This window comes from Protobothrops mucrosquamatus, unplaced genomic scaffold (genome assembly GCF_001527695.2).
Source record: "Protobothrops mucrosquamatus isolate PMUCROS unplaced genomic scaffold, P.Mucros_1.0 scaffold419, whole genome shotgun sequence".
Taxonomy (NCBI): Eukaryota; Metazoa; Chordata; class Lepidosauria; order Squamata; family Viperidae; genus Protobothrops; species Protobothrops mucrosquamatus.
Genome location: NW_015386748.1, coordinates 564492 through 632773, shown reverse-complemented (window position 1 = coordinate 632773; position 68282 = coordinate 564492). Strand labels below are relative to the sequence as shown.

At 39.7% G+C, this 68282-nt stretch overlaps 2 protein-coding genes across 2 annotated transcripts; one reads left to right on the top strand and one right to left on the bottom strand.

Annotated features, from left to right (window-relative positions):
* The first annotated feature begins 24246 nt into the window (after window positions 1–24246).
* On the top strand, window positions 24247–44428 carry CNNM1 (cyclin and CBS domain divalent metal cation transport mediator 1). The gene is made up of 12 exons (XM_029284200.1): window positions 24247–25768; window positions 28917–29060; window positions 31348–31488; window positions 33571–33740; window positions 34551–34650; window positions 35306–35353; window positions 38832–38894; window positions 40900–41066; window positions 42904–43084; window positions 43674–43787; window positions 43893–44009; window positions 44316–44428. Exons 1-12 carry the CDS (start codon window positions 24247–24249, stop codon window positions 44390–44392), a joined length of 2844 nt encoding a protein of 947 aa, XP_029140033.1. The 3' UTR covers window positions 44393–44428.
* A 3797-nt stretch (window positions 44429–48225) lies between these two features.
* Window positions 48226–55942, bottom strand: GOT1 (glutamic-oxaloacetic transaminase 1). Its single transcript, XM_015816269.1, has 9 exons — window positions 55735–55942; window positions 53404–53585; window positions 52942–53065; window positions 52638–52750; window positions 51100–51204; window positions 50753–50903; window positions 50288–50453; window positions 50032–50174; window positions 48226–49293 (listed from the first exon to the last, which is right to left on the bottom strand). The coding sequence occupies exons 1-9, from the start codon at window positions 55856–55858 to the stop codon at window positions 49157–49159; spliced, it is 1245 nt and encodes a 414-aa protein (XP_015671755.1). The 5' UTR covers window positions 55859–55942; the 3' UTR covers window positions 48226–49156.
* Window positions 55943–68282: the final 12340 nt, after the last annotated feature.

The window sequence follows — 68282 nt, the reverse complement described above, 5'->3', positions numbered from 1 at the left end:
TTGACATTTTCAACTGCCATACTGCAGTTTACTCTTTTAACAATATCTTTTGCCTTGCCGCCCCCAACTAGGGGCATAGAGCTCTATGCCCCTAGTTGGGGGCGGCAAGGCAAAAGATATTGTTAAAAGAGTAAACTGCAGTATGGCAGTTGAAAATGTCAAGGTGTTCACAATCAGACCAATCTGTCTGAACTCCCTAATAAACTACAACAAAAGCAAAACAATGTCACTGCAGACCCTATAAACGTAGTGTTGGAGATACCTTTTCAAAAAGGAATCTGAGAATTGTAGAAACTGTCAGATGTTTGGTGGAAAGAATGTAAGAAACGAAGAAATCCTTATCACATTCTGCTGTCTGACTTTTAAGTTTGTATTTTATGCACTCTTTTAGATGTAGGTCTCATCCCAAGAAATCCATGTTCTAACAGAACTATTTTACATAGTAGTCAAAATAAAGCAGTCTATATTTCTGTTCTGCTCTGTTAATTTCCTCTGACAGTGTTTCCAATAACTGTGCTGAGGATTGCATTTAGACCTGTCCACCAAAGTTATAAGCCTTAAAAGTCCTTAATTGTGGCTAAATCATGCCTGGAGTGTTTATATGATATCTCCCTGAAATGGAAAATTTGACTAATAATTTCTCCTTTCCAGAGATTATACACACATCTACATCTTGAGTTAGAAGTTAGCTCTGAAACAACAGAGTTAGGTGCTCAGCCATACATAGCTGGCTCAGTCTGGGAAGCAAAGTGTTGCTTTGCAGAAAAAAGAGATTTAGCAAAAGCAGATGATGTAAGGGAATCCTGCACATTATAAAGTAACCATAGGCTTCTGCCCCAGTGGAGACTGCTGCACAGCCTTTGATGAAGTGACATTCCCTTGCAGCCCAGTTCTGCTTCAGATAATGTTTCAAATAGGCCGATGAAGATCTTTTTGCCTCTTTTAAGATAAATAAGACAATGCTGAAAAAAGTGTCTTTCCTTATTTCTTTCCTCTGCTCTATGAAAGCCAGGCCGGGTGAAGGGGAGGAGGGCAAGGCCAGAGAGGGATGTGGAGTCAAATCATGCAGGATTAAACAGAATCCAGCTTTGAGTTAGCCTCTGCAGTAAAAGCAAGTTAAATTAACTGCAGCAAAATATGTGCTGGAGAAAACCTTTGCAGAGAACCTGGTTCCCAAGGCCCCAATGGAATGAGAAGAGCCCCTGTGCCAGCAAGCCTCCCAATGAAATTTTGGCATTTCTTTGCTTAGTACAGCCTTGCTAAAATTGCCACAAATCAGAACATGACATGGCACAATTCCAGATTTTTGAGTGAGTCATTCATGTAGGCAGGGAAAGGGCACTGCTTTATCAACACCCTCAGCTCTGGCACTTCTTGACTATAGCTGCACGACAAAGAAAAATCTGTTCTAATAAACAGTAAGGTCTCCACATAGTAACTGTTAATTGTAGCACAAATAGGAGGTTCAGTACAATATATGGCTCAGTACACTTAAAAACATTATCCTTTTCAGAGAAAGCCAAGGCTTGAGCAAGAAAAATAATTACTTTATGGATAAAAAGCTGGAAGGTTGTAAAGATTATATTTAGAGGAAGCAGCCCTCCCTCCCTTCCACCAATTCTCCCACAGCAAGAAATGCAGAAATTTACTATGGGCAAGGAGAAATAAATCTGTTGTTTGAAGCAGATTCCAGCTGCGTTGGCGAGGTACAGTGTAAAAGGGACATTTTCACCTTCCAGGCAGAAAAAAGTCCATGCCAGCATTTAAAGTCAAAATGTGCGTGACCCATGACTAATTAATTTCTTCCTGAATTGTGTTTGTTTATAGCTTTTACTATGGAAGCAATATATCTACACTGATTTGGTATATACCTCCTCCTCCTATCCTCCAGGAAAATATTTTATTGGATGACTGCCCTACAGTCTTAGAGAAGCTATTTCTTCTATAGACTTTGTATCAGTTAAAAGAGTTGATGATGGAATAGGGATGGTAGGTTAGCATATTCTGTGGCAACAAGTAAGAAGAAAGAACCAAAAATAAGAATATAATTTCAATAGCCTTTTTTTCACTCGGGAGTATTTCTAAAGGTTTGAGTCCTCAAAATAAGTTTAGAGATTCAAATATATCATGTTATAACCTGTACTCAGAGCTTCCAAATTGAAGTCTGTCCCAAGATATTCTAAAGTTTACTATCAAGGAAAGCTAATTTCTGTGTCTTGATTAATTTAGGTGAATTTGACTTTATGTGTTTTTGTTTTTTACATAATGTTTTTATTCTTGTAAACTCAAACTGCCCATGGGGTTTTCATGGCAAAGATACTGGAGTGGGTTGCCATTTCCTTCTCCAGTGGATCACATTTTGTCAGAACTCTCTGTTATGACCTGTCTGTCTTGGGTGGCCCTGCACGGCATAGCTCAGAGCTTCATTGAGTTACGCAAGCCCCTTTGCCACGACAAGGCAGTAATCCCAGAAGATGGTAGAGGACAGGAAGGCCTGGAGGAACGTTGTCCACGGGGTCGCAATGGGTCGGACACGACTTCGCAACTAACAACAACAACAACAACACAACAAAAACTCAAACTCATGAGGACAGGCAAGGCATTTTGGCAAACCCAATTAAGTACATCTGTCCATTGATTCAACTTTACTCCCCACCATATTTGTCCCCATCTGTAGAGGCATCTGCCTGTGTAATGGTTGACTGGGGTTTTCTTTCTTATCAGATCTTAAGATGGGTTCCTTATATATACAGGCTTAACATGTTTGGAACCAAAGAGGTTAAGTGCTATTTGGAGTGCTAAAGCTATATATCTTTAAAAAAAATTGTACTCCCTTAAGGGCACTAGTCGTGCTGCACACAAGGTTGATTTAAAATAAACCATGACAGATTCTGCCAGCTAGTTGTATATTGCTGATTCTGACTTTAAGATGGGTGGACTAACAGTGGTTAAGGTATTATCTAGCACTTGGTGAAATCCAGCTTCAAGTCTATCCTTTACCTGTCCAAACTTAACTGGATAATTTGGAGATGGTCACTGACTCTCATTCCTAACTGTTTCACAGGCTTTGGGGCATATAAGGAGCTGAAAACTGCATTTTTGCCTTGACCTTCTGGAGAAAAGGCAAGATTGATGATGATGATGATGATGATGATACAACATGCTGCCTGTAGGCAATTTGATTATCCAGTCATTTATTTGTTTGTTTATTGCAAATAGTCTTTGGCTTATGACCAGCAAATTTCAGTTGTTAAGCAAGACAGTTGTTAAGTGAGTTTTCACCCATTTTACAACCTTTCTTGCTGCAGTTGTTAAGTGAATCATTGCAGCCATTAAGTTAGTAACATGGTTGTTAAGTAAATCTGGCTTCCCCATTGACTTTGCCTGTCAGAAGGTTGCAAAAGGTGATCACGTGATCCTGGGGCACTGCAACCGTCATAAATACGAGTCAGTTGCTAAGCATCTGAATTTGAATGATGCGAGCATGGGGATGCTGCCGTGGTCGTAATGTGAAAAACGGTCACAAATCACTTTTTTCAGTGTCATTGTAACTTTGAATGGTCACTAAACAAACTGTTGTAAGTTGAGGACTACCTGTATATAGAGTTATATGGCCACCCAGTCAACCTGTACGATCAACTTGTAACTCTGGGTAGTTAATCAACAACCTTTATCTAGATAAATTGACTTGTTGTTGCCATTATAGATATGTGTAATTTGTTCAAAAGCCTGCTGTACTTTTTTAATTTTTCTTTTGTTTTCTGGCTTTTATTACTGTCCTTTATCTGTTTAACTTTTATGTTTTTGCCCTTTTATTTTTTTACTGCTGTTAATGATGAAAACTTGAACACAATAATTGGCTACAAATTTAATGAAAAAAGAAATGTATTCTAGTAAACCTGCTTAAAAATTTTCAGATTGCTGTTATTTTAAAGCAATAGTTTTAAGTTGGGATTCCAGAACAGAATACATCTGCTCAGAAAGTTTAGGGATAGCCCTACTCTCATATGGATTGGGGATGGGGAAGGAGGTCAAAAGGAGAATATCTTTTGGCACACAGATACAGGGCAAATAAAATAAACATTTAGAAAAGGCCCAGACCCAACCAAAAACTTCACTATTTGCACCAGTTGAGGATCTGGCACCCAGTTGGTGTGAATGGGTTGTTTCTTTCAGATATTATCTTAATTACTTCTGAAAGCCGGGTTCCTTTTAAACTCTCCCTGTAAACATTTAGTCCACAATTTTGTTAGGCTTGTAAATAAGCCCCCACACTCCTCCTTCCTCCTCTAAGCTTGCTGTTTTTAATCATAAAAGGAACCTTTGAGAAAAGGGGAATATGAGAATGAGATGTAGGGGGTTGTGTGCAATGGAACTTTGTCCAGGGCAGAAGCCGCTTTGGTCCTCCGCAAATTTACGAAGGAGCAAAACTAATCAGTTTTTTCGTGTGTTTGACAAGGTTTGTATTAGCATCCACTCGCTTGGGGCTTGTGCAGCCAGGGCGCTATACAAACAGTTCCCAACACTGAATGTGGCATTTCCCAAGATGTCCTTTACTTGGTAGGAGGCAACCAAGGAATGTATTTCCCCCCCCCCCAGAGGTTCCACTGAGTATTTTGGGTTTGGTAAAGTGTGGATATAGAATCACACTGTACACTGCAACCTTCCAGTTGCATCAATGATTCGAAAGCTTCCTCTCTCCTCACGGGCATCTTTCGTGGTTCTTAGCAACTACCTTCCACAAGTAACCCTTGATTTACAACTACAATTGAGACCAGAATTTCCATTATTAAGCCAAGGGAATGTTAAATGAATCACAGTCAATTTTACGACCTTTTTTGCTACAGTTCTTAAGTGAGTCACTGCAGTTGTTAAATAAATCGTGTAGTCTTTAAGCTTTCCCTATTGAATTGGCTTGCCACAAGCCAGCTGGGAAGGTCATAAATGGGGATCTCAGGATGCTGCAAACATTGTAAATATATACCAAACAACCAAACTTTGATCACATGACTGTGGGGATGCTGTGTCAGTTTTAAGCGCAATGACTGATGGTAAGTTACATTGCTCAGTGCTGTGGTAAATTTGAACAATCACTACATGAATGACTGTAAGTTGAGGACTACCTGTATATGCATTTTGGGGAGAAAATAATATTTAATGCACAGAATACTCTAGGTCTAGGGCAAGGGTATCAAACTGCTGGCCCACGGGCCGGACGCATCATCCAGAAGCCGCGCCCACCCCATTGCCAGCAATGGCAAAACCATCCCGATACGTTGCGCAACGTCACGTGATGTCGCGAGTTTGACATGTCTGCTCTAGGGTAAAGTATGCTCACCTAACTCACAGCCTTTATTTCAACATACTGAGTTCTTGATATCTTTGGCAAGCCTGCAGCGTAAATCTGTTCATGTTTACTCAGGTTTAGGGTGTTTTCCTCAGAGTAAGTCCATAAATAATTTTGTGCAACTTAATGTTGGTGAATCTTTGGGTAAGTTCAGAGAAACAGATGACCCATTTACCTCAAAAGATAAGCATGCATTTATTAATGCTAATGTTTTTTAATAAACAAGTTGGAAAGGATATAGTACACGATACAGTTGAAATATTACTTCATTAAATAACTCTCCAGGAGAATTTTTTAATAAGCGGGGTATTACAAATATTCAGAGACAAGAGATGAAAAAAAATTAAAACTCAGACCTTTTCTAAGAATTTGTTTAATACGTCTATTAGAAAAACTCTGGAAATGGCCCCCTTCCAAAGTAAAGCAGGCTGCCAACTAGCTGAAAAGAAAGGTTGTAAGTATCTTGCCTGTGTTTTAGCTAAGTTTGGAATGCAGAAATCAGCACCAAAAGCTTTGAGTGGAGATAAGCATTATCACCTGCTACAGTCTATGCATCAATCTGCTGCAGAGTGAAATGGCCAATATGGACTAGCAACCCTTCACTGAGATACAATACTTTATTTCAGCTTTCTCTCCAATCGGTGCCCTCCCGGTGGACTGGATTGCAACTTCCATCTTTCTTTTAGGCGATGCTTTCCCCCCACTTACATAGGAAATAATGCCCACGCCATCTCTAATGTCCCTGGTATGTTGCCTTCATTTTGTTCCCAGCTCAGTGTTCAAACAGACTAATGCATGTGTTGTGTGCAATATTAGATCCAAGCCGCAGGAAATCTTAATCCATGGTTGTCTTTTCACACCTTCAAGGTATGTAAACTCTAAATGTTTTACTACCCATTATCAAATTACCTGTTATGGGTGTGACCAGATAAGTTTTAGGAGATGCTGGCACACCGTATTTTTTTTGGCCATTCCCAAAACTTTGCCACCATCATTTCCTAAGTTCCTTTCATACCATTACACCCTCCCATACTTCCTAATGTTGAAATTAAAACTCTTAAGAGCTTCCAACCAGGCAAAATGGAAAAGAGTCAAGTCCTACCATATTATATCCAGGGAAGAAGTGGGGTCATAGTTATGCAACTGCATGTTTACACACGTCCGGTCATTTTCCTCCTTGTAGCAATATGAAAACAGAACTGTAAATCAAACTAGACTTTTGCTGATTATTTGCCAGCTCACATATTCTTGGCAATTCCAGTTAGTCCCATCCTCCAACCTATGGCTGCTCAGCAGTTAGTCAGTTTCAGTTATCTGCTCCTTTACAGCAGGCTGCATAGTGGTGACAGCTTCTGTCTCCCTCCTCTCCTGATTTTTGAACTCATGTGTCTCCCTGCATGCACAGTTTTTAGCTATAACTCTTTGTCCTGGAACTTATTTTCCAGTTAATTTTCCTGTATATATATATACATATGTGATCAAAACCATCTTCTCCTAGCTCATGAAAGGCCCAAATGGGACATGAGAGGAAGGCAGACACTTATGGAGTGGCACAATGACATCTGACCCATCTGTCCCTGCTGCAGTGTCTGGATTAGTGGATGTTTCCCAACTGGTTGGTAAGATGCTGAACAGGAGGATGGCAAAGGCGAATGAGAAAATCAGTCTGCGTCCCTGCCCTGACTGGCATATATACAGATCTGGACAAAACTGATTTGGCAAGGAGTTGAAATAGGAACAACAGAGGCAGAATAGGGACAGGTGATGCAGTAGCCAACATGCTGCTCCAACCCAAGGAACAGTGAATAGTGTTCCTCTGTGGGCCAATGTTTAGGAATGATTGTTTGTCCTCTCAATCTGCTAACCTGAGAAAGCTGCCAGTGGCTGAACAGACAGAGAAAGATGTCCTTTGTGTATTTTTTGTGCCCAAGATGAATGAAAGGATGGGTGACAAGTAAGCAAGAGCAATTGTGTCCCCATCCCAAATAAATAGAATTGGTACTTGGGCAATGGCATCCCCTTCCTTTTTCCTCCAGGCTGCTTTTCCTTTCCTTTCCTTTCCTTTCCTTTCCTTTCCTCTCCTCTCCTCTCCTCTCCTCTCCTCTCCTCTCCTCTTCTTTCATTTCCCTTCCCTTCTCCCTGTCCCCTCCTGTCCCTGTCCCTCCCTCTCTCTCTCTTCTTCTCCCTCTCCCACTCCTTCTTCTCTCTCCTAGTCTCACTCACAGACATTCAGAAAGAGGAAGTATGTGAGCCAAGTGCATTTCTGAGAGCAAGTGAGCATATTGCAACCCCCTCCTTCCATCTCATCTGCCCAGAGGAGTATCCAGATGTTCTCTCCCCTAAACCTCTCTGCTGCTAATGCTTTACTGACTGCAATCATACATGCATTTAAAACTGAGATCAATGCACACTGCTGAGGCTTGAGCTCCTTTGGGGTATTAATCTGTGTCACACCCAGGCTGGGAAGTCAGCTTTACCTGGTGCCGTGGCACTCACCCCAAAGTCAGCTGGTAGAGGGCTGTATTTGAATTGGGCATAAGTCCAATTGGACACAGCTGTATTTGCTTCCCAGCTGAAATGCACAGCTGTGTGAGTGTTATTTTTGCCAGTGCACATTCCATAAGTGCACTGGAGCTGTATTATAGTTTTTATTTGTGGACTGATGTTTTGTTTAGTTTGAGGATGTTAACATTCTTCAAAGCTTCTTCATGGGGTGTTGCTATCTCACTTTGCCCACAACTTGAAAAGCCAAACAAGTCAGAAATCCAGGTATTATTACCTAAGTATTGGCATGATCTTACATAAAACATCTTGTATTGCAATATTAAAAACAGAACTCGATCAGTCCAATAAAATCAGCAGAATTTTTTGCTGAGCAGGAAGCTGGATTTTGGCCCAAACCAACCATGCTGTCAGTGCACGGATATCACTTCTCTTGGCAGCCCAGGCTGGTGATGTTTCCAGTAAAAAGAATTAGGCGGAAAGCAAAATGCCCTCGCCGTCTTGACTACTTCAGAGACTGGAACACTGAAGTTATCTAAACTATTTCTACAACCCGATAGCTGTATTAGCCAGGTGCTGAAATCACTGCTGTAGATCACATCCAGATGGCTTATGCTACAGAGGGAGTGTAGGCATTTTTTTTACCAAATCTGTGCCTGTAATTTCTTTGTTAAGAAAAACATATTCAGATCATTTGGGAGATGCCTGGCAAGCAAGGTCACAGTTACCATACCCTCTTTCTCCGAAAGAAAGTATGTTTTAAAGGAAGGGGAATAACAATATTTAGCTTGACTGCACGGATTCATTCTGAGACTAAATAGTTTGGGGCACAACTATGACAAAATAGTTGTTAATTTCTGTAAGAGGGTGCTATTATTCTCACTTTCAGAGTTGTGAGAATGTGAGCAGTTGTGTATGCACCACCGCAATATCGCTACTTTGTGAGCTGTTCAAAGTGCTAGTTGTGACCTATAAAGCATCTGGCTATCTAAGAGACCACTTTTCTTCCATTGTTTCTGCAACCTAATAAGAACTAATGGAGTGAGCATACTTCAGATTCCTCCTTTTAAACAGTGTCATTTTATGGGCAATATACCTTCACTATCAGGGTGACTGCCCCTGAAATACTATTCTGGAGTTTTTGAATTGTCCTGACAATTAGAACTGTCCTTTAAAAATCTGCCAGTCATGGAATTGCAGCAAGAACAAGATCAGTCTATCTACAGGACTTATCAAATACGTCTAGGAACTTTGCTCCTTTTCCTAGACCTCGTTCTATGAAAATAGACTGCCATCAGACATTCTAAGAAGTTGAATAAAGCAAAATAGCAGTAATCGCAAATAGAGTTCAATTGCTGCCTATGCCCATCTCTCCTTTTAATTTTCTATGTAGTCATCACTTGCTGACCCACAGATTCATCTGTGTCTTATTCTGAGGCAAATAGGTAAGATGGAGTTGGATTTACCTTGTGTTTCTGTTATGCTGTTTCACTATTATCTTTTTTCAGGCTGAAACAATATTATATATCAAGCAAATTTTGCACCACTGTGTCGAGTCCTTTAAGGAGTGAATAGCAGGCTAAGTTGGCTGTACTGTGTTTCCCCGAAAATAAGACCTATTCCAAAAATAAGCCCTAGCTTGATTTTTACCTCTGCGCCTGATATAAGCCCTACCCCCAAAATAAGCTCTAGTTTTGAGGCGAGGTGCATGCGTAAAAATCAAGCTAAGGTGGAGGGTGGAGCTTACGACTGCTGCAGCCAGTCCTCTCACGCCCCAACACCTGTCGCGCCACTGCCTGAGTTCTCCTGCCATGAGCAGCAGTGCTGGCGCAAAGTGCGTACGGCCACAAGTGGCCGCAAAAAAACTCAGGCAGTGGCACGACAGGTGTCGGGGCATGAGAGGCCTGGCTGCGGCAGTCCTAAGGTAAATGGGGTAAGACATCCCCTGAAAATAAGACCTGGTGCTTTTTTTGGAGGCAAAAAAATATAAGACCGGGTCTTATTTTCAGGGAAACACGGTAGTAGATGTTGACCAAAATTCAGAGGGGAGAAGAGGAGTTTGCATCAGCTTGAAATATCCATGAGATAACTCTCTGATCCCATTTTCATCACTGATTTGCATCTCATGTCAGAGGTAGTAAGAATAAAGATATGAGACTACTGTATGATTATTAATATCATTAATAAAAACTGAAATAAAACAAATTGAGGACAATTTAGATAAAGAAAAAGAAGAAAAAGGAAGATTTCACTCCATAAATCTTACACGTTACATAATATACAGCTTTGTTCAGCAAAAGACATAATGAAGTTTATACTTCTTCACCTATCTTTGCTGCACATGTTGAAGTGCATTGCGTATGGCAGAATGTTCTGTTATATATAATCTTTCTGATCAATAATGCCCCATTTTGGGGGGCAAAGTATGAATGTGGGTACTTGTGTATGTATGTGTGTGTGTGTGTGTGTGTGTGTGTGTGTGTGTGTGTGCATACAGACGTACATATATACTAATTGATTTAGGATATTCCTGATAAACAACAAAAAGTCTTTTAGTTGAAAAAATAAAGAACATCAGTTGTGAAAATTAAACAGCCCTTTTTTCTTGGGCCAGCAAATACCATACTGGAATGAAATTTGCTGATGCCTATCATGCTCCTATTGTCTCAATTCTGACTCACTAACATATAACAAACAAAGCAACAATTTATTCTTGTGGCTTTTGCTATCTTCCCTTTCTTTATATCATTTGCCAATAGGAAAAATGCCAAAAGTGGCACTGAGGGGGTCTAGCTTTAAAGTTTTATACATCATCTTTAGAATTCTCCTTGTCTCTCTTCTCCTAGACCTCATTTTAGCATAACACAAATTGAACTGAATTTCACCTGCAAGTCAACGGTACAATAGTTTCTTCCCATTTGTGTTTTTCAGCAACATGCACAGCATATTGCCTCTGCTTACTTATGGCAAGAAAATTAAAGTCATTCTTTGTTTAAAGTATTCATTCATTTTTTTCAGCTTAATTTTACTAATGCACAAGATTTTTGAAGCAAGAAATGGCAAGAACAGCTATTGCTATTTACATGGAAGATAGTCCTCAACTTATGACTGCTCACTTAGCTACCATTTGAAGTTACTACAGACTCCGCAAAGGTACTTACAATCCAGTTTTGAGGTTACAATGACCACACACACACACACACACACACACACTGAAGTTATATGACTGCATTTTGGGCACTTGGCAATCACATTTATGGCCATTTGCATTGTTCTACAGTTTCAATGATTTTGCCAGTTTCTGGCTTTTACTTCAAGTTTCCAGCAAAAAAAATGATGCCCACTGGGTACAATGAATTTGCTTAACAACCACCACAAAAAATCTCATAAAGTCAGCTCCTGTTAAGGGCTGACCTGCTTAATAGCACAACATTTTACAATTGTAATTCCAGGCTCCATTATGGTTGTAAATAGAGGGTCATCTGTGCATATGGAAGACTCACTATTGGATTTTGTTCTGGAGAGACGGATTTCCCCAGGATGCCACAACAAATATCATAGATGGGAAAGCTAAAATCATGCACTCTCAGCATAACATAAGCTGAAGTGTATGCTTCATCGCCAATGGGCTTTTCCTCATGGCCACATCTCTGTTCCAGCCTATTAAGTTGAAGTCCACACATCCTAAAATCATCAAAGTTGAGAAATTCGGCTCCAAGATTGGTACCATAGTGACTGACTGTGTGGCAGCACCTAGAAGTAGCCCATCAGTGAATAAAATGGTATACATCGATGTTTTTCAAACCTGGCAACTTTAAGATATATAGGTTTCAACTCCCAGAATTCAGCAGCAGCCTAAAGTAGTCAATAGGAATTGGACAGATCCCTATCCTTTGCCATATCATCAAACCCACTGGCAATGAGGTGTGCTAGATCACACCAATGGTAAAAACAAATGGGTTCAATAAAAAGAGAGCATGCTACTTTAAAACTAGAACAGCTAAAGATGACCATGGAATAGGAAGGAGACAAAGGCTGGAGCTGAGCTGAGCTGAGGGCAATGTCACACAGACAAACCATGCAAAAATGGTGAGTGCAGCATATTCATTTTAAGATTAGAAGGATGTGTGGATGAGTCCTCTTTGTCTGCATCCCTCCTCTGGAGATGGATGTTTCACAACCACAGTTCCTCCCAGCACAAAAAAATGCAGATGTTAATATAATGAGTTATACATGCTGCTCTCTAGATGATCTTCCTTAGCTGTTGATTTTGTGCGACAAGAACAACCTGCTTGGAAAGATTTATATTCTATGCTTTAAGCAGAGAAAAAAAGTGATCTGATTTGTTGTTTAGCTTTTGTCCTTTCTGGAATGTGCAAAATGTTAAATTATACCATAGCTCTCTGCAGTTTGTATTACCATCTGTCACTGATTACATATTTATATGTAGCACTAGATCAGTGTGTAGGCAACTTATTCTGATCTGAGGACTGTGTTCCTTCAACTAGTTCGTTAGGTCCTTGCGAGAAGGGAGACTGCCCTTGGCTGTTGTCCCAGATTTGCCCAACTACTACAAACACTGCCTAAAGGCCTTCCAGAGAAAATGTATTGCAATCCTTACATCCCCCAACAACCCCCTCCCCCCAAAAAAGGCATTTGGAATGCAGATAGAACAAGCAGCTTTTTCCTGAGAAACTCTTGTTTTGATCAGTTTGCAAATATCTCCCTAGCAGGGCAGGCAAACAATAGAGCAAAATCTATCGATAAATTTCTGGGGTCATTTGCAGTTCAGGTATTACTAATTTCAAATTTATTCTCTCTTTAGGATGTGTGTGTGTGTGTGTGTGTGTGTGCATAGATTTCAGTGGCTGTCTCAAATAAGCTTGAGAATTTTTAAAAATTGGGGAGAAGAAAAACATGAATGTATTTTGTAACAAATGCAAAGGCTTGCACATTCACTTGTGGTACTGAAAATAAATTTCACAGTTTAGTTAGTACTCAGGGGGAACTTGCTGCTTAATTTGAAGCCTCCTCTAAACCAGTTTCCAACAGTGTTTTGAGCCTGCCTTGGAACTTGTGCAGGGAAAAGATGATCCATCCAGTGACTTTCAACTACTGTGTCTCACGTTAGTCTGTGGGTATTTCAGATATACGGCATGTATAGGTTGCTTACAGATTTGTTTTCTAAAAAGAGTACATAACTAGAAAAGGGCATATTTTTGTACCTTTCAGAAGAGAGGTCTAATCTAATTTTCTTCAAAAGGACCCAAACACCAACTCTATTATAATTTATAAGGCAAGTTTCCCACACTACAATACAGCAAGAAGGAATGTTTATTATATGGCATCTTCAGCAAAGAAAAAAAAAAGGAACAGATAACATAATGCTTTGCCTCAGCAGAAGATACTGCACATGTGACTTGTCAAAACCAGAAGGCCATTTTCCTAGGACTTAAACAAGGCAGAAGTTTCTTATTTCCTATTAGGAGCACTGCTTTTGTTGCTGGCGTTGCGTATCTGTGTTTGTGCCTGAAGGAGAATCCATGATGCCTGGGCATTCTATCTATGAAAAAGGCTTAGAGTTTGGTTCCTGGGTTGTATTCCCACAACTGGGCAAATTTTACAGATATTTTTCCTATGTCCACCACAACAGTGTTAAAACAATAAAGCAGATTAAAATAAAGTAGTTATGTTTAGTAGGTTTACAACTTAGCCATGCTAGAAAACAGAATTAACAGAATATAGATGTGCAAAGTGAGAATAAAATGGGGAAAAGGGAATTGTTTTCTGGAAAAGTTACAAAGGGAATCACATTCAACCATCAATTAAACCCGAGCTTGTTCCAGAAGTCTTGCATTTGATATGTATATATCTTCAAAGTATATGCATATGTACTTATATATGCACAGGGCAGGAGAATATAGAACTTTAGCCAGGTAATAGACATTTTGGGGCAATATTGGCAAGGTATATTTTGCCCTCTCTTCTTTCAGTGTCATTATAGTGACAAACTTAAGTAAGCAGTTGGCAGTTGAGGATATGCTAGTATATCATCTTCTAATTTGCAGTAACCAATAAGTTTGTATAATTGTATAATTATTTAATTGTAACAAGTAAAGGACGTCTTCACCAACATCCAAGCATTTCCCCACAAGTACAGGGTCTGTTTTTTGGATCAATGAATGCCATTTCTGGAGCTGAGCTGAATATGGACCACCGACATCAGTTTTGGGCAACAAGCCAGTCAGTAAATTTTTGTCACAGCTAATGGATCAACAAGTAAGGAGCTTAATATACACACCACCCTTTAAAAAAAGCTTTTAGGAAAACCTAGATGGACTGAAGGGTTAATTTAGGATTAAAAATAAGTTCCTGATAGTTATGTGCTATGGGGTTATTTTTCTTTTCCAAGACTGCAAACTAAAATATGTTTAAACATTTAGCAAAAACAGCCATGGGGGCTGCTTTTGGGCTCTGATAGACAGAACATGAAGGTCTAAAAAAAGGAGAAGAAAAGGTTTTATAAATACAAATTTCATCTGCTTGCCCCCAGCATGGAATCTTTTAGATGCTAGCAATATTACCTATCTCACTGCCTAAGATATGTGAGATCTTATTGTAAGTATTGTAATTATGTGAACAAACACTACAACAGTGCCCATGCAGCTTCAATGTCTAATAAAGATCAACACTGAAATCAAGAGAAGTGCTACATGGTTTGTTTATCTGCTTTCCATGATAAACAATTTTTCCACTTCTACACTAATTACTTTCAGATTATCATACAATAGAAGATCAGACAAAGGATTAATCGCAACTTTGGTATTCTGAAGCCTTTCATTTTCATATATACTACTTTAAAATTTTCAGATCAACCAATGGAAAATTATCCCCTTCAACATGCAAGCATCATAACAGCTGTAAGTCAAGCTCTTTCTAAAGAGTTTCACAGTCCATCTACATGCTTTGAAAATTACCAGATCTGCAGCCTCACTGTTTTCAGAAAGATGGAGAAAGGGAGCCACCATATGGCTCTTAAAGTTATTTTCAAATATAGTGAGTGTAAAGGAAAGGGTTAGGGAAAGCCCAAGAAAGGAACTCTGCCTCAACCAAATCTTTTTCTTCTAAATAGAATATTGTGTTAATATGTTGCAGGTACCTTTAAATGCTGCTTCAGCATTAAGCAAGGGCAAACCCTGCATTGTTCACTTCTAAACAGAATGCAGACTAGAATCTTTTGATTTGTTCTTTCAAGTATTTTTTGGATGTTGGATGGGATGAGATGAGCATGCTGACTAGGGAATTCTGGGAGCTGAAGTCCACACATTTTAAACTCGTTGAGGCTGAGAGTATACTGGGGATGCAAATTTCTTTCACTAGTTTTACTTCTTAGAGATGTCGTAATAGGATACAGTGCAAGTAGACTGAACAGACTACCTTAATGTAACATACTTTCCTTTAACATATTGTACTTCACAGTATTTCAGGGTATGTCTTCTATGAACTGTCATTTATTTTGCATTAAAAAAACCATGCTAATTCTGAAATGCACGTCACTTTAAAGTTCTCTAGCTTCAACAAGTAACTTATCCATGTCAAATGACAAATTTAACCTTTGTCATTTCTTGTCTCAAATATATCTATCTGTCCAATAGAGCAAGAAAAGTAATCTTTCCTCAAAGATTTATACTTCCTGAAATGATTTTTAACCATTTGTAACAATGCACTAAGTGTTGTGATGGATCTGGAGTAAAATATTCTGATGGGTCTCTCAAAGAACATCTAAAAAGTGATTCTGGCTTTGGCTTGGTCCAGTGCTGTTGGACTAATTAGTCTTTCAAAGAACAAGGTAGAGGAAGTTTGCAGAGCATGGGTTCTGGATTTTTTTTCACCCATTAATAGTTTCCCTCTAGGTTATGTTACCAGAAGGAAGGAGGTAGAAGGACTTAAAATGGAGCAGTTGTCAACATCTGACAAAAAACTCAAGAACCTTTCTCTGTTCAATTTTCAGAAAGATGTAGGACTGATAATTAAAAGAGTTCTGAACCTCTTTTATATAATTTCTATTGTTTTTTTGTACCCCTGCAATAAGGGAAGTATTGCTTCTGGATATTTTTCCAAGCTCTTAATAATACTTCCACTTTGGCTCATGTGAATAGGAGAAACGGGGGCTTAAGGCCAGGCCAGGCAACTGCATTCCAAGTCATTGGCCATCTGTTGTTCCCATAAGAACACATTAGGCACATTTTTCAGGATTTTTTTTTTCTGTAGCACCTAGCCAGACCTGGCATTTTTTCTTTTATGGACCTCTTCCACCATACTGCATATGATCCTGTTGGATTCAGTTTTCAGAGAGTTATTCCGTGATGGATAAACAGATAGACAGACTTCCCAGTCCATTCACTAATTTCTATCCAACATTCCATTTAGTTGGCAAGAATAAAAGAGTTCAAATAGAAGTTGTTATACTTACAAAATTGCTTCTGATTAATTCCACTCTATCTTATTCATCTTAGAAAAATATTTTCTTTACGAATAGAATTGTAGAGTTAATGTGGAATTTCATTTAAACTAGAAATTGCTCCATGCCAGCACTTTCACGTATGTAGTATTTGTCTGCACTTGAATCAAGTTCAACTCCTGATAGTTTCATAGATAGGCTTATTTGTTAGATTTATATCCTGCCTTTCCTTCAGGAGCTCAATATGGTGTTCCAATTCTTCCCCACAGCAACAATTCTGTGAAGTAATTTGGACTGAAAGTGATTGTCTCAAAGTCAGTCCATGAGCTTCTATGGCTTAGGGGTCATCCAGCACCTTGGCAGTAACATATCAACATACACTTGGCAGCAATGTGGAAATAGTATACGTTCTATTTTCTTCTTAAAATACCAGTCTGGTTCACAATCCTAGGATTTCCTAGGACCTCCTGTCAAAGTACTAATCATGTCTAAGCTTAAATAGCTTTTTTAGATCAACCAAAATTGACTTGATGCTGCTACATACTAAACACTTAGAAGCAGAGTTATAGATTGGATAGAAAGGAACCTGTAAATACATTTTCTCTTTTTCAAATTATTAAAACTAGGTGTTGAGCTTCATTCTCCTGTGAGATCCAGGGTTAGGGTTAATCATAAAACAGCTCCAAACTGGTTCTATATTACAGGACAAGTAGACTAGCTTTGCAGCAGGATTACTGGTTTGAAATCATAGAATTACTGAATGTTGGAATGTGTAGTTTATCCTCCTACCAGTCTAGGAGCCCATATTACAATATCTTCAATATAACGTCTCTCAGCTTCTATTGCAAAAAGTCATTTGTTCATTCTTGAACAGTCTTTATTGTTAGGAAATTCTTCCAACTGTCCAATTAAAATCAACTTCCTTGTAATTTAAATCCATGGTTTGTTGTCTTACTTTTTGGAATCACAATAAAAAAGTCTGCCCCATCTTCTACATGAAAGATCTTCTGATACTTGAAGACAATTCTCAAGTCTCCTTTTCCTTTGTACTCTTTTCTTACCCAAACTAAGCATACTCAATATCTCCAGGCATTTCTCATAATCTTTTTTCTTCCAGACTTCACATTGATTATTCTCTTCTGGACACTTTGATCTTCTCCTCTGTATGTTACAACCCCACCACAATCTTTGCTTCATCCACCAATTTGATAAACACATTGTCTAATTCATCATCCAAGTTATACATAAAATAATTTCCATTTTTCCATTATTAACAGTTCCAGTAAAAGGACTCCTCCCATCTTGATACAGAGCCACTAACATATATTTATTATTTCCACCATTTCTCTATCACTCTGGTATCAGCATAGTTTAGTTCACATTTTGCTACCTTCTCTGCTAGAAACACATGAAGACTTTGTCATGTTTTGCTAAATTTAAGATATATTATCTTCATCTCATTCCATTTTGGTTATAAAAGTGGCCAGAACATGGTTTCCAAAGTGGTTTGCCATGAATTGTTCTAGATTAACCTTTACTAACCTCTTGCAAACAATACATTCTAATCTAAATACCCACACACTCACTGCCTGATGATCTACTCTAGAATTTTGCTGTTATTAGCATTAATCTAGCCAATCTATAATTATCAGGTTCCTTTTCCACTCCTCTTATTTTTCAATATAGGATAAAATTCTCCCTTCTCCAATCTTCTAGCACTATATCCATCATGATTTCTCAAAGATCATAGAATGAAGCTCTGAGATGACATACATTTAAAAGTCTCACATGTACAGTAAGTGATTGATCCTGGAGACTGAAAGTAGCCAGTTGTTCCTAATTATCTTTCGTTATCTTGGACCACCATTCTCTCCTTGTATCAGATGTTCTGCTTAGCTTCATGTAAATGCAGTTCCCCTTTGGGAAGAAGACCAAAGGAGTAGACAATCTCTGCCCCACTCTATCATTTGTTATCATTCTAAAATCATCTCAGACCTATCCCCTCCTCTCCCCCCAGCTAACATATCCCACAAAGCTTTCTTTTTTGCATTTAGCTTCCCTTGCAAGCCTATCTTCCTTCTGTATTTTAACCTTTTTGATATTATGCAGGTATTAGTTACTACTTGCTGGTATGCATCCTTGGTAATTATATCCATCTTCCATTTCCTGTTAATGTCCTTTTGAACTCTTAGCTCAGTTGAATACTCACTGAATACTCACATTGCTTTTCTACACCTATTTTTCCCTCTTTTTAGAATTGTGTGTGATTGTACTTTCATAAGAGTCAGGGGTGACAGATTTACTTGATCTCCTTCACCTTTTCTTCCAGGAGTTACAACATGTTCTTCCTCCACTTGCAACATGTGTAATTCTTGTCATCTTCAAGAACAAAAAATAAAGGCAACAACATGTCCTTGATAGTTCATGAGAGCATTTTTCCATGACCTCTGATGAACAGAAGAGGAACACCCTCCATTCAATTTTGTGAAATCTTTCATTTTTCTAAAACCCATGGAAAAAAACTATTGGTGTCCCACATTGCTGGTTTCCCACAGAAAATGACACATGGGGACTTTTTTTGTAGCTGCCTCCCTTTGACCTTTCTTGCCAAATTCCCCCACAAAACTCCTATTTGTTCTTCTTTTTTGGTGCTCAAATTATAGTTTTGCACTGAAATGACAACTATGTTACAGTTTAGCTACTCAAATATTTTGAAAATGTTTCTTATGACGAAAGTGTGTTTAATTATAGATTCATTATTGCACGTCTCTTTTACAGATGCACATAGTCTCTGCTTCAAATTTTGAAATATGATGTATGGCATATTAATATCCTATATTCATCCTGTTTTCTAGCATCAATAATTCCCAATGGAGTATCCTCCAGGTGTGTTGAATGACAGCTGTTCTTATTCCAAGCCAATAGATATACATTGTTGACCATGACAGCTAGGATTATTGTACCTAAAAAGGTTTGCAGCTAGTGATGAGAATTATAGCATGGTCACCAGAATCATACACAGTATAGTCGATGTAGCCTTATTAACAAGTCTGGTCTCAGACACAGCATCATATATTTTATGCAGACACTCAAAGAAAATAGTTTGCACTCAGTTTGCTACCATGGCATTGAGAGTAGGTGGCATTTAAGATTCAGATAACAAATATTTTTCATAGAAGAAGGAGGGATGGAAAATATAAACAGAATAAATAAAATAAAAATAAATAAAATAAAACAGAATATATATTTTAAAAATAGCCAGGGAGACTTTAGGAAGAACAAGCTTGGAAAGAAGGTGATAACAGATAGCTAAAATGAACTTAAGGTAGTAGAGAAAGAATATTTCAAAATATGTTAAACAGCACTCACCCTTGCTAGTTTGTGAATAAGCCTGATTTCCACTAAGCTTTGAGGCTATGTTTTCAGGAAAAAATGCCAAAGAGAAATCTACTCATTATAAAGACTCCTCAGTGAGGTTAAAGAAGATGAAAGATTTTACTAGTCAAAGGAATCACCAGCTATACCAGCGGTTCTCAACCTATGGGTTGGGACTCCATTTGGGGTCAATCGACCATTTCACGGGGGTCGCCAAGCAAGGCTGTCCGCCATTTTTTTGTCCGCCATTTTTTCCCCCTTTTCCGGCGGGTGCCTTACCTCCCTTGGGCTGGGCCAGCTGGTGGTCGGCCTGCTCCGTCTCTGCCGCTTGCCAGCTACGCCTCGGCTGGCGCAGGGGGCGGAACCACGCATGCGTGGCACTCCCGGGCAGGGAAAGTCCTTCACTTACGACCGGTTGGGTAGTCCTCGACTTACGACCGGTTTAGTCCTCGACTTACGACCGGTTTAGTCCTCGACTTACGACCGGTTGGGGGTCGCGGCATTAAAAAGGTTGAGAACCACTGAGCTATACCAAGGCCAGCCACCAGTTCATCAACTGAGAGGAGAAAAAGAAAACTTCCCACTAAAACCTACAAACCTTTTTTTAACTCTAGAATTATGAGAAGCAGTTAAAAAATAGGATAAAATTAGAACAGAGTACACTTACACCAACTGAGTGCATAGATTAGAGCAGAAAAGTTGGAAGTTCAGAAAAAATGGTATGTTTTAACGTGCAGATTTGAATGGGAGGGAGCTAATATACAGAGCAATCATATCTGCAAAGCTTAAAGCTGAAAAAATGAAACTGTTTTTGCTGTATTTTATTGGTAGTTTGAATTAAGGGAAAAACCTCTTCCTCAAACTACAGTTTTGTACTGTTTCTTTCAATCAAATTCTTCAAACCCTCAGGTGCTGTGTGCTAGTTGCCTATGTCATCTGAACTCATATACTTGAATCTGTGGGTTTAGAAAAATAGAGATTAAAATAAAAGCAATGGGCAACGAATGTGATTTTGACATACAGCCTGCACACCTTCTAAAACCATTTGGCATTTCTTTCATTTTCTAGGCCAAAGAAACGGGTTAAGGCTGGTTAAGTGCTATTAGTAAACTATATTCCTACCACCATAGAAAGATTTTATATCTAGGAAGGCTTTTTGTGAAGCTATTCTAAAAGCTTCACATTCAAATATATTGACAAGATTTTGGTTTGAATCATTTGACTGCACTTTAAAATGAAGGAAATGCTAAGTGCTTTTAGAACGTCTGAAAATTAGCCCCATGTACAACATGTTTTCAATTTTTGAAAAAAACATGGAGAAGTGAGGGTACATGGGATAAGGAGGCTATGTCTGCAAATTATTCAGGTAGCATACATGGATAAGGCTTACCATTAAACTTAAATATTGGGACACCAACAGTATTTGTAATATTTGTTTTATTTTCTAATACTGTAAGTAACTAGAGAGTATTGGTAAGAAAAAAGGCTACTCTTCTGGAACACATATGATCCCTTATGTTAGACTGCACATCCATATAAAGACATACATATCTATATTCCAGAAGATTCTATTAAAATGTCTTAAGTTTTTTCCTTGTTTACAAAATTTACCTATTGATTCTACTGCCTTCCTTACATGGACACATAAAGAAAGTCAATGTCCTTTATGTACAATTATCCAGCTTCACTCACGGATCCAGATGTTGCTGTTATTATATCTGCACATGTGATGTTTCCTTTTCTCTTTTTTCTTACCAGAGATCGTTATGAAAGGCATAATGCTCTTCAACTGACACCAATAGGAATGTATCCCTAACCCAGATTTGATCCAAGACCTCACAGCCAAAACACTGAGTTTAAAATAAATAATAAGAAATCTTAGGTGGGCAATATTCAACATGCTAAAAGGGAGGACAGACGAAGCCCTTCAGAGTTTAAGAAAACAGGATTGCAAAATGAGAATATCCTTTTAAATCTTGACTCCCATCAGATGCCCATTACATTGCTGGCTTTTTCCCCCAACCAGGCATCTTCTAATTTTGTTGGGATTGCAAATCCCAGAATTTCCAGGTAGGCTTGGAATTCTAGACGTTGAAAGCTCCCAACAACAGGAGAATGTCAGGTTAGGAGACACTGCCACTAAGTTAAGATTCACTCATGGTAATGACCAAAATTATAATACAGGACACTATCCCCTTTCAAACAATAGAGTGTGGCTATGCTTTTCATTGGTAAGTCTCAAACATTGGTCCATGGACTATCCATCATTCATGGAGATTCACCAGATGGCCTGCCAGTTTCTCTGCAATCACACTTCAGAACCTACCCATAGCTTCATAGATCCCCAGCTGATCTGTGCACTGACAGTCAGCTGGCTCTCAAGAACAGATCACTAGCTGAAAACTAATTCACTGAAGTGTTAAGTGATAGCATAAATAATAATGTGAATACTAACAGCAAACTGACAAGTAAACAGGTTGCAAGCATAGTTATTGGCTACCAGTCTGCCCATATTATACTGAATGGAACACACATGCAACCTGAAAAGTGCAAATAGGAAATGGAACAATGGATATCTTAAAAAAGGGCTGGAAATGTTTCTTAATAATGACAAATTTTGTTGAAGAAAATTTTGATCAAGCTTGTACTTAAAAGAGTTGCTATTACGGCGTGGCCATATATTTTTTTAATTCACCATTTATTTTTGAACTTAGACCTAATACAAAAGACCATGTTTTAAATTAAAATTTTTTCTCTTTCGTATATATTTACGTTTGTCTTTATGGGAGGGGGTTCCATTTGAGGGTATAATGATGTCTGTTCTACCGTAAACCGTCAAGAACGTAAAAGGATTACAAAGAAAACACCAGGTAGATTGCAGAACGTTTAGGCAACATTGCCTTGATTACAGCAGTCCAATAAACTCAGTCAATATAAATTTATTATATTCTGATGCTTGTTTTCTATAGCAGGGCTTTTCAACCAGTGGTATGGGTACCACCTGTGGTACATTGGCACCTGGCAGGTGGTACGCGACCATCCTAGAAAAGTGGTAGCAGGGGAGGGGAATGAGCTGAACTGGTGGTAGCACCACACAACCCTGAGCGAGAGATGGCTGGAGCTGCAGGGCTGTCAGGGCTCAGTGGAAGCGCCAGGATCAGTGCCAGGCTCCAGCTGGAACTCGGCACTGATCCTGGTGCTTCTGCTGAGCCCTGAAGAAGCACCAATCAGCTGGAATGTTGCAGCATCTCCAGGGTCTTGTAATTTACATTCAGATGCTTGGCAACTGATTCATATTTATGACGGTCACAGTGTCCCAGGGTCATGTGAAGTGACCAAAACCTGCTGCAACCACCCAACAGACGGGGGAAATAAAAACCAAATACCCCCCATTCCACCCCCGCTGCCAATCCTCAACAGAAATGTTCACAACAATGAAAACCTCGGACAGGAGGAAGAGCGCGGCCGGGCGGGCAGGCAGGTGTCTTGCTCGGCTGTGGCTTGGGGGCACTTTTTTCAGTGCAATTGTAACTTTGAACAGTCACTAAGCGAACTGTTGTAAGTCGAGGACTACCTGTACTTTATCACTTTTTTCCTTTTTTTGGGGTCATCAAGTTTTTGACACCTTGCTAGCGACTGGTGGTACTCGGATGTTGCCATATCCTAAAAGTGGTACAATGGGTGAAAAGGTTGAAAAGCCCTGTTCTATAGTATACATTACTGTTTTTTTTATTTTCAAATAGCTGTTTCAAAATTAATACAAATATAAAGTACAAATATTTATATAAGTGTAAAAATAGAAAAAAGGAAATTGTTATATTACCTTGCCATTAAAGGAGACTAACCAGGAAGAAAAAAAAATAACAATTCTAGTGATAATTACTGTAAACATTAGGCTAATAGCAACTCATCAGTCAGATCTATTGATAGAGCTAGTGTTTCATTCAGTCCTCTTGTTTGACTGCATCTTTCTGGATCTTCAGGATTCGACATGTTAAGTATTATTCCACTGTATTACGATTTCCCGCCTTCCTAATTTTATTTTCTCGGTGGAAGCAAATTCCCATTAATTCCCCTCACCGCACCAGAATCCTAATGAGCTCTACATATATCAGTGTTTAAAGAGGAGGAAAATCTGGCAAGTTGCCCAGACGAGCAGGTCAACGACGCATTAAAGACTGCGCGTTTTCACTGCACTTCGCGATCATCCCTGCACGCTGCCCCCCAATAATCACAGCTGAGCACAGGGACCCCCGGACCAGTACGCTGTTAGCAGAGACCCACCGATTTCACAGGGAAATGGAAACAGGGAATATGGGTGGCCTCCACATTGAAGAGAAGACCAACTCTGAGACCCATAACATCCGGGGCCATCTTCGCGGGATGCTAGGAATCTACCGCGCGGGTAAACGGGGCGCCCCCGACCCTCCGAGGAAAGCCAAGGGGCTGGCAGGCTCGCCCCATGCACACGTGGTCCAGCGGCCGCCTCCAGCGCCTCGAGAGAGTCACGTGCGGCCGGCGCCTGCTCCTCGAAGCCCCGTGTTTTGCCTGGCTGCTGAGGATGGTGGGGCAGGCGGCAGCAGCAGCTTTGGGCCGCGGGCTAGAGCGCAGAAACGCCGGCTGCTGGGGTCGGAGCCGAGGCGCCGTTCTGCTTCTCTTCTTCTCCTTGTCGCCAAGGCCCTCTGGCGGAGCGGCGTGGCTACTGGGGCTGCGGCCGGAGGATACGGCGCCCGGGCGCGTGTGGCTCGAGGGGGGAGCGCTGCGGGCGGCTGAGGGTTCCCGCTTCTTGTTGCGCCTCTACTTCCAGCCGCCGGCCGAAGGCAGCAGCGCCGCCAGTAACGGCAGCAGCGCGAGCGAGGAGGTTGAGCGCCGCGTCGTCTTCGTGGAGGAGCCCGCCCAAGTGGAGCGCTGTTCCGAGCGCAGCGCCTGGGCCTCGGACGTGGAGGTGCTGGGCCCGCTTTTGCCCGGAGGCTCGGCCGGCTCGGCTTTAGCCGAGGTGAGAGTGCGGGAGCCGCGAAAGGGTGAGCCCGGCGCCGGGCCTGAAGGGCGTCGGTTCGGGCTCTGCGCTTGGGATGGACGAGCCTGGCAACTGCACGGCGCGCCGGGGGGCTTCGTGCTGCAAGTGGAAACGCCGGCAGTGGGCTCGGCCGCGTGGCTGATTCCGTTGCCCACCGCCGGCTGGTTGCGGGCTCTGGGCGCGCTAGCCCTGATAGCCCTGTCGGCGCTGTTCAGCGGCCTCCGCTTGGCCGTGCTGTCACTCGATCCGATGGAGCTGCGGGTACTGCGCAACAGTGGCTCGGCTGCAGAGAGGGACCAGGCGCGCAAGGTGGAGGCTGCGCGCGGCCGAGGCGGAAGCGGCACTTACCTACTGTGCACTCTGTTGCTCGGACAGGCAGGTGCTAACGCCACGCTGGCGGGCTGGTTGTGCGCTGCTCTACAAGCCAGTCGCATTTCCCTGCCCGAAGACAACCAAGGTGTGCCGTGGCTGCCTGTGCTGCTCTGCACCAGTGTCGTCCTCTTGGGTGGTGAGGTGTTGCCCTACTCCATTTGTTCCCGCCACGGCTTAGCCATTGCAGCGCACACGCTCTTTCTCACCCGCCTGCTTATGGCCGCCACCTTCCCCATATGCTATCCACTCAGCCGTTTGCTAGATTGGGCTTTGCATCAAGAGCTCAGCACCTTCTCCACAAGGGAGCACCTGCTGGAGACCCTGCGGGCTGCTGACCCTCATGGTGATCTTGTGAGTGAGGAGCTGGCCATGGTTCAAGGTGCACTGGAGTTACGCACCAAGGTAGTTGAGGACATCTTGACACCTCTGAATGATTGTTTTATGTTGCACTCTGATGCCATACTTGACTTCACTACCATTTCTGAGATTCTTCGCTCAGGCTATACCCGCATCCCTGTCTATGAAGGTGAGCGACGAGACAACATTGTCGACTTGCTGTTTGTCAAGGACTTGGCTTTCGTGGATCCTGATGACTGCACACCACTGCAGACAGTTACTCGCTTCTATCACCGCCCGCTGCACTGTGTCTTCCATGATACCCGCCTAGATACGCTGCTCGAGGAGTTCAAGAAGGGTGAGGGCCCGGGGCCCCAGCCACTCGCCTCCTGCCAGCATCACATGCCTCTCTACTCCCTGTGCACCCTGCTTGCGAGGTACCCTGGGATCCCACCGTGCCCCCTCCTGCACTGGTCTACCCTCTTTCTGTAGCCTGGATGTTGTGGCTGAATTATTGGAACAGCACACCAATGTGTCTATGTATGGGTGCATGTGTGTGTGTGCCTATTTATGCTCTATCACATATGGCTCATTGTAAGTCACTGGAATTATCGAAAAGGTTTTCCAAATAGATTACCATGATATACTAAGGAGTTTTCTCCTGAAACTCTTTAATAGCATTTTCTCCAATTTGTTCCACTGTTTATATAAATTGACATGCTTTTGTCAATCTTTCTGCTTGTAAATTTATGCATTTCTATTCAGTGCAGAGAAACCATGAGCTGAAATTGGAGTGTTATCTCTTTACCTTCAATTGCAAAGGAGAAATGAGGCATAATTTTCCTATTCTAGCAAAATGTTAGGAAGTCTGGTCCATACTGACTCAGAAATACTATGTTTTAAAGCTCAACATAACTAGAGGATACCAGGTTGAAAAAGATTGCCCAGTGCTAACTGGCAGTAGTTCCACAGGCTTCAGGCAGGGCCTTAGTCTTTTTCAGTCCTATCTGGTTACTCTGGGGATCAGATCTGAGTCCTGTGCGTAAAGTATGTGCTACAGCATCAAGCTTTGAATCATATGCAACATGAAACTGTCATTTCTTGTCCTAATATCTGTTGTAAACCTGTCTTCAGTAGCAAAATTATTATAGGACAATTAACTCAGTCTTTACAACTTTGATACCATATTCAGACATAACACTGAATGGTGTCTAATTTGTTAATATGGAGGCAAGAAAAAACAGAAGTAAGAAATTGCTTCTATAAAGAGAGTTTCAGCTCTCTGCAAACTCATTCTTTAAAAATAACATTCAGGTGAGGTTGTGGAGAAATATAGAGTCATTCAAGAAAGCACATCATATATTATCAGAGTTAACATTTAATTTAGATTTGTAGGTTGCATATACAGAACCAGCAAACTTGGGAATTTTGCACAGATTGAATGGGATGGTCTTTAACTCCCATAGCCCTATAGTCAGTGTAACCATCTTCTGTGCTTGCTGGTAACTGTAGGAATTAAAACCCAAAACATCTGGAGAGAATGAGATTGGGGATTGCTGATACAGGTTATAGGCAAGGGCATTGCTCACCTAAATTGAGAAAGACAGGTATTTAGTCAGACAAGAATTCTCATGAGATTGAATGAATAAATGGCAAACTCAAAGTCCAGAGCTACTCCTGGGCTTCCAGACATCATTTATACAAAATCTATGGTTTTTTTCTTTCTCAACATGATAGATGGTGGTTTTGGGTTTAGTTCTGCAATTAGTGATGAAACTCATCCTAGGAAGAAGAAACGAGACACAGTTGCACTGTCACAATTTATGTTGCACTGTTATAATATGCATTTAGAAGAATCATCTTTCTCAGAAAAGTATTTTGTATTTCTTGCATCTGTGAACAGAGTAATATCACTTTCAAAAGGATGGCCATTGGTGTCTCCACATATCACCACATATCCCGGCCTAACTGATACTAGTGTAATTTGGCTGAGTTGCAACTGGATATGGCAGATGCAAGCAATCTAAAGCAGCTGTCCTCTTGAAAAGTGGGGTGTTGAACATTTGGTCTTGAATTTGCCGTCTTTTGTTAATCTCCAGGGGTACGCTACAGGCTCTCCTGACGCTTCTCAGTTCTGCAGTGGCCATATGGAAATCCTTAAGACTCATTGATGTTGTTCAGGGTCAAAAGCATTCAACAATTTTATTGTGAACCTCATAATATCAGCTACTAAAACTGGACTAGCTGAAATATGTGGAGTTTTTGCTTTCAATCTTCCCCAAACTTCAGTTTTCAGATAATGCCTATGGTGTGCCTAAAAAAGGTAGAAGGAACAGAGACCCAAAAATTATATTTCTCTCAGAGCTATGATGGGTAGGGTAGCCAGTTGTATAAGCAGATGGTATAAGCACAGAAAGCTCCTTGCTGTTAAGTAGCATTATGTAGAATCAGTATCTAGTAAACACTGTATCTTAAATGGCATAAAGTAGAGATCAAAATGGCTAAGAAATTTAAGTGGAGCAGCATTGGAGAGAAAAACAATAAGTCTGCCCTATGCTTAACATCAGAAAGTGCAAGAATTACATTTTGAAAAAATTATGCAACAATGCCTCTTCAAAGAGAATTATAAATGGTGATCAGAGCTACTCATAGTATTCCAACTGAGATTTAGCTGGTGTCCAATCCTGCATTCTGTGACTTGCTTTAATTGGGCTAATTGAATAACATTCAGTTTGCTTTTCTAACAAGTTATTCCACATTTACCTAGTACATTGGCAGGATTTGCCCATGATAAAGGTCAGCTATCATCATTATATAGTTAGGAGTAGGCCTAGTAGGGAGAGAACCATAATAGAAAGTCAAACTAATTTGACATTCTTTTTTTTAAATGAAAATTGAAAATCAAACCTAGATTACTTTTGTTTCATAGTCTTTAAAAGTAGTGTCAGGTGTTTAGATGTTTCACAAACATATTTTTATGCTTGTCCTCATAGGATTTGAATATTAGCAAATATCCTGAAATTTAGGCCATTTTATAACCCTTTTGATGCTAGTGAATGAGATTGGTGGAAAGTAGAATTCATTGTTGGGGAGCATACAACCCTTGATTGGACATTTGGTGCTATCCCAAAGTAACTACTTCATTACCTCTTTCCTTTTCTCTCCCATCATTATGAATTCCTCCCTTCTCCGGGGCCCAAGATAACATCTTCAATTTACTTTCACTGTATGGAAAGTAGCATATATTCCTGAATTTCAAGAAGCAAAATCAACTCTACATTTGCGTTGCTTAGACTTGGTTGTTTATGTTTCCTTCACATGGAGGAGCAGATGGTTGGAATAACTTTGCTTTTCATTCCCATTTCAAAAGGAGGCCACTTTTTACTGAGCACTAGTCAAAGGCCCAGAGGCCTCAAGTGATCCACTTCCTATCTTATTTTGGGCGCAGTGGGCAGTAAACACAATATCTCCTGCACAATTTGTTTCTGCTCATTCTTTCTTTGTAGGTAAATCACACCTTGCAATTGTACAGAGAGTGAATGATGAAGGGGAAGGAGACCCTTTCTATGAGGTGATGGGAATTGTCACTCTAGAGGATGTGATTGAAGAGATAATCAAATCGGAGATTCTGGATGAGACAGATCTTTATAGTAAGTATTAGGGGGCCACTAAGATGACACCAAATGGTTTGGGGGATAAATAAAAACACGGTAATTATAATTTTGTTTGCTATTATTTCTAGCAATTGTAAAATTCTTGCTAAAATCTCTTCATTTCCCTTGCCACAATTCTTGTTGAACATAGCTTTTTCTTATTCTCCAATTAGATCATATAGAACTTGCCATCTTTTTGTGTGATTTTTCTTGTGTAGTAGCAGCTTTCAGCTAGGGAATCAGGCAGCAATTGCTTTGATGACAAACTAGAATCCCATACATCTCAGCTTCAGTGCCCATATAAGTGAAATTGGATAAGTATATGTCTAGCCCTGGATGTTAGTATCTCATTAGCACAAAAGCAGATTCTTAAAATAGCATCTTCCGGAATGAGATATTTTACTTCATCTCATTCCTACTCCTTTCCTGGAAGACTAATCCTTGGACTGTGAAAAAATACCTTTAAGGTTGAATGATGGAACTAGAATGGGAGATATTACTGTGTATGATTAAGTTTAGAGACTGCAACAATGGAATCTTACTGACTAAATTTTAGTTTGGTGTAGTAATTAAGGCACCAAGCTATAAGCAGGAAAACTGAGTTCTACAGTCACACCAAACTGGGTGACCTTGGGCCAGTAACACTTTCTCAACTCTATGAAGGAGGCAGTGGGAAACCATTTCCAAAACCTTGCCAACCTTGTTTCTCCACACTGTCTCCAGAAGTTAACACTGACTTGAAGGCACACACACACAAACAAAAAAGATTAAGAAGGCAAGGTTTTTATTTTCTTCTTTTTAAGAAAAAATATAGCACCTGTAGTGCTGATAGTACATATTTACTTAGAAACAAATCACACTGAAAGTAAAAATGTTTAGGACTGCAGCTTTGCTTGAAAGTACCGTATATAACAATTTAAGAAAATATGACAAGTTTGCTTGAAAATTCTGTTTTCTTTTTCTCTTTCTCATACTCACTTTCTTTTTAAAATTACATATTATATATTGTGTCTGTAGTTGTTATCCTGTTAATCTAAGGCAGTGGTTCTCAACCTTCCTAATGCCGCGACCCTTTAATATAGTTCCTCGTGTTGTGGTGACCCCCAACCATATTGTCTAGTCTATTCTCTCTTCCATATTGTCTATTCTGTTCTGCTCTGCTCTGCTCTGCTCTGCTCTGCTCTGGTCTATATTCTATTCTATTCTATTCTATTCGACAATTTAGGATTGTCTTCTTCCTGGTTATTCGAAAAAGATTCAGTTATAGAAATGCCAACTTTCCAATCATTCTCTACATCTCCAAGCTCTGCATTTGGAGTGAAATGAATCCCAAATTGCCCTTAGTATATTTTATTATTTTATTTCAAACCGGTCAGAGAGGAGGGTAATTTCCCTAAGAACTGCCTGCCGTGGCGCTCGAGGAGCTCCTGTCTCTCAGCCCCGCCCCTTTCGAGGAGGAGAGTTCGGGTGGGGGAGAGCAGAGGGAAAGCGTTCTCTTCTCACGGAGGAAATTGGCCTCGGTGGCTCGCCGTACGCGAAGCCTTAAGCAGCGTGAGAGTTGGAAGAGCGAGGGGTTCCCCTTTCCGTCCCTGCTGCAGTGCTTGCAGCTTTGTGGGTTGGAACTTTCACGCTCGCGGGATTCGAAACGTCACAATGGCTCAGAACGTTCAGAGTGTTACATTGTCTCTCACGCTGCCCATCACTTGCCACATTTGCCTGGGAAAGGTAAGCGGTGTCTCGGTTCCTAAGACCATCGGAAATATATGTTTTCCGATGGTCTTAGGCGACCCCTGTGAAAGGGTCGTTCGACCCCCAAAGGGGTCGCGACCCACAGGTTGAGAACCGCTGATCTAAGGCATAAGCTTGGTAACACCTGAAATGTATTACACTTCACATTTTAATTTTTGCTTAGATATTGTAGTTTTGTATTTTAATAAAGCCTCCCTCCCCCCCAAAAGGGGGGAATATTGCTTTGGGTTGGACAGAATTGATAATATTTCAATGCTGTAGAGGAGGGGTGTCAAACTGCCGGCCCGCAGGCGAGATGCATCATGGTGAAACCACGCTCACCCCATTGCCGGCAATGGAAAAAAAGTCACGATACGTCATGTAATGTTGCAACCCCTGCTGTAGAGAATAGCTGTCTTTTATTTAAGATAAGAGAGCTTTGTTGATGTAAGATTAGCACACCCAAAATGTTGCCATGAGACTAGGAACTGAGATACAACATCACTTCTAAATTCCCAGAGTTGTGACTATATTTTTTTACTTTCTTAATCCTCAGCAGACAATCAGAAAAAGGAAAGGATCCCCCATCGGGGTAGGAAACCTCATGACTTCTCCATCTTTAGACTTTCGGATAGTGAGATGAGAGTAAAGATCTCACCACAGCTGCTACTGGCCACTCATCGCTTCATGGCTACAGGTATCTGGCTCTTCTTAGGCTGTTGCTGCATTTTTGATACTTATTGTTTGATACCCATGCTATTGGCAAGTATCATAAGTATCTTGGAATTAAGCTTTTTTAAAGAATAGAATGACATTTGTGGTTTTTTTTAATCTTATGACTTGGCATCCAACTCGTCTGTGGTTTATGTTTTAAGCAGCCAGTTTAATTTAGAGTGGATGAAATGTACAATGGCATCATTTTCTTTCTCCATTGGGGCGAGATATGGTGACCTGAAGACACCTCTGCAAAAGCAGAGCTGACAACTATAGCAAAGGCTAAGGAACCAGTGATTAAACTGTTTCCTTGGCACCTCTCAAAATAAGGAGACAACAGGAAATCACCCAATGTGCTTTGGATGGCTGCTTCTCACAAAGAAACCACAGGACAACATTTTTTCCATGGGTTTGAGTCCTGGGAAATGATGGAATCAGCCATCTTGCTTGCACCCATAGCAAAGCCTTTTAAAGCAGGAGTCCCCAAACCCCAGGCTGTGCCCACTATTGGACCGTGGCTTGTTTAGAACTGGGCCGCGAAGGTTGTGGGCACATGCACCCAGCTCCATTTGTTCAAATGGACCTTCACGCACTTGTTTTCCCATTGCTCACGTGGAACTATCTCCTCTTTTCCGCTGGTCCATAAAGCCAGAAAGGTTGGAGACTGCTGTTTTAAAGAACACTAAAGTTGCAAAGCTTACTTTCTAATCACTTTCAGAAATTGCCTATTCACTACATTAAAGCTATTAGAGACCTTCAGAACAAGTTTGAAAAGTCTTTATCAAGTGAGTTTATCTCCAACTCAAAAGAAAATTACAAGCTTAAAAACTTAGGACTTGAAATAAATAGCAAAAAGGTGAATAAGATTTTTATCTAAGAAAATTATAAATTGATTAAGCTCCATATAAAGATTTAGATTTTGGAATTAGCTATAAAAATAAAACAATTTCTCATGGGAAAGACTTATTTTGGCTATCCTGGCAATTGCAAGTCATAACAAAAGATAAGTTATGATTTTAGAAACTGGACCCTAGAGTGGATTAAAGATTTTAAAGAGAATTAATGTCAGTTAACGCTTGGACTTACAGAATGATACAAAATGTTATAACATTGGAAATATTAAAGGAAATCTTTGAAGAATTGAGCCAGAAGTTACAATATCCATACTGTCAGTAATGATGTCTGCTTCTGTGGATAGACAATGTTTAAAAATATATTAACGAAGGAATGACAGCTGTGGAAAAAATTATATGACAAGACAGAAAAAGTATAGAATGTGGAACCACAAATGACAGGCCAAGAGAATAATTTGGAAGAGGATGTTTTACTGCATATACAAAAAAACTTGCTTGTTTTAAAAATTAAAAGAAAAATACAAATGATAAACCAAGAAAATGAGCTGGAAAATCTTTTCTTACTAGATCTACAAAAGAGGCTTGTTAAAACTTTGAAAAAAAACCTGCAATGAGATAAAGAAGAATTGAAGAGAAATTAAATATTATGACAATATTTGATTAAATTAAAGATTAAGACTGTTAAATGTAAAGGCTGTAATATTAAAGTTGGTATATTTGATCAAGGTTATAACGAGACATTTTTGCAATATTCTAGCAACCCTTTATGGACTTTCTGCTGATAACTAGGATTGAAAAGTTGATGTTTTATAGATTTGCCTATAGATAAGGGATGAGATATTGGGTGAAGAGATATATGTTTAATCTTACAGGAGGTGAAAGATATTAAATTATACATCTGATGAAGGTTGGAAATCACTTGTTTATATATTTCTTTTTCTTTACTGCATTCTTCCTTTTTATATTTCTTTCTTTTTCTTTACTGCATTCTTCCTTTTTTCTTCATTCTTTTTTCTGTTTTCCTGCACTGCTAATTCTTTCTCTCCATTCTTTTTCTCTTAAGTTTAATTTGTATTAGTTTAACTGCTATAGTTCAAATTCTTAGTGTTTTTAAAATCTTAAAAAATTATCTTTCTCCAACTACCTTCCTCCTGATTTCTCCAAGCAAAGAAAGCATATTCCTGCTTTCCTCCTCTTTTCTTCCTTTGCAGAGGTAGAACCTTTCAAGATGCCACATCTCTCAGAGAAGATCCTGCTGCGGCTTCTCAAACATCCCAACGTCATCCAGGAGATGAAATTTGACCACAAAAACAAGCGAGCACCTGAACATTATCTTTACCAGCGTAACCGCCCAGTTGACTATTTTGTGCTCATCTTACAGGTTTGTCATATTATGACAGAAATTTGTAACATCAACTTTATTGTTTACTATAGGAAGCATTTATATGGTCAATTAGTCTAGAATAAGCACTTGGCTTGCAAATAAAAATCCAGATATGAGTTTCAATTTTACATACAGTATATTTGTTTCAGACTTTAAAATAAAGAGGAACCACTCAGAGCAGAAAAATAATTTTTAGAAACTTGGCTTGAAGCGTCTCTATGCTTTATCCAAATAAGTTTGACAATATGTTTTCTTCTATCACTAGTATACATTATTCATATTTTTTGAGTTTAAGTAATATCCAACTAGTCATTCAAATTTAAAGAGTACCATAAATTTGGAACTGGGATTGAAAGATTATGTTTTAATTTAATTAGTATTGTTTTAATGCTTCCCTAAGAAATTTTCTTAGGATTGGTTAACCTTGCTCATTTTTTCTTAGGTCCTTTAGTTGTACTGTTCTTCCCCTTGATATTTCCGTAGCTGCTATATTATTGAGTACTTTCGACTATAAATCAGGTATAGATGCTCTAAATTCTGTTACTACTCTTATTCTCAACCTAACCTTTCAAGATATCTTTTCTGATGTTCCCCAGCTATTTTGATTCATATTTCTATTTTTTTCTTTTATAAAGGAACACCTACAAATATTTGTGAATGAACTGGCCTTGTCTTACCTGAAGTTATTTTCTTAAGTTACATTGTGTATATTTTTCCTTTTTTCAGTGGGTGATCAGATATGGTGGAAGAGAGATGACTGGTGCAGCTGGATTACATGCTTTTGTTTTGTTTGTTTTGTTTTTTTAGGGAAAAGTGGAGGTAGAAGTGGGAAAAGAAGAATTGCGATTTGAAAATGGTGCTTTCACATACTATGGTGTCCCAGCAATCATGACTGTCATCTATTCAGGTTAGAAATCTAAAATTAACCACAGAATGGGATGATAGAAGTCACAGAAACAGAACCTAGAGTGTTCAGAATAAATGAGCCTAAATATGCAAGAACTTCCAAATTTATTCTGATTTTCACTCTACTAAACATCTAGGCAAATATCAGGTAAATTAAAAAAAAACAAAAGAGGACAGATACCATAATGCAGGAGAGGGCTAGGAAAAACTACCGGTATGTAGCAAGGATGCATAACATCTGTTGGCTCAAGAGTTACTCCAGGCTTTGCATGATACAATAAGAGTTACTACTCCAAGAGTAGTAGATCCTGGGCCTGGATCAGGAGGAAGCACAGAGGTTTGTAAGGAATGAAATGTGTAAAATATTTTTAAGCAGAACACCTTCATTTCATATTACATGAAATTGCAGTAGTGCAACATTAACAGAAAAGCGTATATTGGGAAGAAAGAGATTTATAAAGCAATTTTCTTTTCTTTACAACCAGGCACGTCTTGGAAAACCAAATAGTAACAATATTTGAGCCTGATCCAGGCAAGCAACAGTTGATATTAACCTCCTGCCTCTATGTGCCTGAAAAATGTGTCTCTTCCCTGTTCAGAGCAGACAATAAAGGTCTGATTGGGGATTCACCTTCCCTTTTTTTCCATCTTTTCAGATAACGATGGGCGTAAAATGAGCAGCCTGGCTGGATCATCTTTCCTGTGTACGTATCTCCTACCTGACCTTTTTTTAAAATAAGGTGGTATAGAGGACCATTTTCATTAAGCGTTGCCAACTCTACCAAAAAAGTTAAATAAAGTCCACCGTTTCTTGACATCTCAATCCTACTCCAACAGAATTATGAATCAGGATGGGGTAGGTCAGCTACAGTAGATAGTCCATCATGTAGTTTTGCCACATAACCATTTTTAAATATATAATCTGATATACATATTTTAGAGCAGCCGTTCTGATGACACAATTGATAGAACTGTAGATTTTGGTTAAGCCAAGGCTATTTTTTAAGGTTGGTTTACTAAACAAGACATACCTGGTCTTGTTTGCAAAACACCCTAAGGCATTTGATAAAGTAGATCACAACCTACTACTTAATAAGATAGAAAAATGTGGGTTAGACAGCATCACCATCAGATGGATCCGTAGCTGGCTGCCCGGCCGTACTCAGCGTGTGGTCCTCAATGGAACCGCATCTACATGGAGGGAAGTGTGTAGTGGGGTGCCCCAGGTCTCTGTTCTGGGCCCAGTGCTCTTCAACATCTTCATCAACAATTTGGACGAGGGGATAGATGGGGAATTCATCAAATCTGCAGATGACACCAAGCTGGCAGGAATAGCCAACACTCCAGAAGACAGGCTTAAGATACAGGAGGACCTGGACAGACTTGAACACTGGGCGCTATGTAACAAAATGAAATTCAATGGTGAAAAAAGTAAGGTTCTACATTTAGGCAAGAAAAACCAAATGTACAAGTATAGTATAGGGCAGTGGTTCTCAACCTTTTTAATGCCGCGACTCCAACCGGTCATAAGTTGAGGACTAAACCGGTCGTAAGTCGAGGACTTTCCCTGCCCGGGAGCGCCGCGCATGCGTGGTTCCGCCCCCTGCGCCGGCCGAGGCGTAGCTGGCAAGCGGCAGAGACGGAGCAGGCCGACCAGCTGGCCCAGCCCAAGGGAGGTAAGGCACCCGCAGGAAAAGGGGGGAAAAAATGGCGGACAAAAAAAATGGCGGATAGCCTTGCTTGGCAACCCCCGTGAAATGGTCGATCGACCCCAAATGGGGTCCCGATCCACAGGTTAGAACCACTGGTATAGGGGGTACCTTGCTCAATAGTAGTAACTGTGAGAGGGACCTCGGAGTCCTAATGGACAATCACTTAAATATGAGCCAGCAGTGTGCTGCAGCTGCCAAAAAGGCCAACACAGTGCTGGGCTGCATTAACAGAGGGATAGAATCAAGATCACGTGAAGTATTAATACCACTTTACAATGCCTTAGTAAGGCCACACTTGGAATACTGCATCCAGTTTTGGTCACCGCGATGTAAAAAAGATGTTGAGACTCTAGAAAGAGTACAGAGAAGAGCAACAAAGATGATTAGGGGACTGGAGGCCAAAGCATATAAGGAAAGGCTGCTGAAATTGGGTATGTCTAGTTTAATGAAGAGAAGGACGAGGGGGGACATGATAGAAGTATTCCAATATCTCAAGGGCTGCCACAAAGAAGAGGGAGTCAAGCTATTTTCCAAGGCACCTGAGGGCAGGACAAGAAGCAACGGATGGAAACTAATCAAGGAGAGAAGCAACCTAGAACTGAGGAGAAACTTCCTGACAGTTAGAACAATTAATCAGTGGAACAACCTGCCTCCAGAAGCGGTGAATGCACCAACATTGGAAGTTTTTAAGAAGAAACTGGACAGCCATTTGTCCGAAATGGTATAGGGTTTCCTGCCTGAGCAGGGGGTTGGACTAGATGACCTCCAAGGTCCCTTCCAACTTTATCATTATTATTATTATTAAGAGACTGGACAGCCATTTGTCTGAAATGGTATAGGGTTTCCTGCCTGAGCAGGGGGTTGGACTAGATGGCCTCCAGGGTTCCTTCCAACTTTATTATTATTGTTATTGTATTGTTATAATATGAAGCCAAGTATGTTAGTTAACTCATTACTTATGCTGGGAGTTGTGAAGTTCTCAGTTTAAAGTTATATAAACACAAAGAAAACTGCTTTAGTACTCTACCCTGAACCAGCTCCACAGTAAAGTATTGGTCCCCTTTGGAGCAACGCATGACATGCGCCCAATAGGATGAGTTTGAGCATCTCAGGGCAGTGGGAATTAGGGAGGATGAGGAATGACGAAATCATGGAGATATCATAAATCATCCCAGACAAAAAGGGCCACAGATAAATATTTATGAATACCCTGTTCTGCTACTAACATAGTCCATTTGATACTTGATTAATTAGTGAGATATTTAAATATGTTGATCACCAGCTTGGTTCTTTCTAGACTTTTGGACTTCATAATCAGTCATCATAGTTAATTTATAGTAAAATGAAGCTGGTGTAATACATTTTTTCTTTCCTATTCCTTTTCTGTAATGAACAAATCAAGTGCAACCCTAACCTTCATTTGGCTGACCAGTTAAGTACATTAATATATCTACCACAGGTATCCATAGTCCCCTAGGGAGATTTCTGCAGTCAGTTTTAGCTAACAGCAGCATCTATTGTTGTTCCATGTCATTGCTGGTTTCATTTTCTTCTCTACTTTTTGTTATCTCTTACTGAGGGCTCAAAATACATTTTTTAAAAAGCTCATCTTATCATCCTTGACTTACTTAGTTGCTTCTGCTGGCCCCATTTCTTTGTTTCCTTACCAATAATTCTCCCTCCCTCTCAGCCTTAGTGCTCAATCCAGAGCAGAAAAAGAAGAACATAATTTGTGCCAAACATACGGTAAATGTGTGCATTTGTGCATTATTTCCCTTGCCTCTGAAAGCTAGAGCTGGTCCCGCATAAACTATTCTGAATAGTAATATAATCAAATAAGTGTGCGCTCAGTGCAGTTCAGGTAAGTCTGTAAAAATAAGGCAACTTCTAAACCTTGGATCTGTTAACTCATGAATATTTTAAAATTATCTGCATTCCATTGTTTGTGTTTTTGGTGCCATCAAATGGTGATTTGTGGAAGTGCATCATGGATTTATAAATGCTCATGAAGTATTTATTAAATCCACTGTTTTTAATTTCTGTGAGTCTCAATGTAGTGATGTGAAGTGAGATGCAATACCCAGGATATAATGCTAGGTAGCCTGCAGAGGAAAAAATTTTCAAAACATACTTTCTGTCTATTTCTCCTTGCCCACGTTATGTAGAAATAAAACTAAATTTTCCAAAATGAAAAGAGCTTAGGTAATATTAATAGCTGTAACCTGTCCATGATGCTGAGTAGGTCACTCTTTGTTCCTTCTAAAGCAGTGTTTCTCAACCTTGACAATTTTAAGGCATGTGGACTTCAACTCCCAGAATTCCACAGCCAGCAATGCTGGCTGTGGAATTCTGGGAGTTGAAGTCCACATGCCTTAAAATTGTCAAGGTTGAGAAACACTGTTCTAAAGCTTCCTTGCTCCTTTTCCCTTTTCTCCTGGTTTTTGTCTCCTGATCCTTGTCTTCTCTCTAGTGCCCGTGTCTGTGTCCCGTACCTTTGCCTTCAGCCGAGGGGAATCTTTGGCTGGCTCCCCAGGTAACAATATACTGTACATGTCACCCAGAAAGAACCCCAGTTTTGCTGCCTTGCGATTCTGGGTGTGTGTCCTTCTCTGACTCTTTCCTCCTATGAAAAATACAGGCTTAGAATATCCTGCATGCTTGCAAAACAAATCATTGTGAACCTGTGTGCATGTGTTCTGTTTGTCTACAACTGAATCTGTTTTGCCCATATGAAGCAATATTTTGTGTCCAGATCCGTGCATATTATTAGAACGATGACTGTTTTTCTCATGCTGCTGTCATACAAAAGATTATTTTTAATAAAAGAAGTTAACATAGTGCAAAGCAAAGGACTAACTTGTTATTGTGCTTATTTTCAAAAATATGCTTGGGTCCCTTACAAAGGGCTCATTGACTTTATAAAGAATAATCTGAAGGCTGGATTGTCTTACAGGAAATGGGTAATCTGGGATTGCTGTGCTCATAATAACCACTTTTTGACAATTGATACTACATAATCTCAGTGGCTAAAATATCGCCTAACCCTTTCCACCCTAGGAAATATGTTAGTCAAAAGTATGTCCCAGTCATCTGAGGAGGAGAAAGCTATTAAAGAGGGCTGTAACGTTTCACTTAATTGACTGTGGTTCACTGCTGTAGCAATACATGCTTCTGATTGATAATAGAAATATATTCTCTCTGGTGTAGGGGGGAGTCTTACTTAAGAGATATCTTCTTAATAAAGCAGTCAAGTGGCAATAATTGAAGGAGGGAAAGAACTAATGATAATACAGAAAAAAACCTACCGGTATATAAGCATTCACTCAAAAACATCTGTGTAATTCAGACCATTAAAAGGGAAAGAATTAAAAGTGTGTGAAAGGTGTAGTTCTAAGTTATTGCCTCTTTTGAAGCAATCACAGTTTATAAAGTCTTGTGCCATAAGAAGTATATTCACAATTCTTTCTTATGCAGATCCACTTAGAAATACATCATGTTGTGGTCAGTAAACTCTCTTTAATGCTGAGTAATTATAACAGTTTCTATCAGAGTGATGACTTTTAGAAGTATAACTATAGAATTTATCAGCCAGTATGCCTATCTGATTAGATGGAAATACTAGGAGTTATTAAAAAAAACTTTGATTGTATTCAAACATCAAGTTAAGGAAATCTGTAATTCAGAATTGTAATTTAAATAATCAAGGCTCTATATCTATACAAACTTCCCAGCAGTAAGTTCTTTTTGGAATGGGTCTTTACTTTGAGACGACATGGGGTGCCATTAGTTTCTGTAGTAGTATTTCTAGAATAGGAAACCTGGAAATAAATGGAGGTAATAATACAAAAAAACAAGAAAAATTAAAAACAAAAATTAAAAAGGAGAGTGAAGGACAAGCGAATGGTCAGTAGATAGGCAGCAAAAGTGAATTTAAATATAGGAATTTGGCACTAGAAAAATAAAGAGATACTTAAAAGATTCCTAGGTTAAGTATAGATGCACCATGGAGAGGAACCAGCTACCTCCATTTCTGGAAGAAGAGTAGTATAAAGGCAGCAGCATAAAAGCTGATCCCCTTCTAGTAGAAGCAATTGAAATGTAGTCTTATATTTCACTGAGGTATTAAACCAAGAAGATTTTACTGGAATATACTTTGTTTTTCCTTTTAAAAAATCTACTACTTTCCTTTTTCAATTGTGCTTTTAGTCTTCAATCATCTTGGCCTTGGCAAGCCCTGATTATTGTTACAAAGTCCCTGTTCTGTGAGCCTGAACACAGAACAGAAAGCATAACATGTAGGAACTGGGAAACATACTGTAATGTTTTGTTTTGGAGATTTCTAAAAGAACTATTCAACACATAAACCTTCATATTTTTTCCAAGTTTATGCAGAATGAAAAGCCAAGAGCTCTTATGGGTGGAGTTCATTGCAGACAAATTTTCAGTGTTAAGAACAATTAAGGGAATCTTAAGCAGTTCGTCCCCAAATTTTAAGCATTGTTTTTTTCTTTTGTTCATCACTTCTTCTTTATTTCTAGTGAATCAATCTCCATCACGTTGCAGTGGATTAAACCGCTCAGAGTCTCCAATTCGAGAACGTAATGAGTATGGAGGCAGCAGCACCCAACTACATAGTGGCTGCAACAACAACATATACACTCCAGATTATTCTGTTCATATTCTGTGTGATGTACAGTTTGTCAAGGTATCTGCTGGACTGAGTGTAATTGAAAGAAGTGCCCTCCTTATTGTTCTTTTATGCCATGGCTGTCAAACTCGCCGCATCACGTGACATGTGACGTATTGCGACTTTTTTTGCATTGCCAGAGGTGGGGTGGGCGCGGCCTCCACATGATGCAATTGGCCCACGGGCCGGCAGTTTGATATCCCTGTTTTATGCCATGGAATATGAATAGCCTCATGCTAGGATTGTTCCATGTATCATGTCCAAGAAAATGTCTACAAGATTGCACTTCATGTGAAAATGGGTTTGTTAACTGCATAATTAATTATCAGGCATGCTGGATATAACACAGAGATAATGTGAATCTGGTGAACTTACTAACTTGACTTAGAAGTGAAGAGACAAGACAAAGTTGAATGATAAAGGAAAAATGGGTAGGAGAATATACAATTTTGGCTTTCAGCAAGCTTTTAGAAGAGACAAGGCATCCTTGTAAATCTTTGGCTTCTGATGAGTACAGATGTGCAGCCTAAAGATTGTGTGAAATTTAGCTGTTGGGAACATGCAGTTTTACTCCTCATTATTGCCAGCTGTGCTGTGAATTTACTTGACTAACCTCTACCAAATCATGAAACAGATGTCATGCGTAATGACCAGCACATGATAACAATTCTCACTTCTTATTTTGCAAATAACATTTTATTTTTAAGAAAACTATTCTGCAACAGTATAGCATTTCAGCAGTGCTATACATTTCAACACCAATAATATTAACTACTGTATATTTTTCTATCTGACATTAGCACATATACATTTCTTTCTTTGCTCTCTTGCCTTTTAAACAACAGCAGAAATGAGCTCCGTCCAAATAATGAAAGGTATCATGGTTTCAGGTTGTGTTGGATCTGGAATGCAATGATCTTGGAATAAAACCCCATTCATTAAGGGTTTTGATTACTCTCTGCTTAAATTCTGTGAGAAAAAGGCAGAAACAATATGATGAATGCAACTTGGAAAGCAAATATGGTGTTGAGGAAAGTCATATTGCTGTGAGCAGAATAGTAAATCATAAATAATGTTGCAGGGGAGAAGGAATATTGAAGGGAGACTAATGTATAGAGGGTGTAGTGGTTAAGACACTGGACTAGAAACTAGGAGATTGTGAGTTCTAGTCCCACCTTAGGCACAAAGCCAACTGGGTGCCATTGCACCAGTCATTCTCTCAGCCCTAGAAAGGAAGCAGTGGCAAACCACTTCTGAAAAGTATACCATAAAAACAGCAGGTACTAGTCCAGGCAGTTGTCAGGAGTCAAAAATTGACTTGAAGGCAGCCCCCCCCCCCCCCGGCGCCAAAAACTGTAATACAAATGATGAAATGAAAGAAGAAAAGGGTAGCTCTTCACAGGTGAGAACTGCACAGAGTTGAGGTGAAAAAGGATCAGAATTGGGAAGATGAGACAAAGGAATTTATTTAAGGCCTGATTTGTGGAAAATATGAAATATGAACCTGAAGGCAACAATAGAAGTACATAGAACCAGCCTAAATCTGAAGAGACAGGCTTCCAATGGAAACAGGGTTTTGTAATTTTACAGCAATTTTCTAGTCAATGAAAAAAGAGCGATGTGTGAAGTGAAAAAGCCCTTATACTCAGGATATAAAGTGATGGGATTGTATGTGGTAGCAGTACATCTTTCCAAACCTGTTGCCTAGAGACCTCCAGGTTTGTTGGGCATACAACACCCTTCAATGGCACCAGGTTGGGGAAAATACATAGAAATATAGTAGAAGTTAGAAACACTGGAAAATGAATTTGCAGAACTAGGTAATTTTCTGGCAATTCCTCTGTTTGATTCCTAGATTACTCGGCAACAGTATCAGAATGCACTGGCTGCCAGCCGCATGGATAGCTCTCCCCAGACCCCTGACATGGATGTTTTCAATGATGGTGATTCCACAAAGGCTCCCACAATCAGAGGTACCCCACAGACACCCAAGGATGATCCTGCTATTCTCTTGAATGAGAGAAGTAGCATTGTGGGTAGGTGTATCACCAAACATATTCCTATAGAATGACTTTGAAAAAGATGCTGTGAGAGCCTTATTGTGCAAAATTATTTTAATTCTCTGTTTTTAAAATTTATACCCACCCTAATCAGGCCAAGCTCGAAAAAGTTAAACCAACTATTTTATTGAAAATTCCTCAAAGAACATGTTTATTAGTTACAAAGTATCGGCACATCAAAAGTGAAACCATCTCCATACACATAACAATTCCCCAATACAAAGTTAAGAAATCCCACCCCTAAGGCTATGCAAGCTACTATGTTCCCCAATACATCTTCTTGGCAGGCTTTTTTCTCAACGCCTAGCCTGCAGTCTCGGGAGCAGCTGATGACCTTGGTTCCCATGGAATAAAAGTTTCTTTTGACTAGTGAAGCACCTGGCAAACCCCTTCCCTCCATGCTATGTGTCAATTGAAAATGAATAGGAAAAATGGTTACAGCTATGCTAATTTTTAGAGTTGACAAATATCCTCTGCCTGTACCCAGATTTGTATCTTATGATATATTTGTGATGAGATGTTTGTGCTCTGACATGTGCTGCTGATGTCTCTTTATATCACACAGCCAGCAGGTCAGATGGGAATATGAAGAGTCCTACAGACGCTATGTTCCTGCACATGGAGGGGATCCCCCACAACCAAGAGGAGGTGACAGGCAACCCAGAAATCAGCATGCAGAGTGAGTATTTAAGAGCATGGTAGATCAGAACAGGGCAGGAAAAATCCAATGAGCTCTGAGGGAAGGAGGAATCCCAGTCTTATTTTGACTATTGTTGCCTTGCAGAAAATGAGGCCTATATTGTCAGGCTGGAACCTGAGTCCTCAAACAGGGAAATGGAGCTCAACACATCTCCAAGTGCTCCTCAGGATCCCCTAGGAAAGAAGTTACTTTGGACAATTAGTGAGTCACATCAAGGTCCTGGGGGAGGAATTTGTTCATATAGAATTCATGGCATATGGAATGTAGTTTTGGCTCTTCAAGCACAAACACCACCTTCTCCCACCCCATCCCATTTATCCTTGATGCTATTGCACAAGTATCCAGGATAAACCAGCCAGCATGCTACTTAAGATTCCTGAACCTAAAGAGGCTGTACTGACTAGTGGGATACCTGAAGAGTGTCCCTTTCTAGAACTATTACTTTTGAGGTAGGGTTTTTTCTCCAACAGTGATTACCAACTTTGACACTGCTGCTTGATACTGCAGGTGAGAGGAGAAAACCTTCTGCAGACAGTGAGAGAAGTTCAGACGATAATACTAACTTCACATCACTAATCACATGAGTGGCAACATGGATCTGCCTTTCTCACAGGTTGGTACTATGCATTGCCCTATTCTTGGCTACTCATCACTTCCTAAGTCACTCACTCTGAATGATTTAGAACAATGTGGCTAATCATAATGAAACAAACCAAAAAGGAGAGAACTATACTTATATTTGGGTTTTTTTATTTTCAAATAGCACATAAAGATTCTGTTTTCAGCCAGGTCCATAATAGATTCTCAGGCTGTATTTATATGACAAAATTATCCACACACTAAATAGTTGCTAGTCCAATGTATTGTGAACCCAGAAACCTCTCAGTTAAATATCAGGAGAGAGACCTGTTTAAATTGAAATTACCTTTGAATTTTTTCACAGCTCTTCCCATAACTATTCCGTGCGGGCGTAGAATACTATCGCTTCTGACTAGTGGCCTTGCATGGCTCAATTAGTCCACCAAGGAAACAAGGAAGCAAAAATAAAAAATATGAGGGCATAACCTCAAACTGACAGGAGTGTAGTTAAAAAGTAACATTAGAAAATATTAGAAAATATTACCTCACAGAAAGAGTAGTGAAATCTTGGAACCAGCTTCCAGTGGAGGTAGTAGGTCAATCATCAGCGGCCTATGGGTCTTTTTCTGCTATCAATTTTCTATGTTTCTGTAAGTTGTACCTGCTGAGTGGCCCAAATACAAAGTGTTTGATTATAAAACTCATTGCCAGCATCGAAGCAATGCCTCTGCTGACTTCCTGGCCAAAATGGAAGGGACATTGATGTAGTAAAGCTTTAACAGTATTTTTCTGGCACAGGACTATGACAGGGTAAGGCAGGAAAAGGTCAGAAACCTTTTATTCCTCCAACTGGCTATCCTTGACTCAGCATAATTGTATACTGCTAGATCAGACAATAAGGAACTATGAGCGGGTTAAGCAGTTGTGCAGTATCTCCAAACTGGTCCATACTGTAGACTGCTAGTGGCCCAGTGAAGCCCACAAGATTGTCCATCACAATCTTCCCGATGTATTCTAGCCAGGGCCCACTCACAAACTCAGTTCCCACTTGTCACACTCACCATCTATCTAGTCAGCTGGCTATACCACAGCCAGACACCAATGCATACCATGATTCTGGGTTCAGCCCCATTCAACTTGTTGACAAAATGGATCAGTGGCTGAAAATTAGTTTGTTGACATTTACAACTGATACAATAAGTAACAATAAATATACTAAGACAGTAATGAACAAGTTTCAGTATCTGGAAAGCCACATTGCTATACTAAGTGGACTGCAATTTTGCACAAGCAACCCACTAAGAAAAGTGCAAACAGGGAATACAATGAATATCTAACAGTGACATTTCACTGTGCTTAGTCCCATAGTAACCAGAAAACTAGTTACCAGAAATTTCTATTGAACAATATTCCTGGCCAAGTTAGTGCTAAGATGTAATGACTTGAGGCACATTAAATAATTCCAGCAGTAATTTCTTAATTCATCTTTGTTGCTATGAATGTTACTTTAAAATGGTCTGAAAACATGAAGATGGGAAGGCACATAGAATGGATTTATAATCATATTGATTGCAAAAATGTGAACTTGCAAGCATTTTAAGATGAAAGTGTTGACAAGCATGATCCTCACATTTTCCACTTTCTTTTAGTGATTCAGGTTTACACCGATGTAAACACAGGGGTTTCTTCTCAACACTTGATATCTTTCTTTCAATCTTCTGTAAACTTCCTGTCCTAAGGATTATTTGTGCTGCTAAAAACCCTTTTTGTGCATGCTTAGTCTCTCTAATGTAAGAACTCCTAATCAACAGGTGACTGTTAAAAGGAACAATATTCATTGTACTCAAGCCAAAAGGGCCCTAGATTTTCTCAAGTGGTATGTAGGAAAATACCCAGTTCTGCTCTGCCAGTAAATCGATGAGCTGCATGAATTAGAGCAGGAAAAACAAAGGTAAACTTATGGTTCTAACAGTTGTCTTCTTTCCCAGGTCTGCAGCATGACAGCCGACTGTGACCAGATTCATGCGTATGTGACAGCACCTGCTTCTCCAACATTAACCACCCCTTACCTTTAGGGTTAAAGAGACCACAGCCATTTAAGCTTCAGAAGTGGTATCAACAAATATGAGCTGAGAAAAATCTTAGGAAAAAGTGGAAATGAGAACAGTATATAGGTGGAATGTAAAGATTCCTGTAAGTAGTTTAGCAGGATAGTATCCTCAATATCTCTGTTACTATCACTGGGGAAAAATATAAAGGAAGAGGGCACACAGGCTTTTTTCTTTCCTACCGGACATGCCACTCCATTAATGTGGTCCAGAAGAAGTTAGTGTGTGTGTGCAACATCGTACTGTACTATATACTCCCTCTGTGTTCATCTGCACATACTGGTACTATAAACAGCACTAGCAGGGTTTAGGCTGATGAGTCTGAAGTGCAGATCATGGCATAAATCACCTTGTCATTTGTAACCTGTGAATAAATGGGCTTTTGACCCTATTGATATTCTGACTTCAAATCAATTGACAAAAACAGAAAAGTTGACATCAGATCTCTGGGAGAAATAAAATTTAGTTCCTTTGATATATAGCATAAAGCACATACAGGAGATGGAGGGAGATAAAGAAAAAAATACAAGTTTTAGTAGAGATGCCCCCAAAATGTGGCCTTTATGCATCTTCTTGATCAGGCTCAAAATTGAGATCATTGAATGCTTAGAAGTGGTTTTGAAGTTTTTCCAGCTGTTTAGCTGGTAAAGATCCAAAAGTAGCACTACTAACATTTCATGGGCGGACACTTCTAACAGTGGCAGGTCCACAAATGTATTCCTGAAGAGTTACTGCAATTTTATTGTTCTTCAAGGGAGAGGCAGTATTTGCATGTGAAGTAAAATGAAAAGATTTATTCTGCCTCTATGGGACACCGTTGCTTCTGTTTATTTTTTTAAAGAGTTCTCTGCTTTTCTCTAATTTAAACTTGCTGAATTAAAAATAAATTATAGCAAAATAAGTTCATGTAGGATTGGTTGTTTCCTTAATATTGTCATTTATCATTATCTGAAGCCTCTATTTGTCACATCAAAAGCTCATCCACTCTCCAGTGCAACATGGCTCTAACAATGATGTAGTCTCTCATTTTGCATAATTTAAAATTGGATGCTGGCAAGAGTTTGGACAACATAAATGTAGCATGTCCAAATACAAACTTGATTAGATGTATTGATTTCAAGACTACCTATCAAAAATGTGTGGGGGCATAGTGGAAACTAGCAGAAAAAGCATATTTAGCTTCACACACTAGATCAAAAAACAAACAAACCACCATGCATTGTACTGTATTACAGTATATAAAAATCTGGACAGCCATTTGATGGAAGCAGAGATTGTTCTTTGTTCCCCTGTAGTGTTCATCTGGGGTTTTGTACCCCAAATCTGGTACCACTACATTATGACAGTGTGATTATGATGCAAAAAGAATCATGACCTTACACATAACAGGATGGTGGCAGAATACAGAGACCATGCAAGAGTAAATCTGCTAAGATAATTAGTGGATAGTAGCTACCTTGCACCAAGTCAAGTTTCCTTACAGAAAATACAATTTGGGTAAATCAAGATATGTTTGGGTAAACAGCCTTGTGGGCTCAAAGAGAATCTTAACATTAATTTACCCATTGAAATAAAAGTTTTCTGGTAGTTTAGAGAACACAAAAAGGAAAAAAAATCTGTTCCTGTCTTTTGTCCTCAAGTTCCTAGGAAGAAGCAATAGATTATTTTACATCAAGCACAGGATCATGATACTTCTTTAAAAATATAAACATACAATATTTAAACTTATGTTGGGTTATAAATGGGGAGCTACAGGAAGAAATATTTATTTATTCTGCATTGAGGGATAAGGTACAATTATGGTTATAGTCTTAGTTCATGCAAGACTGAAAGCCAGCAGTAATTACAATCTTGCTTCCTGAAAAACCCCATGCAACCCATAACTTGCGAGGTCAGTTATTTTGGTATCCGCCCCTGGGGCACTGTCCTTTTGCTTCAGCAGACTCCGGTCAGATGGGGTCAGTTACATAAAGTGCAGAATGTACAGATACAAGGCAACAAGAAGTGGTTGTATTCTTCCATTCTTGAAGCAGCTGCTATTAATTCTAGGTGTGCAAACTGACAGCTCACATATAGAAGGAACAAGTTTTAGTTTCAGTCCCACTGATACATGAATACATAGACGCATCAAGAGGCAAGAAGACACTTCTAGGACAATTGCAGTTCCCAGTCTCTCCTGAGCAACAAAGATGAAGGACAGTGATACTACACTTGGTAAAATGGAAGGAGACAGTTATTCTGGCTATGAAAGGTTATATCAACTATTGCATGCAATTGCATGTTAAGTTCTACCTTTTTGTTTTTAATCTCCCAAATCCAAAGACTGATTTGGAATTTAGTAAAGTTAGCAGGAGACAAAATGATTTAGAGAATTCCTTACTTTTTTTTTTTGCACGTATACAATTATCAATTCCCCTCCAGGTAATTTTCCATATATATGGAAAGATAACAATATTTATTCTTTCACAATGAGCAGTTTTGGAGAGGAAAGGGGATTTTAAGCATAAAAATGATAATGCGGAAAAGTTAAGCAGTGCCTCTTTGCCCAACCGTCTTGGCTATTCTTGTGCATAAATTTCCCCTAACAGTGATAGCTTGTGTCTTAAAAGCAGTTAAAATACTATGGAAGTGACATATATGCAATGCCCAATTTCAGATTTCCTAGATTTTGGTGACTGCTTCATAGATGGACTTAGCAACATAATCCAGGTTCTTCGTGGTCAAACCACACATGTTGATACGGCCACTGGCCATCAGGTAGATGTGTTTCTCCTTGATCAGGTATTGTACTTGCTTTACTGGAAAAGGAAAAAGACAAAATGTCAGGCGTTCTCACCAGAAACCTCAAGCAACTTTTGCTACATTTCATATTTGACCTAGAACAGTGTTTCTCAACCTTGACAATTTTAAGGCATGTGGACTTCAACTCCCAGAATTCCACAGCCAGCAATGCTGGCTGTGGAATTCTGGGAGTTGAAGTCCACATGCCTTAAAATTGTCAAGGTTGAGAAACACTGACCTAGAAGCATCCACAAGATAAGATATAAAAGGCAAGCTGGCAGGTCCCTTTTTTTTTTTTACCATACCCCGTGGACACTTCATTTGTTCAATAAGAAATAAACAGTCATGCAGAGAAAATATAGTCAACGTCTTCCAAGTGGAACATAAGCCTGTTACCAACTTTCCAAAATGGATGACATGACTAGACTTATAGTGGGGTGGGCATGACAATTCATGGTAAAAGTACAAAACCTTCTGCCAACCCTTCAATTTAGGCCTGGTTGAGAAACAGATGTCCTAGGGAGAGTTCCCTTGTTTCAGAGTACCTCAACAGAATCTGGAAATCCTTTCCCAAACCTTCATTTTAAGAGCAACAAGGTCAATACAGGGATGTTCTGAATCACTTTCTCATGCTTTATATTTTCCCAGGATCAGCACCTGTCCCTTCTCCTTAAGTGCACAGTTAAATTCCTATGCAGTTCTTCCTCTGGGCACCCTTAATCACCTACCCCATCCACTTGCCCCATTGTACTCACTGTTGAGGCCAGTAAAGCTAAACATGCCAATCTGCTCTGTAATGTGACGCCAAGTGCCTGGTGTGCCTAGAGCCTCAAGCCGAGACCGGAGTTCTGCCCGCATCTGCAAGACCCGATCTGCCATTGTCTTCACATTGTCCTTCCTGCCACAGAATGAGAATGACAAGAATGGTGACTCACAGAACTTAAGATTTAATGGCTATTTTTTGTCACATTGTTCTTACCGCTCAGCAAAAAGGTACCATTCTGTTCTTACCACTCAGCAAAAAGCTCTGGTGTGGTGAGTGTCGTAGCCACAATTCGTGCTCCTTGAGATGGTGGGTTAGACCAAGTAGTACGGACAATCTTTTCCATCTGTGATAGGACACGCTTCACGTTATCCGCATCCTTTGCCACAACGGTCAGATTTCCCACTCGTTCATCTGAGGAAAAAGGAAAAGTGCAACCATGAACTGAGAAACCAGTTCTGCTCTTCCCATAACAGTAGTCCAAAGGAATTGGCCCAAAGTGGCTCATGGTTTAATGCAGGGGTAGTCAACCTTGGCTCTTTTATGACTTGTGGACTTCAACTCCCAGAATTGTGCTGGCTCAGGAATTCTGGGAGTTGAAGTCCACGAGTCATAAAAGAGCCAAGGTTGACTACCCCTGGTTTAATGCAACATAAAATACAAAGGAGGACCCAAAATCTTCCAATTAAGTAACAGATCCTATGAATACTCACTGTACAAGCCAAAATTTTTTGAGAAGGATTGGGCACAGAAGAGTTCAAAGCCCTCTGATACAAAGAAGCGTACAGCCCAGGCATCTCTATCCAGGCTACCTGAGGCAAAACCTTGGTAGGCAGAGTCAAAGAATGGGAACAGGAACCGGCGCTGTAAGAATGGAACAGTAAGAGGTGTAGACGTTAGGTCTGCTCCATAATATCCTCGACTGCCTCTTGGGAAATGAATCTTCACAGGCCAGTTCTGTGTTCTGTGGATTCCTTTGTTATCAAGAAGTCAAATGCATGGCAAGAATTTTGGAACATAAAATGCATCTGTCTTTTAGTAGTATCAGAAGAGTTAGTACCTTCATAACAGCAGCAATTTGTTTCCACTGCTCCTGAGTGGGGTCTGTGCCAGTGGGATTATGAGCACAAGCATGGAGGATGAAGATGGAAAACTCTGGAGCACTCTGGATAAAGAAAGTAAAAGAACTGGAGTTGCTGAAAGTTAAGGATAAATAAGTTTCCATGTAATCTTGCAGGTAGTATAGCAGTATTAACATCTTGCTCATAAGTGGGAAATTTACTAACATAAACTTCAGAAGATCAGTAAGGATTAGGGTCAAAGAGAAACCAAAACATATTTTAGAATTCCCCTGCATCAATTCCGTCTCCTTGTCTGCAGAATTCTGGAATTTACCACAGATTTTGGGGGATGGTTGATTGGTAGCATGAACAAATATAGTTTAAAAATGCTTCAAAAGTACTATGCTTTCTCAGGTTGTTTCCAGTACTTGGAATTCATATCAGTAGGAGAGAATCCAGAATGGAATAAAGCAAGTATACTATCTTTCTGGCAATTGTTCAGTTTAACTATTCTGCAACAATTAATTCAGTGTAATAATGCTTCACTGACCTCTAGAGTAAGCAGCTACTACAAATGATCTACAGAGGAAGGTGCTCTACGCCAGGGCTTTTCAACCAGTGGTACGGGTACCACCTGGAGTACATTGGCACCTGGCAGGTGGTACGCGACCATCCTAGAAAAGTAGTGGGGAGGGAAATGAGCTGAACCAGTGGCAGCACTGCACAAGCCTGAGCAAGAGATGGCTGGAGCTGCAGGGCTTTCAGGGCTCAGCGGAAGCGCCAGGATCAGTGCCCCTTTCCAGCTGATCGGCACTTCTTTGGGGCTGTTAGGGCTCAGTGGAAGCGCCAGGATCAGCGCCAGGCTCCAGCTGGAGCTCGGCACTGATCCTGGTGCTTCTGCTGAGCCCTGAAGAAGCACCAATCAGCTGGAAAGCAGCACTGATCCTGGCACTTCTGCTGAGCCCAGAAGCGCCGATCAGCTGGAATGTTGCAGCATCTCCAGGGTCTTGTGATTTACATTCAGATGCTTGGCAACTGATTCATATTTATGACGGTCACAGTGTCCCAGGGTCATGTGAAGTGACCAAAACCTGCTGTAACCACCAAGCAGACAGGGGGAATAAAAACCAAACACCCCCCACCCCACCCCCGCTGCCAATCCTCAACAGAAATGCTCACAACAATGAAAACCTTGGACAGGAGGAAGAGTGCCACTGGGTGGGCAGGCAGGTGTCTTGCTCAGCTGTGGCTTGGGGGGCACTTTTTTCAGTGCCATTGTAACTTCGAACAGTCACTAAGCAAACTGTTGTAAGTTGAGGACTACCTGTACTTTATCACTTTTTTCCTTTTTTTTTGGTCACCAAGTTTTTGACACCTTGCTAGGCGACTGGTGGTACTCGGATGTTGCCATATCCTAAAAGTGGTACAATGGGTGAAAACGTTGAAAAGCCTTGCTCTATGCCATGCTCAGCCTTATCGGGTGTTCTTTTCATATTGCTATCTAATTGCCCCCACCCTATAGGATAATCTGACGCACCTCCAAATCAGAAAGGAATCCTTGAATGTCCAGACCTCTATTTGCTGCATCCCAGTAGTGATAGTTCCGGATGTCCTTGAAGCCAGCATCCGTAAAGACAGATTTATGGTTTTCTATGGAAAAAAAAGGTTCAAGCTAGGTTGCCTTATATTAGGGAAGTGTTCCCAAATCCCAGCAATGGCTATGCTGGAAATCATGTGAGCTGAAGTCCAAGCATCTGGATACATCACTGGAGAAATCGGGATTTTTTTTTCCCTTTTTGCTCCACTCCAAATCAAAAATATTAGCAGCTTTCTGAACTCACCCCAGGAAGGATCAGAAATATAGATAGGGGTAGCTGTGTTGTTGGTTCCATTATACCACCGTCTCAAAAACTCTGCTCCAATACGGAGAGCTCCAGTGCCCCCCAAGGATTGGACACCTCCCACCTGGAATAGGAAAGAAATACTGAGTTGTAAGGTGACCAATCATCCTTCCTTTCAAGTTACCATAAGATCTGATACAATCGAATATCTGTCGAAACTATTTGTTTCAACTACATATGCATTTCTCTCAAAAAATGTGTTTTTAGGATTTATTCTCTAGTATCAATAAAATCATTTCATTAAAACTGTATTATTTTCCTTTTGTTTGGCAGCTCTATGATCATATTCAGTTGTGTCAAAAATGTAGCTGGGCTGAGTAGTTGATGAACCAATGTTTCATAGACCTCTAAGAGGCCAACAATGATTGGCAACAAACATTTCTTTTCCAGCCTCATGCTTACCCTGTTCTCTTTGATGGCTGGGCTATCCTCTCCTAGTGCAATTCGTGAGGAATTGGCACGAAAATCTGGCAAACCCAGAATAGGTAGATATTCATGATTCAAATCGATGTTCTTGGCAATCATCATTTCCACTTTCCGGACAACTGGCAATACCCATGGCTGTCCTTCATTTGTGCGATAAGCTGAAGGAGAGAATAGAATTACCTTAACAAATGCAAGGATACATCATCATCATCATCATCATCACCATGGTGGAGGTAAGTGAGAGAGAATGCAAGGCACTCTCTTCTTATTCTGGATTGTTAGTTTTCACTTTAAAACCTTTGAAGAAGAATAGTTGTTGTCATTTAAGACTAGCAACAATGTAGGAACAGTTCCACACACTGTCTGGGGAAACATTAAAATAAAGTTTTAATTTAAATTAAATTAAAATTTTAATCTTCACGGAGACTATCAAATTGTTAGTCTGTTACAAATAAGAGATCTGGAGAGCTCTAACGTTTATAACTGAATAGAAGCTTTGGGGCAAAAAACCTTAAGTCAAAAAGAAATGTCTTGATTGTTAGAAACAGATTAAAATCACAAGGATGCACAATGGAGCAAGTAACAACAGTTGAGAAATATTGCAGGGAATATTAGTTCAAAGAGAACTAAAGAAATAGCTTTAAAGTAGAATATTTTGGAATGACTTTTCGGCTATCCTATAATGATCAACAAAAGGATGAAAGAAAATGTGCAGATTTAATACAGAGGCAAAAACTACTGTTTAACAAACTGAGCTGCTCATTCATCTTGGACTTTATTTTCTGGTGCAAAGTCTCCTTTCCCTTTTCTGCAACACTCAGGCAGTAATCTCTCAAGGCCCTGCACTTTGGCTCAACCAGTAATTGGATATAAGCCTAGATCTTTGGCAGCCACATCCCACATAGAAGTCCACTAGAAGTCCACATACTATACCATAATCATAGCCACCAAAAGCCTCTTCCTCTTTCCTCATTGTTGGACATTTGTCTGTATCCAAGGAATTCAAAAAGTCTCCATAACATTGCTGGTTAAACATAACTACCAGTAGTAGTGCTGAATCATACAGCATGCCTGCAAATTTCAGGTGAGAGCTTTACCATGATCCCATCTATATTTAAACCATCTCAAAAGCATAAGCAATACTATAATCACAATTCTGTATCTTTAATTATTAACTATAAAGACCCATTTCCAAGTAGCACAGCTAAAATATATCCCTGATAAGTGGTACTGAAAACATCAATAGAATAAGGAAGTTGCATGGAAAATCATACCAAAATGCATAGGTTTTCATAATTAAGAGCCGTAAGACTGTGCCTTGAAAATTAGTGCAGGCATTGGGTAGACTCTAATTCTGGATGCCCTTTATGAAGCAAAGGACACTAATACTGTCCTCTGTGATCACTGCTTGTTACAAGTCTTCAGGCAAATCAGACCATCCATTATTCATTCTGCAGGATCCTTTAACTCTAATCAATGTATTGCAAATACTTCTCTACTAATATTTCTCAGGAAATCCAACATAAATGAGACCAAAGAAAAATACGGCACAAAAAAGAATGGAAATTATACTAATCAATGTAATCAATGTAAGTACTTTGGGTTCTAATTATCTGGATCAATAATTATCCAGTATACTACGGGGAGCCAGTTAGGTATAGAAATTGAGACACCTTAGCTGGCCTTGCCTTAGGCAGAAAACCAGCTGAGTGACACTGGGCCAGTCCCTCTCTCTCAGTCCTAGGAAGGAGGCAATGGCAAATCCCTCCTAAAATCTTGCTAAGAAAACCACAAGTTGTCCAGCAGTTGCCTGGAATCAAGTGACTTAAAGGCACCCCCACACACAAAGCACCCTCTTTTCTATTACTGTACTACGGTATTAATTACTTTTCAAACAGAAGGGGAATATATCTTGGTAAATGTATGTGAAGATACCGCACATTAAAAATCCAAGTGCTTCAGGCCATAAAGAGTGCAAATTGTCAAGCCAATATAAATGCCTGAAGAACGAAATGGATGGAGTTTATTCGTAAATTATCGCCCCTTCGTCTCTTCTTGGGCCCGCTTTCAATCGGGACTGAGCTTCCCAAAATGCGGCTAAGAACGCATCACCTGTTGGCTGTTCGCTTCATTGAAACCGATCAAAAAAACTCAGCGGGGGCCTATCAGAAACTCGGAGAGGGGATCCTGGATCCTAGGACTCTGCGAAGGACGCGAGCCCCGTGGGTTTTCTAAAGTGGGAAACGTGGATCTGGGGGCAGAAGCGGCACGTGCGCTCTTCTCCTCTCCCCTCCTTCACTCTCTCACCTCCCACTCCGAGATTGACCTTGCGAGGATCCTCGTCAATGCGAAAATCTTCCGTGAGCTGGAAAACCGCCACCGGGGCAGCCTGGGGAACGGCGGCAAAGACAGATCCTGCTCCGGGAGCCATGGCGGAGGAGTCCCAAGCAGCAGCGGCACCACCAGCTGCAGCGCCCCAAAGTGCAAAATTCGCTGCCCGCCTGGAGGAGATGTTCACCTTCACCGGCGGGGGCGGAGACAGCCGCCCGCCAATCCGCACCTGCCTTGCTCCTCCACCTTGGCAGGCAAGGGCACGCACGCACCAATCAGGCAGCGGCTCTGGAAGGGGGCCGAGCCTGCGCAGCGAATCACCCGCGACTTCAGCCTGCCGGCCGGCTCCACCAATCAAATGTTACAGAGAATGGAAGTGGGAGGTTCACCCAATCGGCGTCCCCTCAGTTATATGAAACGAATGGCTACGCATGGGCGAGTGAGGCTGGGTTGCGTTGCGTTGCGTTGCGTTGCGTTGCGTTGCGTTGCGTTGCGTATTGGCGGAGGAGTGAACGGGAGTGACCCGGAAGATAAGAGATAAGATAACCTTTTGGAGAAGATGGATAGATTATATTGAGAAGAAATATGGGACCAAAAAGTTCCATTTGGCTTTTGAGTGAATTTTAGAGTATTATTGTTGTTATACCGTTTATTTATCCTTATTTTTAATTATTAATATGATATTATTATTATTGTGTCTAATCTTAATATATTTTATGTTAAAAAGAGAGTTAAAGGATTTTACAGATTTGTTATTCTAATAATTGATTAATGTTAGTTAGAGTATGATTATCCTATTGTTAACCCTGTGATTAGCTCTCGGAAGTGGGGGGAGGGAGGGTTTTGGAGAGGGGGCAATTATATTGTAAAACTTTTATAAAACTCTTAATAAAAAAAAGAGATAAGATAACCTTTATTGTCATTTTTTTTTACTGTGGGCACAATGGCACACATCAAAAAGGAAATTTAGTTGCCTGCTCTCAAAGTGAAACACATATATGACACATACCTAAACGTACTATATACAACATATGTATAGACCCACACCCCTACACATACATAACAAATAAATATTAAATACTGCCCATCTTGAATATATAACAGACGGAGGAAGCTTGAGAGTTCACCAAGATGGGCTTGGAGGGTTGTTCGGATTCCTGTGGAGAGGAAGGGGAGGTGTATTTCATCAGAAGGCCCCTCCAACAGATAGGATCTAACTGACACTTCTCTTGAAGAAGAGAACCTTTCATGAGGGAAACGAGGCCAAGTTCACTCAAAAGTGCTTTTTTAAAAATGGCAACTGGACTGTTTTTTCCTTGAAGAAGAGCAAAACGTTTTGTTTCTCATCCAAGAAATTTCATCAATTGTGATAATGATGAAAATAATGATGAATAATGAAAACAGAGAATCTCCTCAGGGGAGGCCAGGTTCACTTCTGACTATCTGAGTGGCAGGCAAAAAATAGGTTGCAAATGCAACTGAACTGTCAGCACCAGCAGTCCTCACATCAGGAAAGGCCATCGCGTCCAATCCTTGTCATGTCTCCATTTGAACATATCCATCTCAGTTTAATAGTGTTTCTCAAACTTGGCTTAAAATTGCCAAGTTTGAGAATCACTGCCTCTAACAGAACAATCTTGGAAATCATAGCCCAATGTCCATTGAAACAAAATAGTCTTAACAGCTCCCCAAAAAGTAAATAAGCAAAGTATCAATTGAATCTTAAGGCAAGTATTTCAAAGCAAGGAGGCATCCAATGAAAGGACTGCTTTTGAGACTACATCCTCTTGTGGAGTTAAATCACCTGCATCCCTTGTCTGGATACTTGGGCAGCGGGCAGATCATACTGCAGAGAACTGTCTGAAATTCTTTGAATATTATAATCCAGATAACTTCATAAAATATTTCCAAAGTCATTCACATAATATCCAAACTCAAATGAACATAAATTATTTTACCCGCAAAGAAGCATGTCCTAACAACCTGAGGAGCATTGGCATATCAATTTTTCCCTGCAGAGCAAGTCACTGAATAGGCCCACCAGAAAAGAATCTCTCCACAGAATAAGTATAGAGAAATAAGCACCCTTTGCTGCTTTTATCATCACAGTGCAGGTCTGAACATGGGCTGTATTCACTCTTCATCTTTTATCTTTGTTGCTCTAGGCTTCTCTTTAACTGTTTGATTTCCTGGAGCTCACTCAAGCCAAGGGGCACCCTGCTATTAACTATTGAGAGAGGCTTCTCAAGAACAATTCTATCTAAAGTACTAGCCATCTATATGTTGCAAACAGTGACCAGGCACATGAGAGTTCTGCCCATCAAGTCACTATGAAAGTCTCCAAGTACCCATAAAACTTGTTGTATCAGGTGCCAGTGGCAGATCATCCTAACTGGTCTGCCATGCTTATGGAAGTCAAGGATGTTAACAATGTGTCCACCTTTTCCAGGAAATGATCTGACTGTGGCATAGGTAATGTCCTATGTCATCTATCCAAATAAATATAGATCTACTAAGTAACCACCTTGATGGCTTGAGGCTGAAAAAACTGAAAACTAGCCAATGATTGCAACAGAGATAATGCAATCCTGAACACATCTGGTCTCCATTCTCCGGGCATAGCAGTTGAAGTCCCCCAGTACTATAAGACTGGATCAGCTCAGGAAGGGACATCAGTGGGGAGCAGGATGGATGGCATACCATCAGCAACCCTAGCTTGTCCCTAAAGATGAAGGTTGTTTACATTCATACACACTGTCTGAATGTGAATACAGTAGAAATGTAAAAAGATCTGAATGTGAAAAGATCTGAATAGAATCTTCAGTTATCTTGTTCTTCATAGTCCAGTGTTAGCTATTTCATTATGGCTTAGTGAAGGGAAGGGCAATCTACCAGCCTATATGCTGCTCACCAGCCTGTTTTTTTTTACTAGCTGTCAAATATGACTGAAAGCAAACTCTTTAATACTGGCAGTGTGGTTTTCTCTGGGAAAGCAACAAATTAAAAGAACCTAATTTTATTTTTAAAAAGTCTCATCAACTCTCACCCACTGGTAGTGAAAAAGGACTGAAACTATCTACTTCTCTTCCTATGGTGTCATCATCAGATATTTTCAACAACAACAGAAAGGAAGATTTTTAAGCCTTTTTAAAAGTTTCTCCTCATTATAAAAGTCCATCTGCCCCGAAGATAGACTTGGGTGCAGACCAGACTCTTTTGGACTCCAGTCTTGATTTCTAATCCATTTCTTGAGCCATTTGGAAGGAAAGATGATATATGCACTTTCGTTAAGAAAGACCGCAGAGGGAGGCTGCAACCAATTACGAGTAACTTTCAAGAACTAATTTAAACAACAAGTCTCTTATACAGATCACTTCCTAAATCAGTGCAATGCTCAATAATTTATTCCAATAAATATTGAATCAATGCATGGTAATGTCTATTTCTGTTTGAACAACAGTATAAAACTGTTTATTTATGATGTTTTTCTGCATCCAGCGTCATCCTGAAGATGGATGGAAGATTTTAAATAAACGTTGGAAACTTTTTGTTTTCCTGGCAGATGTTTTACATTGCAAGCAAAAATTCGGCAGGACCCCTGTTCAAGCCCCCAGTCTCCCTGAAGAAACTGTAAGCAAGAAAACTTCAGCCTCCTGCCTTTCACAAAGAGAAAACAGCCCTGGCACAAAAAGAAGGAAGAAAACTTTTCTCCATTTCCTGATTTCTGTTTTGATTCAATTTAGGGCTAAAAATGGGGGTTTGAAGAAATAGCTATTTTTGCAAAGAACTGCAAAGATGAAGTCCTAGCTTACAAATGACAAATTAATGATATGAAAAGATTATGGCTGAAGTGATTTGATGCCAACTTCAGTGCCTATATATTTTGCACATTACATATAAAATCCATTTTTGGCCCACTCAGCTTCATCGCTGCTTTGGTTACCTGTCTTTTCTGGGCATTTTTATTACAGTAAAATTTAATTATGTAAGAAAAAATATTAAGGGAAGGAAGGACAGAGAAAAGAAAATCAACCATTCAAAACTGGAATAGTCTGGCATACTCTGTTCCTTTTTTCGGGGGGTGGGGGGGTCGTCATCCTGCTCTTAGGATGGTTTGATAGTTTCCAGAAATAAATCAGAAATTGCTTTCGATTTGGAAATTACTATTCCTTTCCAGAATGGCATGGAAGTTCAGTGTGATCTGGTAGAGGAATATATTGATTCAAGAGTATAAGCTTTCAAATTCCCTATTCCAAAGTTCATGAAAATTATAATACACTTTGGTTTTTTTTTAAAAAAAAGTGGGTTTGGATAGTGGTCATCTTAAAGATTATGTGAAGAACTTAAGTATTATATTGTAATGCTGTTGACAGCAAATGTCATTGTAAGATATATTAGATTTTATTGCATTTAATCATTCTGCATTGGCTCTGGTATATTGATTACAGTACTTTGAAATTGAAAAACTAATTATAAAATAATTAGTTTTAATAGAAGAGAATGTATGTAGCTCAGGATTGATCTGTGGAGTCCTTGTTGTTCTCTGAGATTGGTTGTTTGTTTGCAGATGTTCCAATACTCAACTAAGCAACATTATAAGTGCATCTCTGAAAGCAAGCAACCAAGCTCAGAGAGCAACAAGGACTCCAAAATAATTAGTTTCTTGAAGGTTGTGAGACTGGGAGTTCTCCCAATTTTGTGCTGGGGAATAAGTTTTAGATTAGGTAAACCCTCCATAAAGAATTCTATTTTTGAAACACTACCCATGCCAATCACTTCCCACATATCAACAACCTTTTGGAGCCAGAGAGCTTTTGACAAAATTCCTCACAAAAATGCAGTGTTATAAGACAAGAGCTTTATTACAAATAATAACTGATTAAAGATTACAAAGCTCGGTTCAAATATTACAACAGACAAATGTAAACAATGTCCATGCATTTATATTGTCCTGCCCTAGCCATGAAAGCCATCTGGAAAACAATCAACCCACCTCACAGGGTTGTTGTGGGGAAAATAGGAGGAGGAAGATGTACTGATTATATGTGCACCGCCTTGCGTTGCTTTTAAAATTAATAAAGGTGGGACATACATATATATGGTACATACATAATTTTCTATGCTCCTCAGTACAGCTACTTGAATGTAGCCACTGGGAGGTGCTGCTGTACCACTTTTGTTGGATCAGGACTAGTAACCTCTAAGAGTTGAGTTAAACAGATTTTCTATTATAGAAAGCTTAAAGAGTTTTCATAATCTGGATGCTAACAGATCATTCTCAAAATACAAGGCAGGAAATCTGGGAAATGTCTCTTATGGTTAGCCATAATTTTTTGAATGGCACCTAATAAATGGATCACAATGGTATTTAGACTAGCTTCCAAGATGCTGCTGCAAAGTGTTGCTTTTGTCTGAAGTAAAACAAGAATAATTACAGTCAAGCTTTTCTCTGTACTGACATCTGAGTTCTGAATCCCAAAAATTCCCCTTGCACTCTGCCTTCCAGCTTAAAACAATTGTACTTATCTGAATTTTCCTGGTACTTAAATGTGAAGTGTTTTATTTTAGAAATGTATTATAGACTGTTATTTTAGTGTGATTGTTGTTGCGCTTTTCTTATTTTAAATTGCTCTGAAAACTTCAAGCAAAGAGCTGCTAATAAGCACCCAAAATAAATAAGTAACATTAATTTGCCGTCTATGACAAACACAATTCTTGCTTGTAGATGTTTAGATAATGCTTAGAATCCTTAGGGCTTGAAAAATCAGTCACCATTATTTTGCAATCCTATGTGTATTTATTCATCAGCAAGTCATGCTGTGTTCCAAAAGTGTATTGAAGATTGCAGCCTTAACAAACAAAATTGCTTATGTCATAATATATCAGAATAAAAGTTAGGAAAGTATTAATAGTTGAAGGGTATATCCAAATTCCACTGGATTGGCCTCTATCAGCTATTTTAATTGCCAGTTATATCTATAACCTGATATATTTAATTGGCCTGCAGCTTTCTGATTTACAGATCACACTTTCTACAAATCCCAAATTATATAAGACTTTAAAGCTATGTAAAAAGTTCAAACTTTTAAAGTTTAAATTTCAAAAACCAACTTTTCTTCTTGTGCTCAGAAATCTGTAAAAGTATTTAAGCATTAGCAATGATTATTGAGTCAGTTTACTAAAAGAAAGATAATACTCCACCCTCAAGGTCCCCACCCACTGCACTTTAATCTTGAACAGGTACACAAAAGCAATCCTGGAAAAGTATGTAAAAAGAGAAAATGTAGAAAGGGGCCTTGAGGCACCCCTGTCCCTTCATCCTCTGACTATGATTGATGCAGAGAAATGACCTGCCATTCAACATAAAACTCACACACCTGAATCAAGTGTGAGAGAGACTCTCCTCCCCCACTCCTTGCATAGCCCTGTCCCACAGCAAGGCCCCAGCAAAGACCCATGTTTATGTTTTTACATCTACCATGGAGGCCTTGGAGAAAAAGGACTCCCCACAGAGAATGTAGAGAAGCTTGAGAGTTGGGTGTGGGTGTAAATATATCTGTTCTTGGGTCTTCCTTTCTCTAGAAAGAAAAAAACCTCATCCTAGACATATACTGCTAGGCCTCAAATTCTGACAACTGAGCCCCAAAATTCCTTTGCTAAACAAAATAGTGAGTTTTGCCCCATTTTACTACTTTTATGGCCACGGTTGTTATGTGAATCACTGCAGTTGTTAAGTTAGTGCCATGGTTGTTAAGTGACTCTAGCTTCCCCATTGATTTTGCTTGTCAGAAGGTTGCCAAAGAGGATCACATGACCCCGAGACACTACAAGAGTCGTAAATATGAGTCAGTTGCCAAGCATCTGAATTTTGATTAGATGACCATGGGGATGCTGCAATGGTCATAGTGAGAAAAATGGTCATAAGTTCACTTTTTTCATTGCCGTTGTAATTTTGAACGAAGGACTGGACGTATGTCAAGGACCACCTGTACTTTGTTAAGCTTCTTAGCTGCGTCTGTCCCTCTGCCTGAGATTTTAGGGAAAGTTAGCTAATCAATAGCAACAGGAAGCAGCCATGGGCCCGTTCCTCAAGCTGCCCTAGCTAAGCAGAGTTCGCTCCCCCAGGACAGTGAAAAAGGTAGAATAGTGAGCTCAGGTTGCCACCCTTCCCTTGCCACGGATGAGAGAACAAAGTGCTGCCAATTAGAGCAGGCAAAAGGGGGAGAGGATAGGGAGCTGAACCGTTATAGTATCAAAGCAAGGGTCATTCTTCCTGAACACATTAAAGTTTGCTGTCATGGCATTGCAGAAGGAAATAAGTGATGATTCCAGATCAAGAAGTGACCTGTGTTCTTCCTGCCTATATGTTGGTTCTTCTCAAGAACATCTCTAGCAGATGCAAAGCTATGCATTTTTTACCATAAGTGTTTCCTATGCTTACTAAATAGTTTCCTGTCCTAATTAGTGGCACAGTTAGATAATTATAGACTGACTCTAACTGAAGTTTTACATAGGAGGAAGGAGAAAAATTAGATTGTAGTAGTAATTTGTCAGTTATTCCAGTACATAGCAAAGCAATCCTATTGTGTTGTACTGTATAGACTTTCTACTAAAAGAAATCCTGGCTTTGCTTCCCCGTTCCCCATCCCCCATAACCCATACCCTGATGGCATAACCCACTTGCTTCAGTATTACTTGCACTCCTTATCATCTTGGGCAACTGTGTTGCATCAGAGACGTGATCATGTTAACATTCTTCTGGTCGTAACTGTTCTCTGGTAGACAAGTCCAGACTAGGGAAAGAGTGGACTGTTTTCATTCTCGGGCCCCAAGGTCAGGTCAAGAAACTTTTTAGGTCATGTTTCTCAGATTAGCTGATTTATAAAAGTTGATCCAGATCTCCCTCATTAACTCTTTATTCTCCTGCACACACTAGCCCAAGATTCATATGCAGGCTAGAATGGAAAAGAATATCATGTCCTTATGGGGGGGTAAAGTGAAGCCTTTAGAAACATGATATTGTGATGTTGGAAGATCAGTAAGAAGATCAGTAAGTAGACCCCTACTTATTTACATTTCCACATTCTATTCATCCTTTCAACTGTAATAATATTTTTTTTCCCTATGGTTCTACATAACTTTCAGAGTCTGTAAAATTCCAAGGATGCAGAATAGCTCAGTGTAGCACCTGGAATCTGAACAAAGATGTGAACAACAAGTACTGCAGTCCATATACTATATGAGGCTTTGTATCTCTCATTAGTTAAGTACCAAAGATAAGAAATGGGTAATACAATTCAGAAAAAGTATTAGGCATCCAGATTAAGAGACGAATCCTCCCATGTGTACCAAGCATATACAACTGGACAGAATATATTAAATTTAATGCTCTAAGTAGTCAAGTAATATTACTTGCCACCTGATATTTGTGTACCATACAAGACAGAAAAAACAGAGATTTTAGCAATCTCCAAGGTGTTTGGAGATTATTGTATTGCAGCAGTTCTAACAAAACTTTGATTACAGCAGACAGGTAATTTTCACTATTCTACATCTATGCTGTTACAGATTGGTGTCACTACAAAACAGGCAATTCTAAAGATGAAAGGCAATTCTATAAGATAAAATACGTCAGAGAGTTAATGCAGAGTTGCTGAGGAACTTGACCAATTTATAGTCTGATCCTAACAATAATAACAGTGCAACCTAAAAAATCTTCACTTCCCTGGACTAATAGGCAGATAGACATTACAACGGGGAATGGATTGTTATATGCTTATCATTTGGATATTAATATACAAACTCGCACCAGGCAGTGACAACTAACAAGTTAATCTGAGGCTTTTTGTTTCATAAGAAATAACTGCTCCATGTGGAAAGAAAGTTTACTTACTGTTGTAACTGGCTCATGAACTTTCAGAATATCATCACCACAAGAAAACCTAAGAGTGACAAAAATTATGGCATGTCATCTTCCTAGAGACAACTATACGGATAGGAAAATGTCTGCCTTGTGCCAGGCTCATTTGTGGCCAAATTGATGTCCGCACGCTGGTTTCAGAAGCAGTCATTTTGCTCTTTAGAGCTACTTACAGTTTTTTGGATAACAAAAACAGGGGGGGGAATAAAGGGGAGCCCTTGGACCACCTCATAAGAGAATAAGTATTTTTTAGAAGAATGTTTATATAGAATTTTAAACATTCTGCACATTGAAAAAACAGAACAAATGGACTTCACTGTAAACACAGGTGAAAATTTCACTGTCTATACTTGGATGAGCCATCTGTTTTAATTACTTGTTGATTTTTAGGAAAGAATAATGTGGTCAAAATTTACTGTTTTGATTGGCTACAGAATATGACTATGTTTCTGTCCGTGGATGGGTCTAGTCAGTGGAGTCCAAAGTACGATTGGAGAGAATTCAGATGGAAGAGAATATTTGTAGCTTAAGGTTGAACTGTGGGATCCTTGGTGCTCTCTGAGCTTGATTGTTTTCTTGCAGACATTTCATTAACAAATTAGGTAATGAAGATGAGATTAACACCAAGATTAACACTGGGCCAATCAGGAAGTAAACAATACGCTAGTTAAGGAACCAACTCAGACAAACAAGCTAACAATTAACAACAACATTCCCTCCAACACTGATAGGGCAAGCCACCACCATATAAAAAGAAAGCAATTTCCCCTCTCTTTTAGCACTGATGATGTTACCTAGTTTAGTAATGAAACATCTGTAAGAAAACAATCAAGCTCAGAGAGCACCAAGAAATCCACACAAAATTCAAAATTTCACATAGGGCTCCTGGAAGCTGGGAGAGGAAGCAGGACAGTGATCCTCATAATCCTTAGTGGAAGCATTAGATTGGAGGAAATTGATATAGTCTAAAACAGGGGTGTCAAACTGGTGGCCCGCGGACCAGATGTGTCATGGGTAAGCCATGCCCACCCAGCTCCACAAAGGCAAAAAACATCGCGATACATCACGATACGTCACATGACGTGATTGAGTTTGACACCCGTGGCCTAAGGTCTTGTAACATGTAGAAAATAACAGAAAAAAGGTAATTGTTTCATTTTTGCATACAGTTATCATTCTTCTAGTGTTGATAATTTTTTCCATTCTCAGGACTGGAGAGGTGGGATTTTTTGAGGATCATATCTATCAGACAGCACTATGTTGAGCAGTCTGTGCTACTGTTCTCCTATCCTTTCCTCCTGTTTCATCATCCGTTCTCGTCTTACTGAATCAGCCGTAATTTTGAGTGCTTGCCCATTTAGACTGGAGATCTTCATTCATCTAGCATGGAGGCATGTGCATGCAAATTATTCTGAAAATAATCTGAACTATAATTTATTCCCAGTGCTTACCACTGTCATTTGCCCTTTTGAGATCTTGGAAGCTTAAAAAAAGACCTCTACCCATCATTTAGGAAAGTTCCTGCTAAGCCTTAGGGTCTAAGGAATGAAGAGTTTCACAGAAATATTCCCCTAATGTTCCAGGCCAATTCTTCAGAATCACTAGTACAATTATGGGCCAGTGTGTATGGATGAAAGAGAGAGAGGTCTCCATTTTCCTAGATTCTTCATTAATGCATTTTTGTTCCCAGACAAGAACCAGAAATCCAAAGATGGCAAAGCTCCAGCATGTTTACATTCCTCTGCCTGAAAATATTTTTTTGTAAGAAAAGAAGTAGATGGGGAAAATTAAAATCTACTTCAGCAAAAACTGATTATTTGAGGAAGATATGAAACACCCTACTGATTGGTTCTGGAGCTGTAGCAATCTTGATAGCCTTCATTGTAAACCATGCATTGTTAACAGGTTAACGTGCTCGTTTATACCAATTGGGAATTTGTTTTCACTTAGGCACATCAGGGTCAACCAAAGGCATAAGTGAAGCATTATTAAAGGATTATAAATATGGTTTAATTACAGGAGATTTTTTTTACTATAAAAGTGATAGTGGATTTGACTCATCAAATATCAATAATTCAGGCTAGCCTGGCCAAAGCAAGGATAAGTTTAGAGCTATACAATTTGGGCATTGTTGATCGAAACCATCAATCTAAAAGTGTCAGCTGGTGCTCAACTGTTTTATAAGCATTGTAGAAGAACTAGGCAACACTAAATATGCTTTAGTAGTTACAGCATCCACCTGATAATGGAGAAAATGTAATGGATTGAAAACTCTGCTCAGCCCCAAAATTGGTTGGGAGCAAATTTTTATCCCTCAGCCTAATTTAAATAAAAAGATTGGTGGAAATGTAAAAAAAAAAAAGTTAAGACCAAATTATTAGTCAGAATCTTTTAGAATTAAAGTGGGAAATGAACACATCCCCCAAGATATATAGAAATAGATATATAAAGAGATAGATACACATGCCCATGCACATACACGCACACTTATCTTTTAATGCCTTCATTTTCTACAAGACTGAAAAATAGAAAAATCACAAATATAACAAATTATAATACCCTTAGGCATTGCCTTAATAATATTAAGGCCCTTGGTTAAGACTTCAATTATTATTTACTTATTATTATACTTAGATTGTGAATTTAACCACAGAATCATCATCATCGATAGGCAGGCAAAAATGCCAAATCCAGTCTGAACATCTAACTGTGCAACGAACCACAACAATAATAATAGTACCTCTAACAACATAAAACATCAACATCAGCCTATTCCAGATCCTTGGGAAAGACTCAATAGGTAGACAAAAAATGCCAAATCCAATTTGAACATCTGGCTGACTGTGTGAAGAACCATCACCATTAATATCATCATCATAGAGGAATGAGCAACTGTTATAGAAACTTATCTAGAAGGTGAGAAATTGGATAATAACTAGATACAAAAGTTTACAGAATCAGGTTTACATGGAAGTAGATCCAGCAGGGAAGAATTTTAGGCAAAGGTTTTTTATGTTCCACTACATGCATACAAGAGTCAGAGCTACATCGAGTGAGAAAAAAATGCAGATGAGCAAAATGCTGAAAGGACCAGATACAGCAGGATGTTGTAGAATGACTGTAGATATAAGCATTTGGCAAGCCAGAAAGTTAATGGGCAGATAAAGAAGAAATGATAATTGCCATGCAAGCCTGGTGTGGGTCTCAAAATTTGTCTGTCATCAAATTAGGGGGATGATGGATCAAATACTTCAAGACTTACAAACGTTGTTGGGGAGGAGATATGGGGAGCTTGGTGGCAACCAGCCTCTGGGGCTGAAAACCACAAGGAATCAACAGGATTTCCTCCCCTCCTTTGTTACATTATTATAGAGAGCCAATTAATTATTTCTTCAGCTTTGCATATTGGCTACTTAAATGAAGAGATTGTCTTTTTTTTATATTGCCCTCTTAGACTTGATTGGATGGATAGATAATATGATAAACTGAACAGCCAAAAATATTCCTTAGTTCTTCTATACATTAGATTTAAATTTTCTTAAAAGCACCCAGGTCTGTGCACTGCAATTATAAATTTATACTCATTCATTGCTTTGCATAAACC

Bases quoted from the DNA above. Each gene is read 5' to 3' on its own strand.
- CNNM1 (XM_029284200.1), top strand. From the start codon at position 24,247: ATGGTGGGGCAGGCGGCAGCAGCAGCTTTGGGCCGCGGGCTAGAGCGC. The intron at 33,741-34,550 runs GTTTGTCATATT...TTGTTTTTTTAG, and splicing joins ATTTTGTGCTCATCTTACAG to GGAAAAGTGGAGGTAGAAGT. The intron at 41,067-42,903 runs GTATCTGCTGGA...TTTGATTCCTAG, and splicing joins GTGATGTACAGTTTGTCAAG to ATTACTCGGCAACAGTATCA.
- GOT1 (XM_015816269.1), bottom strand. From the start codon at position 55,858: ATGGCTCCCGGAGCAGGATCTGTCTTTGCCGCCGTTCCCCAGGCTGCC. The intron at 51,205-52,637 runs GTGCGTCAGATT...TTCTTTATCCAG, and splicing joins GATTCCTTTCTGATTTGGAG to AGTGCTCCAGAGTTTTCCAT. The intron at 50,454-50,752 runs GTGAGTATTCAT...CTTTTTCCTCAG, and splicing joins AAAAAATTTTGGCTTGTACA to ATGAACGAGTGGGAAATCTG.